Source organism: Eutrigla gurnardus (genome assembly GCF_963514095.1).
Source record: "Eutrigla gurnardus genome assembly, chromosome: 8".
NCBI classification, from domain to species: domain Eukaryota; kingdom Metazoa; phylum Chordata; class Actinopteri; order Perciformes; family Triglidae; genus Eutrigla; species Eutrigla gurnardus.
This window is the reverse complement of record NC_139922.1, coordinates 28,067,970-28,140,058: the sequence shown is the minus strand read 5'-3', so window position 1 is coordinate 28,140,058 and position 72,089 is coordinate 28,067,970.

The window sequence follows — 72,089 nt, the reverse complement described above, 5'->3', positions numbered from 1 at the left end:
ACTGTTAAATGCAGTTGAGTCGCTCCTCTGCTCTCTGTGAATGAGATATGAGGAAGTATAGGTAAAGGTATATGTCACCATGTATTTTCTAATATAATACATCCCAGTGCAGAAATATGAAGTCAGACCAACAATCTCAAGTTAACATCCAGAAGCATCTCTCTTTAATATTTTAAGGTCAGGATGGTTTGGGGCGATATCAATGGAAACCACAAATCTGTGACTGTTTAACATATTTCTTGCGACATTTCGCCCTCTTTGCACAGTTGTGTTCTAAAAATATCTGCTAACATAAACAAAGAACTAGGAAATGCATCAGAACACGAGGAGGAAAAAATAACGGATGGCTTTTACAATTAGAAATTGCAGCGGTGGAATGGTAACGCTGAACGTTTAATTAATTTCATCACATCGAGCCACAACTCTTATCTGCCTCGCAAAGGCAACTGGGACCGGGCGAGTTTCACCCCACAATTAGTCTCGCAAGGCCAGACCTCGATTCACCTCCGCTCTAACATCATCTGAGGGGAATCGGCTGGAAAATGGCAAACACGGCGCCGTGTTGCGTAAAAAAATATCTAGGCGGGTCGAGCCGACTGCTGTGGGAAAGAATTACACAGAGGAAAGTCGACGCGAGGAAAAGGGTTGAAACACGAGAACATGGAAGCTCACATCAGTACGAGATGAGAGCCATCGTACCACTGCAGAGGCTGGGGAGGATGTTGGCTTTGGATCACTAGCGACAACACAGGGACCTCCTGTACACCTAATAGAGGAGAGGCGTAATTGGACGGTGAGGAAACACTTGTGTAGATGAAGCATCATCCAAGACCCACAAAAAAATAAAAAGCAACCAGATAGCAGGCAAGCACTTGGATGTGTATAGATAGATGTATGTATATATAGACTCCGACCACTTTTAAAACTAGACTGAAAATGTTCACCTTAGCTTTCTGCTAAATCTTTTAATGTCTGCACTGGTTTTTTATTGTCTATTGCAAATGTTTTTATTCTCTTTGTCCTAACCCTTTCCTGTAATGCATTTTAATTTTGCCTTTATTTTCTTTAAATTCTTCTATTTTTTCACATTATTGTACATGTTATGATGTGAAGCACTGAGTCTGCCTTGTGTATGAAAGGTGCTATACAAATAAAGTTGCCTTGCCTAGGTGAAAAATAATCATAATGGTTGCTTTCTAAGTAACTTTTGCATGTCTGTCATCTGGAGGGTTTAAAAAAAATATCCAAATACCTTCACAGAGTAGTCAAATATTCAGGTCCAGCCCTAGAAATTATTTAGTCCTGTTTCTCAATGAAAGTATAAATGCCATTTTTAAAAGAATTACATGAGTGGGAATAGCTACCTTGAAAGACGGATAAACAGTGTTGCTTTTACTCTTTGGTAATAAACTTCAAGTGTAAACACAATCAATAAAATGTTCGGTGTGACATCACTTGAAGCCATCAATCTGAGTCAGTCAGAGACTTCACAGCCCCTCTATATAATAATGGCTCCAAAAAAATAACCTTGAAGTGTGTAGAGTGCAACATACTCTACTGCCATGTGATGGAAATGCATTGTGAGAGTCAAAATGGCATCATATCACACTGTAGAGCAGTAGATCACTCACTGGATCAATACACACAGGCAGAAGACCTCTCATTGAATCTGCAGGCTCGCTACACTTTCTTTACAAGTCAATGCATGCGACCGTATTGATTAAAGTGAGGAAGCGCAGACAAAGCACACAGTTCGCCAATGAGCAGGAAGACACATGTTCCCGTTGATGAAGACAAACAGAGGCCGGCACACTTTCACCCCGGACAGAGTCTCAGCGTTCAAGGAGTATATATGGATCCTGGAAGATGTTGGTGTAACTGGTGTTCTGAAGCGTTCGTACAGAAGTTAGCGGTGTATAAGCGGGAAAACGCGTCCATAGTGCTTTTTCAGCATCATGCTGGGAGTTGCATGTGCTCAGAGCACTATTTTGATCATTCAAATCACCATTTACATTTACATTTAGGTCATTTAGCAGACGCTTTTGTCCAAAGCGACTTACAATAAGTACATTTGTCAAAAGAAGGAAACAAAGAAACCACAACGAATCATTGCCGATAAAGTAAGAGCTAAAAGTAGAACAAGTGTTAGGTCCTCATCTGAGTAAACTAGTAGTTCAAGAGCAACAGTGCTACGATCAGAGTGCTATAGGTAAGGGTTTTTTTTTTTTTTTTTTTTTTGGGGCGGGGGGGAGGTCATGCTAGTCGAGGTGAAGTCTGAACAGGTGAGTCTTGAGCCTTTTTCGGAAAATGGCAAATGACTCAGCTGTCCTGACATTAGTCGGGAGTTCGTTCCACCACTGAGGACCAGAACAGAGAAGAGTCTGGACTTTGCTGAGCGACATTTGTTTGATTTCAGCGATGGTGGTACCAGCCGGCCAGCTGAAGTAGAGGAGCGAAGTGCTCGCTTCGGGGCATGAGGTTTGACCAGTGTTTGAAGGTAGATGGGTGCCGTTCCATTGATGGCCCTGAAGGCCAGTGTCATCGTCTTAAATTGGATGCGTGCTGCAACAGGGAGCCAGTGGAGGTCACGGAGGAGGGGGGTCACCATTGAATGCTAGACTAGCATCACCCAGTAGCTTTTTTATTATTTATTATTTATTTGTTTGACAATGACACCATGACCACCAACTGCAGGATGCTTTCCCTCCATGAGCTTGAACCGTTGCAATGAATGCACGACACTAACCAGCAACAATCCATGTCCACCTGGGCGATCTGCTCCCACGAAGAGGGCTTTTCATCTATACTGAGCTTTGTATCAGATAGACACGGTCACCAGTGCATTTCTGCAAAAGTCCAGCGATTGTCAAGTAGAAACACTCGCTGCAGCCGCAAAAAACAACAAAAAAAACAACAGGTGGAGCGATCAGAGAAAGAGAGATACCAGGTACAGGGTCTTTTCTCTAGGTGACTGTACGTGCTCTCCTCACTGGGAACTAATGAAAAATGTATGCTGGCACTCAGAAAAAAACGGAATAAAATCTGTGGACACGGGCCGTGATCGTTCCAATCAAAGAGCATGCCGTTTGATTGATTGCGTGCAGCACTCACATATCATTTTTCCTGACCTCTGGTCTGGCTAAGCAAGTCACACTTCAAATGAGCTCTCCTCTCCCTCTCCTGAAGGGATTCAGATATTGATGTTAAATAAATTAAAAAGCCAATCAAACCAGTGTCTCTCAAAGTGATTCATGCTTTAAGGTTACGTTTGGACCACTCGAATCACTCGGTTAAAAAGAAACAGTTTGACATTTTCAGAAATGCGTTTACTTGCTTTCTTGTCAGGAGTGAAATGAGAAGATCAATACCCCTCTCATACTACATATCAATACATACTTTAATATCTGTCCAGTTCGTATAAAGCAGGAGCCAGCAGCTGGTTAGCTAAGCTGGTTTTGTCCAAAAAGTTAACAAAAACCCATTTTAATTAGTGTTGTATTCATTTGGATAATATATTCTGCTTGCATTAAAATATAATAATCATGCATTAATCAAACAATATACTCATGGATTAAAGGAACAAAATGTATAAGTTTATATGTGTATTAACCAAACATCATAATCGTGCATTAAAGGAACCAAAAAATAAGTTTATACTAATTAGTGTTGTAGTGTTTTGCTTGCATCAATGTGTTATAAGCCCCCCCCCCCCCCCCCTTCCTTGTAGGGTATTATATATTCCATATCATTTTATTTTTTTAATTCACTACTGTTTATGTATTTATTTTAGTTTATTTTGTATATTCATTTTATTTCCATTTTTATATTTTTGTGGGTGTGTGTGGTGGTCTGATTGGTTGTTGTCTTTTATGTTTGAAAATGGACAATAAAACAATTGTGTATGTAATAAGCTGTTAAATGTGTGAGAATGACAACGTGTGGTTTTACAGTCAGTTAGATGACAGGACTATTTTCTCTGAGAAGACTTTATGTTTAGCTAACTGGCTGCAGGCTGTAGCCTTATATTTACTGGACAGATAGGAGAGTGATGTTATTATTATTATTATTATTATTTCTTCTCATCTAACCGTGGGCAAGGAAGTCAATAAACATAATAGCCAAAATGTCAAACTATTCCTTTAGGGCTGGTGAGAGATAGTGGTCTACTTTGAAGGCAGAATGAATACAATTTGTCAGTTTGCAAAACGCAACATATAAAAGTTACGATCCGGCACCTGGTCGCTACGTTTTTATAGGAGGTCGATGCTCTACGAGACAATATATTGTTTATTTTTTTAAACAAAATCCTATTCAATCTGCCTTTAAATAATAGAAAATATTAAACGATGATCTTTCTTCAGTAGCATCAATCAATTTAACATCAATTTAATAGTATATTCAAGTCATTTGTAGATAAAGCTGCAATACATGACATAACGTCCTAATCACAGTACTTATGAGAATGTATAGTGTACACAGTAAATCAGTCGGTTTCTGCCTGATGACACATTTTGCATGTAATCAGAATTTCGTAGGCTGTATAATTCCACGTGTCACTGTTGAACAAAGAGTGTGATCGGCGGATAAACGGCGGTTGTGAGTGTGGAGAGCCCTGTGAAAGGCGTACGCATCACACGGGCAGACGCTCTCTCCATAGAATCCCACACGCCTGAAAAATAATCTCCCTCAGCGCTGTTTACACAACGCCTAACAAGTGTTAAATTTGCACCACTAATCGGGAGAGGGGGGGGGGTGTGAAAAAACGGCATTGTGTACGGCGCGGTAATCCATTATGGAATTCCATCATTGTTATTCAGCTCCAATCTCATTACCTCCATTCAACATTTAAGTATGTCAAAGATGAAAACTGGCAGTGCTGTACAATCGGAAAAAGGCGTTTCAAATCTGCGACACATTTAAGGTGGGAAGAAAGCAGTAACACTGCGATGCTTGCATTTTTCTTTTAAAGCTTGCCTCTTCCATCACAGTGTTATTTCAATGATGGATGAATATCGTCATAGTCATAACAATGTGCAGGGCTCCTACACCTTTCATCCAAAGTCAAATTTAAGCACTTTTCAAGCATTTCAAGGTGCATTTCCATGCTTTTCCAGCACCTTCCAGCTGTGGTAAACTCCATATTTGTATCAATCCAATGGTCAGTATTCAGTCTACTTATTATGTCACTTGTTCATCACATTAAATGAGATGTTATTGTCCTCTAAACAACCAACATGATGTTTGGAGACAGCTTTTTACAGAAGGACCACAAATGAAAGGAAAACTAATTCCACTAACAGATCCACAGAAATATAATCACCAACTATTTTCATCATCTGTTCATCATCAAAAGTCATTTTTCATAAAGAAATGTCAGGAAATGCTGTTTTCAGTCCCTCAAATATGGAGATCTTCTTTTCTCTGTTCTATCATAGATGTCATCACATACAACACACATTTCAAGACCTTTATTCTACATCCAAGCACTTTTTAAGCCTTGAAAACACCACACTAAATTCAAGTGTTTTCAAGGATTTACAGCACCCGTACGAACCTTGAATGTATGTAAGCACTTTAAGATTTCATGCATTTAATTACACCTTCCACAAAAGGGTTGTTTTTTTCTTCTCTTCCCCTACATGGCCAATAAAACATGTTCACTGAATGGTTCATCATGCTTCTGTCAAAAGATGTAATTGAGAAATTACAGAGCAGCCAATGAGTCAGGAAGCACTGTGACAGTGGAAATCCAGGGGAGATGTATATTATTAGGATATTTTCTTGGGAGGAATCTGGAACTGAATTCTGATTCGGTGGAATATGATTTTAAGGCGAGGTTATGCTATCCCCTGATAGATGATACACAGGCAACAGTCACGCTACACGGAGCATCGCAATAGATACACTGAGTACAGAGTTGGCCATGCACAACACCGGCGGGCTGCATACAGATGAGCTCCAGACGAATGGGATCGCTGGGGCATAAACACAACAACAAAGGATGTAATGGAGGGGTTTACCACCCCAACTCTGTTAATCCACTTTGTTATCTGGGAAGTTTAACTTTATCAACAGTTTTCTTCAAAAGGCTCGAGATGTTAGTTGTATTAAATGTGTTATAGAAGGAAGTTCCTGAAAATGTAATACAGAAAGCTTTTAGGTTGTTTTTAAACTTTACCATTCACACATGAAATACAGACAGAATGGTCACATTTGTAAGTGAGCTTCTCAATTTTCTTCTTTGAGATCATCTTGGTCTGATTTTAGAGTATTAAAAAAAAGAAAAAGGGCAGTGTGACCCGAGTGGGATTGCACCACGACTGAGAGCTGGAAATGGAAGTGAAATGATTTCCTTTCAAAATAAAAGTGAAATGAAAAATGCCACTTAAAAAAAAAAAAAAAAAATCAGAAGAGTGCCAGGACACAAAACCATAAAATTGTACTCTAATACCTTGTGATGTCTCTGCTGTGAAAATGGAGCTCTACAATCATTACCAAAAAGTGTATTGCATTGTGGTTGACGGCTTTCTAAATGGGAGAGTGCAGTCACGGCAAGTCATTTTTAAGATAAAAAAAAAAAAAGTTTAATCCATTCTGGTTTAGTGGTTGCACCAAGGGGATCACATCAGTCCTCCAGGGGGCAGATTCAGCTCTGATAAATGACCCCAGTGTTGATATAGCACCCTTTTTCTTCATACAAACACAGGGAACCTAATGGTGTTTACTTTTCTATCCACTTACAAACACACCATCAGCTCCTGTTGTAATGAATCACATTCTCTAAAACAAGCTTCTATATTCACAACAATGAGGTCACTGCATCGGCAGAGCGTTCGGTGACAGAGGCCTGAGAATACTGGTTGATGGAGAATTTGGTCAGGGTTAATGAAAAGGTGCCATTTGCACACCTGTACAGTACATGATGATCAGCGGTTTACCCGGTGCTGAATGGGAGGAGAGCTGCAGGTGATGAATCTGTGCTCGGAATCCTGGGAGGTCATTCACATGACATGAAGAGCGATTAGGTGCCTTGTCCCCAATCTATCAGGGGACAATCCTTGTATTTCATCATCACATCCACCCTGTTTTTCCTTACTCCCTCCCCCCATGGGAGACCACTCACCAGACACATGGCCATCTAAGTGTGTGGTCATGGACAAGGTCACAGGCCCAACTGTGCGTATATACACTTTGTGTGTATTTTTATACCATTGCATAGACGAGGGGAGTCGAGGAGCAGCCCGGCTCATCTCTCGTCCCCCCCCCCTGAAGGAGTCATCCATCAGAACTGGATCTGGCCCTGGAGGACGGCTGTGGTCCTGTGGTGCATGCACTCACCCTGGATGGATCCAAGGCTCTACTGCTGGGCTCAGGGAGCCGGGAGGAGTGGTTGGACTCATTAGGCGTACTGGAAGGCTGACAGTTGTGTGACTCGGGGTAATCTGTGGGTTCCTGTGCTTTAGTCCTGAACAGGCATCAGTCCTTGTGGCCTCTCTGTCTGTTTGAGCGACTCCTCAGATGCTTTTTGTAAGACAACTTGTTTCGGTGGGTCAATGCATTTCAGTCAACAGCAGAATTTAAAAAAAGTACTGTCACACGTGAGAATCCTGATGCTAGTAGTAAGTAAACTAGGAATCACTACACTATTGGATCCTGGCTGCACAGTGGTGTAGTGGGTAGCACCGTCATCTCACAGCGAGAGGGTTTCGGGTTCAATTCCCGGGTCGGGTTCTGTGTAGAGTTTGCATGTTCTCCCGTGTAAACGTGGCTTCTCTCCAGTTGCAATGAGCTATATCACCACAGAATTTCTGAGATGGCTTTTAGTTTCTTAATGGACAACATTTTTAACAAAAACAAGCAAATAAAAGTTTCACATGTTATGTGTATAAATATACAAACAAAACAAAACGAACAAAGCCGTTTGTGTATCATCCTTTAAATCAAAAGATGGCTTTTCCGGTGTGATCCTCACAGTTCAGGTTGTAAACAACATAACTGGACCACTGTGCTTCCACATCCTTATTCTTTCCTCCCTTACAGGCCGAGGATCTACGAGCACAACTCATGGCTATTGAAATGGTTGACCGACAGAGTGAAAAGAAAATCATCAACAGCCTGTACATTTTGTGAGTGCTGGGTCTCTTTCCCCTTTGTTGCTCACTGTTCTCTTCCTCTTATTCTCCTGTAACACAACTGAATGCTGTGTTTTCTCCCACTACATGCATCCCTCCACCTCTCCCTCCCTCCCTCCCTCCCTTCCTCTCTCTCTCTCCATCCTTGGCTTCACAGTATCCATCCCTGAGGGCCGATCGATAGACTGCAACAGCCTTTCAATGAAATCTCCCCTGTGCTACTGGAGAAAAGCAACGTCGTTCAATCGAACCGATAACTCTCTCCCTCTGTTCCTTTTGATCGCTCCCCCTCTCCCGGTCTATATATACACAAGCTGCCTTCCTCTCTGTTTTGTGCTTAGCGTGAGGAGGATGATAGGGAGGCAGCATAGGCAGCGGTCAGAGGCCACGGCTGGAGGCTTGTTTGATGATCAGTGGGGACTGATACTATGGAACCATCATGCCACAGGCATTGTAAATTACCTCTGAGTAATGCAAAGGATATAAAGCAGACGGGTGGGGGGGGGAGAACAGATAGGCACATTCATCTTGGGTATCAGTGTGGGAAAAAAAAATCAGAGAGAGGCGATAGCTGTCAAATAAGAGAAAAAAAAGGTCACAGTCAATATCACAAGCCTTTCGTAGGAGCTAACCTCAAGCCTGACACTGCTGCTGAATGTGACTACACAGCTGATGAACAGGTTGGTGATATTTGTAGGAGGTGTGAGATATTACAGGAAACTAGTGCCGTGCCCGTTTGGAGCCTGTATGGAACGGCCTTACTGCTTTGCTCCCCATATTGCTGCTTAATGCATTGTCGGGGAAGCGTATGCGTCTTTGCAGAGGACCCATTGCTCGTTTCCCAGACGTACTGCATGGGAAGTGAAGAAGGGTTTGGTGCATCCAGCATCCAGCAATAACTGCAGCCAACAAGCTGCGACTTGCAAAGCTCCACTGCAGACGACACGCTCAAGTCTGCAGGGCCCTGAAGCTCCGCCCCTGCTGCTATGCAGACCATCGTTATTCAAAATGTTTTAATACTGAACATGTAAGCATGTCTAAATTGCACCAACAACAAAAAAATAACTGTTCTTGAGATATGCAAAGCACATACAGACAGACAGAGATTCCTCACTTCATACTTCAATGTCAGCATGATTGTTCACTTCCAGGAATTCATAATCAACACACTATATTCCCATCGGGACCTGTGAGCTAAACAGCAGCTCATAAAATCAGCATTTATTTTTAGGCAGCTGTGATATCCGACTGTGAACCATATGTATCATCCACAATAGGTGTAGTGCAACCCTGATTTGTCAATCACAGCTAATTGTGATGAATCAGAAAAGCAAGAGACTAAACTATTTGTGGATGAAGTCACTTATTTTCTTATATAGTATATGCTATTGTTAATATTACTTATGAATTAAAGGGGAAGGTAACATGATACTTGTGAGTACACACCACTTCTTTTCCGCTATGTGTGCTTGTGTTTGTAGGATAAACACTCATATGTGCATTAATAAAAATGTGTGTATGAGGCCGTTACTTTCATTACATAGCTCACTGCCTAATTGATTTTGTCAAGGGCCATTGTGTTGATTATTTTTAATCAATGTTGAGGTATTTCCCCCAGAACCAATGGCAGGAGCCCCGTGACGGCTGTGATGCACTCACAAAAGAAGAAAGAGAAGAATCTCCAGCCACAAAAAGCTCAGAGCAAATAATAGCATCAAGTTTAAAATGCCTCGAGCTGATCCACTGACAATAAATATGAGGGCTCGATTTTAAGCGTTTAACGGTGGTCCTGTGGACCTTCAAAGAGGTGCTATTGTTAGCTGCACTCAGGTGTTTTCCCCACTTGTATATAAGCATGGCATTTTAGTGACCTATAATGAACTGGGTGGACAGGCACTTTGTGTTTGTATCTCAGTAACAATAGCAATCCAGTAGAAGGCATAGTACAATTTTGGTGTCAAGAATCAACGGGATTCACACTAATGTGTTTGCCACTGGCAAGCTGTCAAGGGGGGCACAGTAAGGGGAGAGAAACCTGAATGTTTCAGGGAGACGCCTGACAGAGGCCCTGTAACACACCTGGGATTACAGGTATTTATAATGTCAGGGCTGTTGAGATGTTGTCAGCAAGCCGGCAACTTCCAGCACCGCCACAGTGAGGCTCATCCACCACGTACAGTATTTGACATATGCAAATGTAGCTTTCGTAAATGCAAGGCAATTAACTCAATTCAATTCATGCAGTAAATCTATATTATTTTGAGGGTTTTTTACATCAAGATTTATAAAAATGCCTTCATCTTTCCAGAATGTGCTTGACAAAGAGAGACAACAACATGACAATATAAAAAGGGTTCCACAAACACAATGTGACAGTGTTTTCAATCAACTACAGCGGCCACTGACCAACTTTATATACCGCTTCTCCTTTAGAAATCCACACGGAGGCACAACCGAGAAGACATCATCTGTCTGCAGCAACATTTTTTGAAAGCAACAAAACAAACTAAACATTTTCATTTGATTGATTTTTGAAGGTTTAAGCATTCAACATAAAATCCCATCTATGCTTCTTTCCCCATTTGGGAATCATACGTTATCACCTCCCCTAGGTGGCATTTCCATTACATATCCACCCATAAATCTTAAAGAGCTAACATCATGTTTGCGTCTGGTTACTGAAGATTTAACATCATTATTTCTAATTGCAATTTTATGTTCACTTATGCTGATCTTTAACTCCCTGTTGCTTTTACTATAATATCCACTTCATAAAAAAAAAAGAGGAACATATTTTTGCAGCACACCTAATGGTGCCATTAGGACAAAATTTCCTTTCTGTGTGTGGATGAGAGAAGCGGCCTGGTTTTTATCACCGCACTGCAATTCATAGTTGTGACATATAATTAAGGCCCAAGACCTAAACTCAGCGGGAAGGGTGTTAATGGAGGTCTTTATACCCCACAATATTTCAGTATCTTTTATTGGTGGATTTAAGTTTATCTCTAAATCTGTAACCAAGAGGGTCTGGACCTCATATTGTATGTGCCAATGACTATTTTAATGTCCTTTGGTCCTCTGGAAGTTCCACACAAAATGTTTGTTTTATGTTATTATTCAAACTGCCATTCCAGCTGTAATTCTTTTGTAATATGCCATGCAAGGATATTTAGCTCAAGGCTCCAAAAACACAGGCTGATCCTTTCCAAAACCTTATCTATAGAGATGCCGTGACTGAGCTGCTGGTCAATACCAGCTGCTTTTCAGTTAATCGTGCAAGACCTCTGTCCTACGGTGACCAGACCTCCCTGTTTGTCGAGGATTTGTAAAATACTGTGTCCCAGCTTTCAACATTCACTATCAATTTGTCAGTTTTCGCCACAATTAAAATAATAATACTTGTTTGTCAGTGTTTACATGGACATTTATCATGTTTTGTTCCACCACACATCTGAATTCAACGCTGATTTGTCTTCGCGTTGCAACCTCCTTCAGCAGAGGAGAACGCCAACGACAGCCATCTGGAACAGGCAGCTCAGGAGGGTAAGTCATTTTTATTTAAAGACCACAAAGACGTTTGTATCATTTTTTTAAGGTAGCTGGCAGAGAAAGCGTCACAGTTAGACATTTAGCCAGCAGCCTGCGTTTGTGCAACATGAACACCCTTATAATTACTTATATTTGTTTTAAAAGGTATCTGACAATCAACAATTATGTTACAAAAATGCAATCCTTAAGAGTTTTGTATTTAAAAGTGCATCATAGCATCTTCAAGTACATGTTTTGTTGGATTCTATGGGGGGAAAAACACACTTTTTCATCCACTCAGGTGCTGTCCATGGTGCTGAAAGGAGCACTCTAGGCCTGATTAAAACGACTATGTATGTATGCATGTGCACAAACGCATGTGCACGTATGCACTTGACCGGCCAGCAGTGATAGGAAACTAGTTTTACGTCAGCTCACAGCAGCAGGCAGTGACGTCTTCAGCTTGAGAGAGGAAGACTTAAAGCCATTTATCACAAGTGCAAGTCAAAAATAAGCCATGGATGAACAACCGTAAAAACATTTGGAACAACTACCTTCATCAGACATGTTTTATATTGTAAAATAATAAGATGAAAATGCCATTGCACACCAGGGTAATGGTAAAGACATGATTTCTTTTGGCAAATTACTATTAAAAAACAACTAAACAGCTCTTTCTTGCTGGTATGCTGCTTAGATTAACAGCACGGAGCTAAAAAGCTTGAGGGAATTATGACCTGAACTTCCTAACACTAGCTTTAAGCCGTTTATAGTACATAATTATAGCTACTTATGCCAAGAGCAGGTATTTAAATAAAAATACAATCATGAATTTCCAAATCATTTGGAAATCATCTATTTTTTTTACGGTTTAAAGTATTTTTTAAGAGGGTGGTAAAAGAGGTTTTAGAGCCTTGCTGTTAAGTGTCATTCTTATAAATAAAAAATATATAAAAATCAGCCAAGAAAATAGGAATCTGTGCATCTCTACTTATCGACTCTCCGTGGATGACAAGATGTCCGACCTGGTGTTGGCATTCTGCAGAATCTAATCTAACAAGCGGATGTGTTCATGCTTGTAAATTAGATTGGAGACTTTAGCAGGAAAGCTAATCTGGCCTGTTGTTCAAAGTATGTGGCTAGTGTGTTGTGTACCAGGCTGAAAAAATATGGAATTAAAACTCCTCCCTTTCGGTTTCTGAGAACACAGGCCAAGTGATTTTACAAAACAGCCGTTTATGGCTTTAAATATAAAATAGTAATTTTAGCTGGACTGAAATGTTTCCCGTTCTGAGGAAGTGTACTCGGAGGAACACTTTCTGATGCGTAATCTCCCTGCCATCAATGTAAGAAGCGTCTTCGTCTGCTTTGAGTCTGTTCTCTCCATCATGAAAAAGCTTCAGCACGGTGCACAGCTTTTAAAAGAGAAGGAAAAACAAGTGAATTGATTGGTCATGATTACAATACAGGAATGTGCCAAGAGCCGATAAAAATGGCACCAACCAGATGAAAAACAAGAATTAGTAAAACAGACTGTGCTGTTTGTATCAGATTAGGTTTGGACGAGCTTCCTATGCAGTGTAGTTGAATGAGAAGAGGACTCAGTGAGATATCACGTGTGGTTGGTTTTTACATTTTATTTACAGGAATGTTGCTTTCATCTACTGATAATTTGCCCTAATATGTGATTTTGTTTTGCACCTCCGCACCTCTATACAAACTGTAACTCAGGTCTGGTCATGCCGGGTCACGGCCCAATTACTGAGCGTGAACTCTTCTTCATCTGCTGCAGAGACCAGATATACAAGTCAGTAGGTGTCAGGAAGCTTTGCCTGCCTTAAGGGGGCTCTCATAATGCATGAGCAGAACTCTCAGCACCTGATCAGCAAGAACGATGACATTGATGCTCAGGCTCGAGCTCCCTGCTACCCCGGCTCCTCCTGCATTATTACATGTCCAGATACCATCTTCAATTCTACTTCCTTTAAACAAGGTTGATGTGAGGGTCATTAAACCTCCATTCATGACGTTAATTACCTGATAAGGCTTGCGGAGGTAAGATGGACAGAAAGGCTTTCAGCAAGAGGAGTGAATAAACCACCCAATTGGCTTTTTTGCCCTCCTTATTCTTCTTATAGTGAGCAGTCATGCACATTATCCGCCAGCCTAATCGCATGTACCATCATCCTATATCTGAAAAATGCCAAGAGATGTCCATTAAGGCAGGCTTTCTGAATCTGCAGAGCAGGAGCCATTAATTAAATTTGGGCAGCCAGTGTATGTTTGCAAACAGCACATTATTTTATCTTTTTCTTGACTGTGACCTGATTTTAGGTACCAAAATCCTCATGACAATGCACTTTAATTAGGGCTGCAACCAACAACTATTTTGATAATGGATTAATCTGTCAATTATTATTTAGATGAATTCAAATACACAAACTACAGTACAGTAGAGAGGCAAAACAGAATGTCAACACATTTTGAATGGTGATTGCAGAATAAATGTAGGCTGGGTGAACCCTGCCTGAACTTCCGGGAAATTTGGATTTCGCTCGGCAGTTTAGGCTGGACACCCTCAGGCTTACTTTCGCTGTTACATTGCCAGAATCTTTGGCTCCAATCAGAAACGGCCATTCTCTCCTGGCACGCTATTGGCCGGTGACGTGACGATGACAAAACATAAGCGACGCGAAGCAGCAGTTGTGTAAACACTCAACATGGCAGCCAAAGAGGAGAAGCAAGCTATCGATGCCGCTGTCGCGTCTGTTTTGGATGATTTTAAAGGCAAGTTTTCTTTGAAAAAAGAGCAAAAACTTGCCCTGGAACAGTTCCTTCAGAAGAAGGACGTGTTTGCAAACCGAAGCTGCAATGATGCACGGGTTTCCTGGTTTCCCGTTTTCCTGTCTAGAGATTTTGCGTCGCTCTGCAAAGTACGTCACCCGGAAAGTTGCTCTGATTGGTTATAGGACTATCCAATTGCGTACGGAGTCATTTGAACGATGCCCATTGATCCCGCCTCTTGAGCAGTAGAAACAAAGCGCAGCTTCCCCAGACTAATGTTCAATCTTAAAAGATTGACCTTAGTATGGTGAAAACCAGACTAGAATAAATGCTGACCATAAATACAATAGTAATGCAGGAAATGTGCATTTCCTGCTTTCACGGAAACACCCAGAGGTTCGACTCGCAAGGCTGCTGTAAAATCATAAAGCTAATTCACTTTAAATTCCATCAATCCTTTCCCCCCGTCGCCAGCAACGCCGCAGTACAGCGCCCGCATTAGACAGGCTTCCTTGCATGTAAATAGTCAGCCATCTGCTGTGGCCAATGTAGCAGACAAGGGCCCAGCAGAGAATTTCACCCATAGGAGTTCTTATTGGGATGAACACAGTGCAGACAAGATGGTCAGAGGCTCAGAATCATCTTTGCACCAGGTCACCCGGGAGACGGTCCATCTCTCAACTTTACATATAGAGATCGTATAGCTGTGTTTTTAGCTGTAACCTGGAGTTGACCCGGCTCTCTGGAGAGCGAAGCATCATATAAGAAGTCTGTTTCCAAGGGGGGGAGGGGGGGTTCTGCAATATACTGCAGGCATCTCTGCTGTAAATATAGAGCCAAAACAATTATGGATTTGTTCTGTTCTCTTCATGGTAATTTTCCGAGACAATCAGACACAAATCCATCACACACGCGCCACAAATTCCATCGACAATGCCAACACACAAAGCACACTCACTTTTTACCACTTTCTCTCTATGCTTTGTACACACCCACAATTGATCCACCCACACACATACATACATACACACATACAGATGAGAGCACACACACACACACACACACACACACACACACACACACACACACACACACACACACACACACACACACACACACACACACACACACACACACACACACACACACACACACACACACACACACACACACACACACACACACACACACAATGAGTAGAATAGAAATAGTTCAGGTTGAGTGCAAATCAGTGGAAACTCAGGAGGAGATTCAATTAAATTTTTCTCAGCAGAGGAAATACTATATACACACACACACACTATATATATATATATATATAAATATATTTCGTTCCTGCTCAGATTCCATTATGTTGTCACCAACCATGAATCACAGTGAAAACAGCTTCACAACAGCTACAATTTTCCTGAAATGTTGAGTATAAATTATGTTTCTAACCCCCGGCTATGTTTTAATTATGTAAGCACTTGCTTTGAATCATCTGCCCACTGAGAAGTCATTTTATTTTAAGATGAAGGAATCGAGAAAAAAAAATCAAATTTCAGGAATTTCAAATGGGTTTGGCAAACGTCACTTAAAAGTTTCCTTATTGCAATTTGCATGAGAAAATTCCCAATAAATGTATCAGCAGCCTAATTTCTGCAGGAAATTGTTTCCCACCTCCTGTGCTTCCACTTACATGCTACTATCACCAATTCTGATAGAAGGTGTTTGTGTCTGAAGACACACTGTTAAGTGAGTAGACGATGTAAGAAAAATATTTCAAACATAGAGTGAAAACTCCCTGAGGACCATCAGTCAGAAGACTGCAGCACTTAGGAACTAAAATAGAGCCAGGCAGAGAGCATAACTAGGCATTTTAAGTGCTTTACATAATACAGTCAGTCGTAATGAAGGCCCTGTGGGATCGGGAGGCTGGGCGGCTATTGTCACTCTGCCGGAGGAGGCGCATTCATGAGATGACACCAGAAAGAGATGGAGGGATAAGGGGAAAAGTAATGATGCGTTTAAAAAAATGAAGAAAAAAAACGAAATAAAAGTAAAAAAGGGGAATGGGGTTAACTTAATTAACATACAGTTCTAAACCTAGTCAAGAAAAGAGCCCAAATCAATTATTCTCCCTAGAGTGCACAGGCACGTCAAGACAAACATGATCAATAGACAATGTGGTTTTGTAAAACGCATAACAAGGACGAAGCTGTTCCATAACACCCTGCTGTCTTTCTCCCTCCTGTCTCTCTCTCTCTCTGTCATTCCTTCATGATTGAACCACTTGATGTTGACAGCGGATTGATACAGGCTCTTAATGAATTATGTTTTATTAATGGTCTCATAATCAGATTACCTGCAGGCAGGCAGGCTCCATCTATCTTTCTCCTCGGAGGTCTAACGATGAAGGAAGAATAACACATCTGGGGAGGAACAGAGACACTGGTCCACATTCAGCCTTAATCAATCTGCAGGAACTTAAGTATACTGGACACAGACGACGAGGAAGTAATGTGTGTTTGTATTAATCACCATGCAGGGATGCTGTTGTTACTGAATGATAAAGAGATCCACAAGCATAAACTTGTCTTTGGCTTTGTTTGTTTTTGACAGACATAATTAGACTTATTCATCTACACGACATGGCGTGACTCTTATGCAATTTGGAGTTATAGTCCCATCAGGATGAATTCTACGGATTGGGTGATCCGCAGTCAAATTGTAAGATGTAAAATACCTATTTCTTACAGCAATAAATTCATGAAATAGTAGGGATACTAAACCAGCAAGTCTGCGACAATAGCAAGTGAACAGGCAAAAAAAAAAAAAAACTCCTATGCATTATTCTGCATATGTATGGACTTTTTTAATATCTGCAGGGTACCATTATTCAGCAGTGTTCATAGCAAAGAGAGACACAGAAAGTCATAGAGACTATCAGGAAGTGTGGCGGCCATGAGAGTTCAAAGCACTGCTAAAGGACTGTGAATAAAATCTTCATTTATTTCACCGTGCGTATGCAAAAATCGAGTCTCTCCAAAACTCTGAATCAGAAGTTTTAAGGTGAATCGGACAAAAACAGTTCCATTGTGACGTTGCAATTAAAAGGTCATTATTCAATTACAACCATGGCTAATGAGCTGCAGTGAGTCATATTAGTGCAGGACATATGTGACTAATGAACACTCAATGGGATTGTGTCGTATCAAAGTAATAGTTTTGCTGATAGACAATGAAAGGGGTTGACGATGTCCGATAGCCTTTGCCAATGTCACGTTTTCTAATTAGTCTTTACGATTCCCCTCCCTCCGTCACTCTCAAACACACATGCACAGCAATGCCGAGCTCCGTAATTGGCTCGGCCCAAAAGCAAAAATTGATAGAAAAGACATACTGTCTGTAAAAATGTCCAAAAGCTCACAAAAAGATTTTACCCAACATAAAATTCTGCTTTAATCCACATTTGTTGACGTTTGGCCTTTCAAAAGCAGCACTTTCACCGTGGTCACCCTGTATTAATGGGCCGGTCTAGCAGTCTGTTTGTGAGCTCGCCTGTTCCACTCCAGGTTGATTTCCCCTTCCTCGCTACGGCGGGTGGGGAAATCATCAATTAATCAATATTCCGGCCTACAAACACAGTTGTTTTCTTCTCATGGAGCTGACATAGAGACTATTGTGGTTTCGGTAAACGCCTGCTGTCAGTCAGCCTGCTCATGGCAGGTTAGCCAGGCTGCTGACGGAGGTTTATGGAAGATGCAGTCAGTCTAGCACCGATGACGGAGCTCTTACACTCCACTCACGACTCACTTTCAGAGGGGGTTGACCACAAATTACATAAATGCATAAGTAGAAAATCATACTACTGCCGTTACTGCTGCAACTTCTAATGCAAACTACTCATGAACAGGAATATTATTTCCACCATTTCTGTGTTTTCTTGTGTTATCTGTATTTCTATATTTGCTGCCTGTCTTGTGTTTTTGTTTATTTGCATGCGTTTTCTTTATTTGCAGTGTGTTGAGCTTTCATGCAGCTGTGACTTTTAAAAAGGACTTGCTGCATGTGTTCTTACCCATTTAAAACCTCATAAATGCGGAGCTCTTAGAAGTAGTCGTGATTCAAAGATGTTGCAAAACACTTCAACTGAAGGCCAATCGGTGTGGCTTTTTCAGTAGCAGATATTGAACTATCCACAATATCAATTAAAGCAGAGATGATCTCGAGCAAGACGAAGCTACAGTCCGAACGCCGGCTGACGCAGCTGTGCATTCCTATGACCATTAGAGTGTGTGGCGCTGGAAATGACATTGCAAGTTATGCACTACTTCCTGTGTTCACTATGTGGCGCTAGAAAAAACACACACACACACACACACTAATTATACCTCATATTGCTGTATATCATGTGCAGACCACACATTATGCTGTGTGAGCAGGATTTGTGCCAATTTTTGTACCTTTTCCAGCTTTAAAAATGTGATTGTGCAGCAGAAAAGTAAGAACAGTCTGTAAAAGAGCAATAGGTTCATTGCTCTGGCCCTAAATAATCCCTAAACAGTCTCTAGATGTATTCTCTTTGTAAAGTGCTGCCTGGCTGCATGACACAACAGCTTTCCTCATAAGTTCCGACTGTCCCCGGCTCATTTGATCACACTTTGTCTTTAGAGGGATTGTCCTTTTAACCACTTCAAATGGAACAGACGGTCATCGCAACGGTTACTAATCCAAGGAGCCATAAAAGCTGACAGGGGGAGGAGCTGCTTACAGGTATAAAAGTTGGAGGCGGAATTTGATCATCTGGCTGAAGCCCATATCGAAATCCTCGAAAAAAAGATCACGCCGCTTACTTAATGTCATTAAACTTCGTACTCACCCGCAAGAGAAGCGGTACCGGGAAGTCCGCCTGCCGAAGTATGAAAAATGAGAGACACACTGTTCACTAAGTTCTCTCCGGCAGCAGTTTTCGGTGAGGGGAAAGTGCACATCAGATGTGAACTTTCTAAGTGTGATTTATGGAGTCGCTATGATTGAGGCGTCACGATTTATGACCAGACCCGCTGACAGCAATTACTCCCCAAACACTAATGCAACTGAAAACTCCCCTTTGATAGATCTGGTTATTAATGCAAGTACACAGGTACGCAGCCACTAAGGGCTCCCTGGAAAGGTTAGATATATCATGCTGACATTTTACTAGCGTCATGCACCCACAATCTCCCAATGTGGCCGGGGGACAGGTGAAGGAGGCAATGCCCTCCAACAGCGCAGCAGCCACACAAATAGTTTAGTATAAATCAAAAATAATTTCACTTATTTGTACAGGGAGAAACAGATAGCTCATATTGACATTACTGTCAAGTTAGTTTAATGCAGATTTGCAAAGTAATTTTCATCTGTCTCTTAAAAGAAAATAAATAAACAAAAAGGTGTACTGGAGAAAAAAAAATAAAGTTTGTGAAAAGACTGAAAAAAGAACCAAATGTTCTCATTTAGTCATTCTGAAGTGCTGCCAGGAAAAAGTCTGGATTAAATAATCATTTTTTTGTAATATATTTAAATGCTGTTTGAAATTAAATCACACCAGTTTTCCACCTCAGGACATCAGAGAGCTGTCATGTACTTACTCGTCACATTATTTATACGCACCGGAAAACACACTTGTGTGCACCCACATGTGTGTGTGTGTGTGCGCTTTCATATTCAATTTTCCGTCTGAGGGTTTGGCATCATGTTCTTTGCAACCAGATAGAGGCTGTACAACAGCATTTTTTAGGAAACATTAATGAGAAGTTCAAATAAACTATTTATGTTTCACGTAGGACAACTAAATTCTGACATAAAATAAAAAAAAGAGCATCATATGAAGTCGGAAGGCCTTCAGATTACGTGATAGTGACTACAAAGAATGTTTTAACAATCCCACTTAGATTCCAGAGAAGTTGGTGCAGAGACTCCTGGTGACCTTAATGGACACATGTTAAAACCCATGTGGTGAGCCGTGCCTAGTGGGGCGAGACCACTTGTCATTTCCCGCGTTCCTCCTGTGCATCCAACACCTTGGGGTTGATGTTTTTAATGGAGTGCGGGGAGGCAGACTCCTGGGTGTTTCTGCATGATAATCCGGTGCTCTCCAGAGCTGCTGCGCGTGGCCTTGTGTGTCGACTGCTAATGTCAGTTAAAGAGGACGCGGCTGAAATTCTCAACTCCAACTTGGCTGAACTTGAAGATGCGGTGAGTGTTTCAGAAGTGACCGTGCTACCCTGTGGCACATAACCTGGCTTGTAAAACTCTTCTGGTGATTAAGATATTTCTTAACTGTCCACAGACGATATGCCGAGTTGGCTGCAGAGCCCGCAGGGAGGGAGGGGGGTTTAAATATGAACGTGTGAAGATAAGGCTTGTGCCGATTATATCGCCGTTTGAAGTGACAATCAAGAATTGTTTTTTCCCGTATCAATATTAAGGCAATTTTAACGAAACTATCAGAACTAGGGTATTAAAAATAATCACTAGATCTGCTCACTTCTATGCATTTAGAGATGTTTCTGGTGGAGAGGCAGCTTAGTACAATTCATCATCTATTTTCAATGGATCCGACACCTCCACATCTCTCTTCTCCTTATGCCTTCAAACCAAAAATATTCCCTGCGCTCCTTAAAAAGTTGTTAAAGTAACTGATATTGATGTTTCAAATTATGTTTTATTTTACATCCGTAGCTTTGATTTGGTTGCATCTTTCTGTCCAAGAAGATTTACAACATATTTGTATACACAGTCTGTAATACAATACAAAACATGCTACAGTCAACAACCGTGTAACATTAGATACAGTTTGATAAAGCACAATAATTGTTTGAAATAATTGTTATCTAGCTAACTCGCCACTAGTGACCGCCTACTTGTATGCATGATTTGCCAGCGAGACTCAATTGTTTGTAGTTATGTAGCCATATCTAAGCCTCTTGTATTGAATTTCTGAGCCATATGGGTTCATCTATAAAATCACCTACGTTTTAGTGTTACTGTTATATAAATGTGATTTAGATTTCTGCCAGTCTGCCCCACATATACAGGTACAATTACAGGGAAAATATTTTTAGAAAAGCTCAATGCCAACAAATATGTTTTGAAGCTGAATATTTCTTTGGAAAATTTGTTGTATATGTCTTTTAAGTTTTGGACTGAGGAGTGAGACAGGGCATGACAGGTCGGTGTGAGTGTTTGAGAAAGTAGACTATTGCACACAATGATTCTGTAAGTTAAAAATAACGAGGTGTCCACGCTATGAAAAGAAGCTGTCAGTACATGCTGTGATATTAAAACTAAACAAAATGATGTTGCACATAACAGGATGCACAGGCAAACACTTTTAAAAAAGGATGTCATTGTGTGAATTGAGACGACAAATAGATTTCTCTTAACGTTTAGGTATTTTTTTAATCAAATGGTCACACTCTTTTGTAAATGTTTATTCACGCGCAAAAAGTGCTGTTATATTTCAAAGCTCCCTCAGACGCGGAGGCTGACAGAGGGATCGCATCACCTATCAGCCATCTCGAGTAATCACGACTGGATGATATGAAAATAGAAACAAGCGCCCAACCGCAGTGAAGATGTGAAGATTCCCTCGAGACTGAACATCCTTATTACCCACAGTACTAGACAGTTTATTCAGAAAGATTCAAAGACACACATAAACAAATGAAAAATGCGAGAGTTGAAATCATGTCACGTATGAGAAGGACAAAAAAAATTGGAGAATGTTATAGTTAAAGTCATTCAAGTTGTCATTCTTCTGTATAAACATTTATGCACTTGAGGTAGAAAAAATAATAAATCTCATGAAAAGATCATCCAGGCATAGAAAAGGAAGGCGGGGGAGGGGGTGGGAACGCCTGTTGCAGGTGAGAACCAAAGCATGCAATAAAGATTGAGGAAGGCAAGATAAATTATAAGGCTCCAAGGCCACGGCGAAGAGGGACCTGACAGATCTACACCGGCTTGCTACTCCGCGGCAGGGAACGACTGCATTAAAAACCCTCAGGGATGAAGAGTGAGTTTTTACCACACATGCCCCCCCACCCCTCCCTCTCCACCACCGTATTGACAGGAAACCGGTTGAACTAAGAAGGCGTTTGACCCTGAGAGCACATTTTCATTATTTAGAAGTGTTTGTGTGGCAGTGTCATCTTTTTCCAGAAAGACAGAGTGAGGCGAGCAGGCCATGTGAGCGGTTTGTTGCCTGGTGAACACTACAAACACATGTGCTGCAGACTGTCATCAGCTGAATTGGGTGAGGGAGGGGGGGAATGGTACGCTCTGCTGCTCAGTGGCTAAATCAACACTTCCCTCTCGGTAAAACAGTTTTTGATGTGATTGCATATTTTCCGTGGCATTAGACACATTGTACAGGGCGCCGTGTATATTCATGTCATTACATGTTGTGACTGAATGAGGTGGGCATTCATTGAATACCATTCCTTTTCCTCTGAACCCTTCCTCTCATTTCATCATTATGAAGCAATCAAACATCAAGGTCACCTAAACTGGGTTTAATCCATATCTTTAAATTACTCCAGAGAATCAGGAGACTCTTCAAACAGGTAGAAAGCTTGATTGTTTGAGAGAGAGGGGGTTTTTAACATCTATTTTTCACCCATTTTCTGGTTATTTTTTGCCTTTTTTCTTGATTAAGTCATTATTTCCATAATTATATCTGCCTCTTGGACAATCATATCTTCCAACCAGAGAGCATTTGTAACCAATGTCCAATTTATTTCTGTCTTCAGAAAAAAAAAAACATTATTTACAACAGTGCATGGGGTCATAATGACATTCACGCAGGTTCTGCACACTGACAATGGACTGCTGCCCCTTTTAAATTATCGTATGGGCTTAGAGAAACGAAATTGTGTCTGGCTGATGTGGGTGTGCACCATTTTCACATGAGAGAGCTATGGTATAGTATGTATTTGTGTGTGCAATAATAGAAATAAAGCTCATGCCATGACAGAAGTGAATGGAACTTGAGAATCATATTCTGGTGCTTAGCACTTAACACAAAGCACAAGTGAGGTTGGTGTGAATGTCAGTTTTGCAGGTATTTTTGGTCGTATACCATAATAATAGGTACATGACAAGGTCGGGGGGGTCATCAAAAATCCTGAGGGGGCATAAATGTCTCTCCCGAGCTCTATGGCAATCCATCCAATATTTGTTGAGATGGTAGAGTCTAGAACAAAGCGGTGGATCAACTGTCCTCCCAAGAAAAACATCAGTCAAGTGCCCCCCAAAACAACATCTTTTTACGTTTCAAAGGACAAAGCCCTCCAGCGGTCGTGGTAATAGACCCTTTTCACATCAGCCATTTTGACATGTAATTGGTGTAATTAATAACATTAATTATGGCCCGATGGCATCGGGTGCGCCAGGGCCCTGTTACTGTGCACGCTCACTGGAATGCCTGTGACACACTCAATATAACAGGACCTTAATTAATTTTATCAATTACACCTGTGTTTACCGTGCCTTGATGTGTCAAAGTGGCTGCTTTTTTTTGCCAAAAAGGTGAAGGCCGGAAGGGATCTCATCACAAGGAGAAGGTCAAGGTGGATAAATCGGTCCAAAAAAATGATAATTCAGGCTTCAACGTGGGAGACAGGTGTTCGTATTTATTATTGTAAGCAATGAGAATGGTATGATTGTAGGAAAACATTAAAAAACGGAGCCGAGAGAGGTGGGTAAAATTCAGAGAAGTCGCAAATTTTCTAAGCATCAGAAAGTGTGACAACGCCTCGTTAAGGTCCTTAGGGTGACGGCTGTTGGCGGTTATTGTTGGTTTTATTTATATGAGGCCAAATTGTCATCTTATGGGTGTTTATTGATCAGGCAGTTAGGCTGAGTTAGCCTTCGCTTGTCATAGCCGCTAAGACCGGATGTTTGCAACGACACTCCGAAATTTGCGACTTTATAAACATTGCAACTTTTTTTCATGGAATATAGCCCCCTCTCATGGTTCCGTTTTTTGACTTTTATTATTTCCCTACAGTGGCCCTAATACGCCGTCGTAGAATGGAGGTTTTTGGTGCCTACTTCTGACCAAACCTTTACAAAAAAAATGCAAGTCAGGGATGCTGACCCTGCAGATAAGGTCATCAGTACTAGAGCGGATAGACATACAAAACTTTGCGTTTCATTTAAAGGACCTGTTGAGCCCACGCTACAAAAGCCAAATGCATGGATTCATTGAATATTTATAAAAATCCAAAAGTTATAAGCCTTACGCAACTACAGCAGGTTATGAGACACGAAGTTTTTTCATTCCTACCCAGACGTCTTGCGATACAAACAGAACATACTGTCCTCATTCACCTCCTCCTCTGCTTCCATCTTTGCCAGGAGCAGAACGACAGCCAATTATCAAGGCCTAATCAGAGCACTGCTGCTGCAGTCTCACACCAATACTGTATCAGTACAGTTTTTTGGGATGTGCATGTGTGAAATTCAGCCACAGATTTTTTAGACTTCTAGCATACTTCCCCTGCTGTCCGCTCCCCTCTGGCCCTCCTTTTTTCTGCTCCGTTACCTCCGACTGTGATTATTTAGCTGTCCCTCGGTGTAGAAGGGATGAACAGAGGAATGACCACAGACAGGCAGACAGACAGCGAGAGAAAAAGAGAGGAAAACTCATGTGCAATTAGGCTTACTGTTGATCCACTCGTGGGCTCGTTTAGGGAATCATTCACATTTTTTTTTTTAGAATCTGATGCCTACAGGAAAATAGCGTTATTTGTGGTTTCTAATAGTTTTGCAGCTTTATGAAAACAAAAGATAGCATTTAATTGTTTAAAAGTTAAACAACATAAACAGAAGAGTGTGGAGGTCCTGTGGGACAAACGGATATAAGCAATTCTATATTATCTGAGGGTACCGGAGAGACATTTACATTGGTGAAAGCAGCACTACCACACTATAAAACATGTCAAAGTCCTGCAATGAAAATGCTCCGTACTTAAACGAACCCTGGGGCTCGTCATGATGTGCCCTGTCTGAACAGCTCAATTGGTTAAACATAAAGACATAATCAATGTATAGACAGACAAGTGTAACTGGCCATAAATGTCCTCGGAGGTATATCAATTAACAGTTAACATCCTTACACCGAATTATCCGCCGTCATCTGCCGTACTAGTCGCCAGTACTAATTCAAGAGGACTGAGGCCCCGTTTACAAGAAGGGAAAAAGCAGATAAAACGCAGTTATTTCCACACGGTTTGGCCTCTCATTCACACGAAAACCGTTTTTAATCACAGAAAACGATTATAAAACTCCGGCCAAAGTGGAGATTTCTGATAACGCCGGTTATGCGTTGTCGTGTCAACTGGGAGAAACGGGATTTTAGGTTCTCAAGCGCCAGAAAATGCTTAACGTCATGTGAGCGCCCTATGTTGGCTGTTTTGAAAGGAACAGGAAGTTGCTCGTGTTATTCGATGTTGTTGATTCTGAGGATTTTGATTGGCTTGCATGGCTTTATCCTTCTCCCTACACTGCCGCCCATAGGTTTGGCATCGTTATAATGGCGCTCAACGGCGGATTTATGTGGGTTGATGGAAATGACAACTTTCTTGAAAACGATGTTGGGTGTGCACAATGTTATTTTTGAAAACGGAGGGGGGGAAATACCCTCTAAATACCCTGCTATGTATAAACGTGGGATGAGTCTCATCGGGTGCTGCCGGTAGCTTAAAGACTGGTGGAACCTCACGAGTGTCCTGCTGACCATCAAGAGCTAGTCAGCAAACACTTCTCCAATGTGCTTGACATGTGGATGTGAGCGGGAGAAGGCATGACATGTGGAGTGGCCACAGTGCTAAAGTGCTGATTAGGACTTTTCCTGGATGCCGGGCAAAGCGAGCTCATCTTGGGTCGTGTCTCTTTCCACAGCAGTGACTGAGAGAGGCGGAGGATGGAGGAGCAACTTGACTGTTCACACCCTGAGAAAAGTTGCTCATCATTAGCTCAAAATGTATGGCTCAGGTGGGGGGGGGGGGGGAGAATATGAATACGCTCTTTGTTGTTTGGACGAATCATGACAATGCATGTAATTGATTACTACATTAACAGTTTTATGTAAAAGTGTGTTTATGCTCACTTTTTCAAAATATAAAAGAACACAGAAAAACGTATCTACATGCCCAGGAGGCCAGAGGGGGGAAAATTACTGGATTTGACTCTATCATCATTACAAATAATTTAATTATAATTATAAATCGTGAACACTTCTGTTTAATTTTTGTATTTGGGGTGAAGGTAGATACATCTACTATAACCACCGTTGGGTAATATAATCTACAAAATGCATCATTATTTAATTAGTTTTGTTTTATGACATTTAACCATACAAAGTAACTTGTTGACAGATAATTGTAGAGGTGCAAAAAGCACAATCCTTCCCCTGCTTTTTGATTGTAGTTTTGGAGTACAATCAAAAAGTAGCATAAAATGGAAATATTATAAGTGAAGTCCAAGTACTTCAAAACGACAACAGCTGAAAGTGAATTATTCACATAAATTATGAATGTTAATCTGACCTTGTGTTGCAAGGCCGATTTCAAATTGTGTAAAAATTGAACATGCAGGACGGATTTTGATCCTTTTATTTTCCAGCGTTTAAAAAGGTTAACCAAAGCCAAACCAACAACAAACAAACAAACGGTCTCACAGTGTTTCAACTTTTAAAGGAAAACACCACCGCATTTCCATACTGAACTATGTTCTGCTCTGATGTTAGACGAGGTGATACATACCTCCCTCTCCTCTGTGCGTGCACTAAATGGCTCTTGAGCGCACTCCGCGCAGCGCTAATTTGCTAGCATGTAGCTTGTCCTTAGGATCCAAAGGGGGGTGAAGTTAGAAGTGACCAAGCACTTCCACGTTGTCCCTATTTAAATACGGTTACGTGAGTAGTTACACGACCCAAGTTTGGTTACACAAAATGAAACATGCTAATTTTTCTAAGCGGATAACAACGATAACTATATAGTATGGCGGAATAACAACTGGAAGCACTTCGACGTCGGCGCAGTAATATCATCACTCCGCTCCCCCTCTTACTTCCGTCAATAGAACCTACGTGACCTGCACGCCGTCGCCTGCACTACCTGTAGTAGTTTGTGCACAGTTGAGGAAGCATCAGGTTGTAGTAAGATAGTTTGTGAACAATCAAACATCATGGTTATAACGTGCATCGTACAGGGTTGTGAAAACAAGCAGAAGGTATATAGTCCCGTCATGTTTTGAGTGATGATATTACTGCGCCGACGTCGAAGTGCTTCCAGTTGTTATTCCGCCATACTATATAGTTATCCTTGTTATCCGCTTATAAAAATTGGCATGTTTCATTTTGTGTAACCAAACTTGGGTCGTGTAACTACTCACGTAACCGTATTTAAATAGGGACAACGTGGAAGTGCTTGGTCGCTTCTAACTTCACCCCCCTTTGGATCCTAAGGACAAGCTACATGCTAGCAAATTAGCGCTGCGCGGAGTGCGCTCAAGAGCCATTTAGTGCACGCACAGAGGAGAGGGAGGTATGTATCACCTCGTCTAACATCAGAGCAGAACATAGTTCAGTATGGAAATGCGGTGGTGTTTTCCTTTAAAAAAAATATCTGAGAAATCAATTGTTTACTCCTCCAACCTAACATAACATGGGTTTGAGCTGAATTCACACCAACACAAATCACACATGCACAGATATTAAAGTTGCAGAGCTTTGTGAATTAATGTTTAATCCTGGAAGTGTAAGGCAGGGAGAGCAATATGTTCCTTGTCCGCCCCCAGGCTAGTTGGCAGCCATGAAGCTCAGAGTAGCTTGAGTCAGTGCTTGTTTACTAGAGGGGGAAGTGGGGGAGGAGGGGGGAGGAAGGGGTGGGGGGGGGGGGGGGGGGGGTGGGGGGGGTGAAATCACAAACACCACAAACGTCAACGGTCTTCTACAATTATTTTTGTTACCTCGAAGGCAGATTACATCCTGGGAGGGCAGCTTCTAAAAAATGTATGGAGCAAGTGATGCCTTCGGGGTCATGTTCATCGAGGTTATCTCCATTAAGCTTTTACAAGAAGGAGCAAAGTGGGAATTTCATGATACCCTCCTGATAACCGTATGCCCATTTGGCCCCAGTGGTCATGAAGCCCCGCCCACTCTGCCACTACTGATTTGTTCATTTTGGTTTAGCTGTAAATATGATTTTTAGACAAATATTTTTGTGCTGGGATTATTAATTCTTATTGGGTAACATTGGCCGACCTAGCTTTGATTTTATGAAATATAAAAGACAGAAACAGCTGTTTGATGCGGTATTAAAGTAATATTATTACACAGTTTATCTTCCAAACTATAAACAAGCACAAAAATTACAATTCCTAAACATAGGCCACCATGTTCTTAACTAACACAAACATTACAAAGGTAACATTTGCCATTTTCTGAAAGCATCAACTTTGATGTCCAACATTCTGACATCGGATAGTAATTATGTATTGGCGATGTGGTTGGTGGTAGAATCAGATAATTGGGTTTGAAACTCACCAGGCTCTGCCCCAAAAAGAAGCAGTCAATACTGACTTTGGCTCGCGTTCCGGCCTCAACTAACACAAATAAGAGTCTAATACTCTGGAAAACACTGCCATCCCAAATCTTACTCTAGTGAAGAACTCAAACTTCCTCTAAGCCTGAGAAGGAGTGAAGTTGGCTGAGTGTATCCAGCTCCAACATTGTTAGGATGCTACTACGCTCGACTAGATTCAGTGAAGCTGATTGAAGTTGACAAGCGCAGACGCAGATAAACGGTTCGAGACTGACAGATTGACGTCCACTGCAGTAAATTAGCAGAGGCAGGTATGGGTGGACGGCAAAAAATGTGGAGGTCTAAGAAGTTTAATAGCGTTGATATTTTCAAACTACAGTTTTTTATTCCCTCATCGACGTCTGATCATTTCTCCACTCTGATCTTACAAAATACTGGATGGAAAATAACAACCTGAAGTGTTGACAGAAAATGTTCTGTATACTTTTGTACTACTTTCTGTAACATAGACAAAACAAAACAAAACAAAAAATTAACCAGACAGTTCAACCTCTTCACTAACATTATGTTCAAATTCTACTAAATTGCAACAGCCAATACATTTTAAAGCAAACAGGATGCCACCTGGATGTATTATTTATTAAAAAAACATGACTAATGTCTAGACTAGAATGATGGGGTTTGTTATTCAAGGTAGATCCAACAAAAAGGCAACTACTATCTAAGTAAAGTAAAATTATCACTTCCTTATATAAAACATTTGCAAAGCCAATTAAGAATTTAGAATCCAGCATTGTGTGCATCGGCATTTTCCAGCTTGAAGTGATCTTCCCCCATGTTGCTGGCATATTGCTGCATATCTTGGAATAATGTCAGACCATTTGTAAGACCAAGTATGCAAGTCCTTGTTCGCGTAAACAAAACAAGGACACTCATTGAAAACCAGTTCTGTTGCTCTATTTTGGGTCTAAAGCTCCATAGAGAGCCTTATTCACTCATAAGCATATCCCCTTTTAAATATCTGAGCGCTGACAATGATAGGAATACAATAAAATAGTCACTAGCAGTTTAGTTTGTAATTACAAACAATATTTTGTTTAACCTAAAATAGTTTAACCTTTACCAAAAATAAAATAACCAAAGCAATTAAATCCCTTAAATAATAGGCTCCTTTAAAATAAAATGAACTTGAAATATTTGTAAACTTCACCAATTAGCAAAGTAAAACAGGTAACAAATATTCAATTATAGTTATTCAAATGTCTCAAAAACTATATTTTCCAAGATTGCATTTGAACACATCATGACAGGTTAAAATTTACCTAATTTCCTAGTCACAATAACCTCTGTAAACACGGGGGAATGGGGGAAAAAATTATAGTCTGTCTTATAAAAGTGAGAGGGGATAACTATGATTTGATTATTTTACCTTTAATATAAAAAATGTAAATGCTGCAGAGACAGTATATCCCTCTGGGATGATCACCAAACATGTGAGCAACAGCAGGAAGTGGAGTAATGGTATCAAACATATAACTTACCTGTACAAACAGGTAACTTAAGCAGCACAGATATGAGCCAGAGAATTAGACACTGTGCAGGTAAATATGACAAAGCGCATAAATGTTTCTGTTTAGTGGAAAGAAGTTGTTGCTCCAACATTTTTCCCCATTTAGCAACGACACTTAACATGTACACACACAAAAAAAAAAAAAAAACTTCACTCAAACACAACGATAGCAGATTTAAACTTACAGTTTCGGCGGGCGAAGAAAAGTGCGAGTAGTGGGCTGTTGGTCCGAGGCATCGTGAGGCATTTCCGGTCACCAACGGTCGCCTCAAACGGCCCACACAGCTTGTCCGGTCACCGTAGGGGGGGGTCAACCTGACCTTGAAATGGGCGTGAGGGTCCAAAGTCATACCTCCGTAGCCAATACTTTACTTAACTACCAGCCACATGAGCTAAAAGCTTCAAGAAACAAGCTAACAGCTTAACGCTAAAACCGTTAGCATCGCTACTCCTGTTAGCTAAACGGCTAACAACGTTAGCATTCCTCATTTTCAGGATTTCACAAGCGCTTTTTTTTTTCTTTTAACGTTGAGCTGTTAAACACTAAACTTAGTAAGTGGAAAGTGTGCGCTGGCATCTTAACGGTTGTTATTTATGTTTTCCTCTCTACGCTGCCTGTGTCTGTCCGCCTTCTTCGTCGCTCTTCCTCTTCCTCATCGACCGCCAATCACAAACAGGTGACCAATTAGAACGAATACAGTGCTGCCTTCACGTGGTATCGGGATAATGGTAAATACGAGTTCCCGAGTCGGAAATTGCACTTGAACGAGTTACAAGTGGGGGGAACTCTATTGGGAGTTTATTATTCATGATTTTATAAGATGTTGCTTGTGTATATGATTTTAATCTTTGATATAGACCAATACTATTTGCAAAGTTATTACAATAGCTGACGTTACGTTCTGTAACATTTTATTTTATTTTATCATAATGGAATTTAAAAAAAAAAATTTTCCCAATCAGCAAAACATTTCTCTTAATTTGTCTGACAACAAGGCAATGGAACATGACAATCTCGTAATTCCAACGAGCACTTAAAGGCAGCATAAACTCACATAATCACTCCTGATAGTATTTACAGCTGAATATCTCATTTTATTTCAAATTACTTTAATGCATCTCCAACCTGAGCAACCAGAGAAAGCATTCAGCCGAAACTGAACAAACGAAAGAAAACAAGCCCCAAGAAAAAGAAAACAGAGACTGTTAAAATAATTTGTCCGTAAACGAATAAATTCACCCAAGGAGGAGATCGGAGACAGAAGTAAAGTCGACGTCTGACTTTAATCTTGATCGAGAGGAGCAGTTACAATGCAACAACGTGTGAGGATGCTACAGAGAAAGTGCTCAAATCACTGTTGTGATGTTGTGTTTTAAAGGCACAGGAGATGATGCGTCATTGACAGTTAATCTTCATGCAGAACAAGACATCGTGACTACCAGGCCTCTGATAACATTTAGGTCAGCCATGGGGATACTAAAGTAATAAACAGTTCAACACATAAAGCTGTAACCTGAACTAAGAAAACTTTTAAGACATGAGGTTGTACAAAATTCTTATAACAGAGACAGCGATCTTTTGTGATAAAAGTTTTATAAGTTTTCAGAGATTTGGGAGATGGTGACACACTGCAGGGAAGAATCGATTTGCCTCCACTTGCCTTGCTTGAGATTAAAGACCCCGAACAAAAAGCCAATGTGGGCACTCTGGCCACACGACGGGCTGCAGAAACCTCTGTTTGTGTGCCCATTTCTATTGATTCATGTGTGCAAGTGAGCATGCGTGATGTGCAAAATAGGCTAGCTGTATACGGGTCCGTCCAACAGAATTGCTTTCACCCCCGGTCTTTGTACTCCAGCTACAGCACCCTCTTTGTGATGAATACTTTCAACCTCTCTCATATACCCGTGTGTTTATCTGGTGCAGTCACTGTGCACAGCTCCTCACCTGCTAACACCCTTTTTGTTGGAGCTGGAGTTGGCATCATATGTGCTCCCCTCTCTTGCCTCAAAACACCCTCTGTTCAGCTAAAGTGCTCTTTGTATAAAAGACACCCCTCCGTGTCGCTGGAATGGTTCTTATTTGCAGTCCATCTATTTTTTTCCCTCTGAATCTCATTGTCTCTGTCTGCAGCCCATTTTGAGCCCTCAAGATAAAGAATAAAAAAACATTGGAATTGAAATGACATGATTGTTTTCCAATGAAACGCTATCGAGCTTTTGATGAGTTCTTGTTCTTTATTTTATTGCCATTTCCCTCCCGTTTGCCAACGTCTGGTACAATTACTCAGGTTCAAAAAATGATTTTAAAAACGCTAGAGATATTCTTAAACTAAAACGTTTGACCCTCCGCTGCTATTTAGAACACAGAACCTGATTCCTCCTGATTTAGACGGATACTTTTTCCCTTGCTCAGATCTGTGCTTCACAATCGAGAGCCTTAAGAGGATTATATCTATGATAGTCCGCGTTTCATCTGCTTGGTAAACCATTTACCACTAAAAGGGGCTACTCCACTAAAGATAGTGCTTAACGTCTGTTTGCCAGGCTTTTTTTTTTCTGCGTGATGAAATCAAGGATAAAATCGGAGAAAGTGTGTTCTTCTTGACAAGAGATGAGATTTACAGACATGGCTGACAGATTACTGGCTCCTGCTGTGTGGAAGGAGAAGGCCATGCGTTTGCTGGTGTTTTTTTTTTTTTTTTCTCCCCCTTGTAGCTCATCGCAGCACAGCACAGTGTGACGCTGTGTTTTGTCATGCAGCGGGGTCGCGAGGGGTCAGGGCATGTCTGTTTTCCCCATTCTGCTCACAGGTGAGAAAGCAACCCCTGCAATCCAAAGCCCATCTTGTCTTCTGCCTCCCTTCTTGTTTTATCATTCCTCCTCCTCCTCCTCCTCCGTCCGCCCATCCCATCTCAATTAATCTAGGATGCCTAGGTGACCCTGAGAAAATGCCACCGTGCATGATTGAAATTACTCCATGCACACTGCACTACGAATTACCACCCGCTGCAGAACCCCAACGCACCTTTACTCTCTCTCTCTCTTTTGTCTTCTCAAGTTGGCCATCAGGCTCCTCCGCAGGTCACATAGAACATGATTTAATTAGATTCCTCGCTGCCGTGTTCTTTAACTGCACTCGTCAAAGGTTGTTGTTGTTGTCATTTTAACTAACATTGTAAATTAAATGGTGGGTGAGCTGCTACCATTCACACACACACACAGACAGACAGATCATTAAATTCACATACACCCATGCATAGTCAAGTAATGAGCAGCGTAATTGTAAACAGTAAAATGTTTACTGGTACTTGGGTTGCCGTTGGAAAAAACAATGTTATCTCAAAACCTTGTCGAGCACCACATCTGATATGGAGGGTTATTGTCAGCGATAGTTGTTTATTGCCAAACAGGGAGGGGAAGAAGGAATCACACGTATGTCTCGCCGGGGGCAAAAAATTGATGTCGGCGTCCGGTCCGGTCCAAGATCCTCAGCATCCGAGCATCTCCAGCTGGACCGCCTTAAAATCACCAAGCGATAAGGTCTCGGCAACGACCTTCCAGGGGTGGGCAGAAGACCTTGGCACGGCAACAAGACGTTTGCTTATTTAACGCAGAGGACCACTGTAGGAGAGGGAGAAAAAAAAAAGTCACGGACAAATTAAAGATGTCACCATCCAGGCGTAAACTTCAATCAACAAATGAGCAAGATTATGGATCTTTGCATCCCTCCACACTACACTTGTTTGAACATTTCCAGAGATGGCCCTGAAAAATTAATGAGGTGTTTTATTATTTGCCAGCTACAGCTTAGTCTAGAGGTACAGAGTTAATAAAACTGTCAATATTAAAATCCCCCCTCTCACGTTGGATGGAATTTATTAGTAGGTGGTTATTTTCCTTGTTTTTTGGGGGATGCAGGCCAGATATGGAGATGTCTGTGAAGCAGTGTATTAATGGTGCATTTGAGTGATGTGTCTGGGGAACACAGGATGCCCACCCACACCCCCCTTTTAACTCCCCTCCCCTCCATCTGTGCCACAACCCACTCCGGGTAATTCAGCAGTTGCCCGTCTGTCTCTCTCCAGTTTGTCCCCGTCTATCTCTCACGCCTCCACTTTGTCTCGTCCTCCTCGAGCACCAGTTGATTCATGTCGGTCTGCATTTATACGTCTTCTACGATTGTAGAAGTAGAAGTAGAAGTAGAAGTAGTATTAGGGCCGATGTAGGGGTTGGGGGGGGGGGGGGGGTGGGGGGGGGGTAAATAGAGCCGAGAGAGGTGGGCAATATTCAGAGGAAATTAAAAAAAAGTCGCAAATTTGCAAGTTTATAAACTTGCAAAAAACGCCTCGTTAAGGTCCTTAGGGTGATGATGTTGATGCTTATTGTTGGATTTATTCATATGAGGCCAAATTGTTAATTATGGGTGTTTTATTGATCGGTTGTGGGGGGCCAATGGTGCGTTCCAGTTATACTCGGAGGTCGGGATTTCCGAGCTTTGAGTCGGAACGTTCAACTGGAACGAGCCCCGAGGTCGGATTTCTGACTCGGAAAGTCAGACGATCAACACAAGCCCGAGTTAACATTTAAAGATGGCTGCCCCGGTGGTAAACAGTAAACACTTGCTTCCTCTTCCGTTTTTGGCCGTTTGCTACTTTTTTCCAACTTTGTAACTGAAACGCTGATAACTCGGGTGGGACGTCATTCCCAGCTCCGGCTTCCCACTTCCGAGGTTAAAAGGAACGCACCATAAGATGCTAGCGGTAGCTTTCACTTGTCATAGAGGTTTGCTGTTGCTATGACAACAAGTGAAAGTTAGCATCTTAGCCCAACCACTGCAATCAATAAAACACCCATAAGATGACATATTTGGCCTCATATAAATAAAACCAACAATAAGCATCAACAGCATCACCCTAAGGACCTTAACGAGGCGTTGTCACATGTTGTGTTGTGTTATTTAGAAAAATAAATAATAAACTCGCAAATTTGAGACTTTTTTTCTCGAAATATTGCTCCCTCTCAGCTCCGTTTTCTTCTTCTTTTTTCCTACAGCGTTCCTGACACACCGTCGTATGAACTGCATGTTGCTACAAAAAAAGAAGAGAATCATTTCAGATCATGTCTGGTTTATTCTTCCATAAATTAAAAAAAAAACGATCCACGCCTGTTAATAGGTTCAAGCTGCACTGTGTGTGCGGGGGAGTTTTTTTCCCTTCTTCTCCCTTCCCAGACTCTCGGCCTTCATTGTTGTTAAATGGGTTGTGGTGTTTTGCTCAGAAGATATAATGGCAAGACTCACAATTGATGGATGCCGCTGTCGAAAATGAATATGAACGCGTTAAATCAGCAGTAATTCTTTTTCCCAGTCATTATTAATTCTAGATTTGCTTTGGCGAATAGATTTGTTTTTTTGGATTGATGCCCAAGTACTGTGTCATGAAGCATTCATTATTCAAAAATGCAACTTGAAACTAGGGCGCTCCTGTTGGAGGCTGTGTGAGAGAAATAATGCTGAAAGCTTTCAGAGAAAAGCCCTTTCATGTCCCGTTTATGTTAAAGGCACCTTTTTATTGTTTTTTTAAGTACGACTGGAGCGTATAGTAGCGGCTAATTTAATTGCCATGGATGTCAAAGTATATTTCGAGTGCGACCCGTTCATACGCCACATAAAAAAAGGGAATAAGCACAAGATTCCTTTGACAATAAAGAAATAAATAAAAACTCAGCATTTCGCCAGAAACAACAACAGATGCTCTATATAAATTATGTACTGAAGTCATTAGAAAATAATTTCCCCGAATGGTGAAATCATTTGTTTGATGCGGCCCATAAGATGGGAGCACTTCTAAGTTTTTTATTATAACATGAATGTGTTTTAAGCGGCGGGAACACCTGATACGTTCCAGCAGAACGGTTCTTTATTACCTTTTCTTTCAGGCTCCTCGGCCCGCGTCCCTCTGAAAAGGCTCCGTCTTTGGTGTTTGTTGATCCTAACATGCTCTGCATTTCTGATCGCGTTTCAAAGGTGGCGATTGAAGTCGTGAGTCTCATCTTGACTGATGTCGTATAATTGGGCTGGGGTATCTGTTGTTAGCGTCTGAAGATCTCCTCTCATCCACAGCTGGTCTGCTATACCTTTGATGGCACTTTTCTTTCTTTTTTTTCTTTCAGCTTAATGATGCGTCCCCGAAACTTCATTTTAAAAGTTGAGATTTTACTGATGAGGCAACACAAAGTTAAGCTGTTTTCTATCTTTGTTTAGGATTCTGTGAGCTGCTCTGAATGTTTTTTTTATAAAAATGAAGGTACAGGAGGAGAGAGAACAGTGATCTGTGTGGGCAGGTAACTCCGGAGAGGTCAGGTGAGTTTAATATCCTCCGACAGCTGAAGATGCAGTTTCTTCATTAAGACAGCGAGTGTCAGCGTTATTATGGTGACACCACGCAGACTAATAATTAAAAGCGAGGCCTTGAGAAGAAGAACCTCGCTGGGACAGGCAGGTTACATCCTGTGGTGACCTTTTCTCGTCCAGGTATAGCGGCTCCATCAGAAGAGTAAAAAGGAACTTAATGAGGAAGTGAGAGCGCGGCTGCCCATCACCGATGGATTACAGCACACTCTGCACTTTTATTTCTCTCTTTATAATTCATCTGCATATCTACGGCCGTAGATTGCAAAGCAACGTTGCCGTGAATTGCTTCTCAATATCTCAATCTTTTTCAGCAATTAAATAGGTTTAATGCTGTGCTTTTAGAGAGACTAAGTCCCACCCCTTATTTTGGAAAACAACTAAAGACAAATCTTTTGTAAAATGAATCATACATGTGATGTTTCATTTTGCAAGTCAGGAAAGTCACACTTTGTGGTTGTAGCGTCGTTAAGTTTCGCGTGAAAACGTGTAAAACCTACCATGGCTCTGCTCGTTAGCGACGTAACTTAGCTCTGTCCCATGCCCCAATGTCACATGATCTTACTTCACGATCACGCCCACATTAGCAGGGCACATACACACTCACTACTGATTGGTTACAGCAACAAAAAAAGTGCATTTGGTAGATAATCACTTCTTACAGTCAACAACTATATGACAGAATAGACCATCAACACAAACGGACATCGTTACACCCCGGTGGTCAGATAAAGAATCGCAAGCACAAGTTTTTTTTTTTTTTTTAAACAATTTGGTTAGGAAAAGTTTGGTTAGGGAAGGTAATGAAATGACTGTCGTCATGGCAACCAGCATTGACAGGAGAGAGGAAACACACGCCTGTTTACTGTGTCAAAATCATCACATCCATCAAATCTGACTTCCTCCTTGAGGCATTTCAATATGCAAGACTTGAATATACCTTTTTTATGCAAACAACCGATGCTGTTGTGGTATAGAAAGTCTCTCAGCACAGATATTGTGTTTTATGTCATTCTTTATGGAATTCAATTATCATTCAAACTGTAAAAGCAGCATCTGGGCTAAGGCTGTTATTTTTCTATTTTTATAGAATATTTGACTAAACTTATAAGTTGACTGGTCAACAGATTAGACCACCATTTATTAGGAATAGTTCAGGAACGCTTCGATCAAACCCCTAACCCTACCCCTCTGTAAATGCCCCGAGAGCGAGCACGCTCACATTGTACCGGCATGTTCCGACAACCCATTATGATTCAATACGCTTTCTTTTGACATAATGAGACGCTTCACAACAATAACAAGTTTGACGAGGGAGGAATATCGTAACGAAGAAGAAAACCCGTACGGCTTTGAATGCACCCTTTTTGTTTGATTCGAGCGTTACGTTGGCTGCCGCCCTTTCATAGGTTTGTTTAGACGTCGTTGCATCAGACGCTGCTAGCCACAGTTGTCATCTTCTGGTTGAATGATGCGTGAAAGTGAATATCCATCTTCTGTGATCAAAAGCGCTATACGTGATGGCAGTATGATACATGCATTATAAACAACCTAGCTAGAGAGAGAGACAGAGAGAGAAAGAGAGAGAGAATGCCACACTAGGCTCTGGAGCTCAAAAAGAAAGAGGAATGCACTCTTTCAAAAATATATTCCTGTTCGACGGTGAGGGGAACATATTTTGAAAGCCCTGTTAGCTCTCCATTCTTTTGTCCAACCTATCAACCTGCACCACCAGCAATCCTCACAAAGAGGCCTGAAGTAGTGCACTCCCTTCTAAAGAGCCACACACACACACACACACACACACACACACACACACACACACACACTTAAAGTAAGTCAAAGTTAAAAAAAACGATGAAACATTCGTTCATATTAGCAGTTTGGTCCGAGAATAGATTTCCCTTCTTAGGCTTCGTACGGGTGCTGGAAATCCTTGAAAACACTTGAATTTTAATGTGGTGTTTTCGAGGTTTGAAAAGTGCTTGGATGTAGACAAGGTTATACAAGGTCTATGATTAAGCTGCTGTTTTTGTCTATAAAAACTTTGAACATGTGAATTTTGCAGGAGGAAAAAGAACAAGCTGCTGGATGACGAGATGCAAATGACGGGCTTGTACTGTGTGGCGTGTGGATCAACCCTTCGCCAACACATCATCAAGGTAAACAATGCCTTTTACCTGCTGCCTTGTGTAAACCATTCCCACTGTGCCAACACAGCTTGAGTGCTCGCCGTTTCTCACGGCTCGGCTCAGAGTGAATATCCTCGCACCTGAACCAGGGCCACGTTCTTTTAAAACGTTTTAAAATGTTCTTCTTTTTTAAACGCTACCCCATCCCTGTTAATGGTTTATTTGCCATTACAGGCAACAATTTTCAAGGCTTACCCAAGTTTTAGTTGCTGAAGTCATTGTCGTGTACAAATATTGCAGGAATCAACAGGCACCTGCACACAAAGTGAGCTTTTCTGCACAGGGGTGGTACAGGTGCTGGAAATCCATGAAAACACTTTTAGTGTGGTGTTTTCAAGGTTTGAAAAGTGCTTGGATTTAGAATAAAGGTCTTGAAATGTGTGTTGTATGTGATGACATCTATGATAGAAGAGAGAAAAGAAGATCTCCATATTTGAGGGACTGAAAACAGCATTTTCTGACATTTCTTTATGAAAAATGACTTTTGATGATGAACAGATGATGAAAATAGTTGGTGATTATATTTCTGTGGATCTGTTAGTGGAATTAGTTTTCCTTTCATTTGTGGTCCTTCTGTAAAAAGCTGTCTCCAAACATCATGTTGGTTGTTTAGAGGACAATAACATCTCATTTAATGTGATGAACAAGTGACATAATAAGTAGACTGAATACTGACCATTGGATTGGTACAAATATGGAGTTTACCACAGCTGGAAGGTGCTGGAAAAGCATGGAAATGCTCCTTGAAATGCTTGAAAAGTGCTTGAATTTGACTTGAAAATGTGTAGGAACCCAGCCTGCTGCATGAGGGTGGAAGAGTATTATGTGATGTTACAAACTTGTTTGTGCAAACAGGGAAAAAAGGCGTCCGGAGAGTCAGAGGAGAGGTTTTTAGCATTTAAGTGCACAGCGAGAAATCACTCAGCCTTCGAGAAAAAAAGTCTCCAGGCAGGCAACTAAGCTGACTGGGGAGAAATACCACCGCCATTAAAGCCCTCTCAACACCCATGTGGATTTCTTAAATTGAAACTGTCCAACTTGAGTGAATGAAAGAGGAGGGGGGAGGAGGGGGAGGGAAGAGTGGGGAGTTGTACCGACAGATGTCGGGTAAAAAAGGTGGGATGGAGAAGTGAGAAACAGGGCGGCCAACAAGAAGTGAGAAGTCCTGCTTCCTGTGATTACAATGCTATTATTTAAATGTCAGTGGCCCTCCGCCTGCACGTCACTCTCCGAGGGGAGAAATCCAGCATGGACGCCCAACAACGCGTCACTCTTGTCTTTATTTACGATTTAAAAGCAGAGAGGGGGAAAAAAACACCCTTTTCATTAATCTCTCCATTCAAGAACAACCTTAGTGTATATCTGTGTGTGTGTGTGTGTGTGTGTGTGTGTGTGTGTGTGTGTGTGTGTGTGAGAGAGAGAGCAGTCCCTCTGTTGATGCACACAGAACAAGGTTAATTACTTTTCTGACCTTCTCCAGAAGCTTAAAGAAATATTCCAATCATAGGCTGAATAGATAGCGCTGCCAGAGATGCTGAGTCAATGGCCGAACGGTGAAAAATGAAACACGGCTGAATCTTTTAAGTGCAACGTTATTTACCTTCGCCATCACTTATCAAATGTTTCAATATAACCCCGACTGCATCACTGATTTAATGTCACGGGGGGGTGGGGGTGGCTTTGCTTCTCCACCTACAGCTGCTTTGCTTACTTTGATAAAAGATTTATGCAAAACATTACATTTATATATGAATAGTTATGAAAGAAAAATGCTTGAATTGATTCTTTTGAATCTCAGGAATCAGGGTTCAATCACTGCAATGTGAATGTACAATGAATGTACTCATTCTATGTTTCTGGTAAACCATAATAAGATTTTCTATAATAGCACATAACATGAACGACATATTCCTCGTTCTATGTTTCATTCGACTAAACCTGCTGACCAAGAGAGAAAAGAATGTCTAAATGTGAAAGCAATCTTTTCTTTTTCTTCAAGTTCCTCAAAAAGAGTGTAAAGCCTGAATAAATAAAGGCTTTATTTATGTATATGTACCCGTCACACAAGCCCAGTGTTTAATATTTCCCTTACAAAATAATTAAAAGAAAGATCTTCGGTTCGAAGGTTTCGTCTTGCAAACATTCAAATCAGTTGCACGACTTTCGAGAGTAAAATGACTCGGAATGATTTGACTTCACCTTCCGGGGGAATTTTGTCAGCGCGGTAATGAATACGTGCATAATAGAAAGATTCAAAGTAAAAGTGAATAAATTTCATTTTTAAATAATGTGTGAGCAGCTAGGATTTTAGAATTAGAGATCACAAAAGGGGAGAACCAAACCTCCGATATAATAATCAGACTAGAAACCAAAAAACTAAATACATAAATAAATAAATCCTCCAGGCTGTAAGACAGCTAGGACGGCGTGTTAGGGTCATTGCACGAAAAAAAACAACAGAGCCGAGAGAGGGGGGCAATATTCAGAGAAAAAAGTCTAAAATCAGCTGCTTTATTACAATGTTAACAAACGACATCTATGCTAGCTAACGTCCAATGAATGTACGCATTTATTCTTCTAATGAATCCATCACAACTAGGGGTGAGTATTGGCAAGAACCTCACGATACGATACTTCTCACGATACTTTGGTCACTATACAACAATACGTATCAGGATATTGCGATATAAATAAAGATGAAAACACAAGTACCTGTATATGTACATCAGATGATATTGATCAGAGGACAAATTGAGTCAAAACTATTTTATTCAAAACAGCCTCTCCATTTTATTAATGCATTCACAACGCATCTAAACCTGAATAATTTTTTTTAAATCCATCTTTGGAGTTGAAAAATGTATATTATATTGGGTGGCAAAGTATCGCGATATATTGCCGTATTGACAGGCAGCTCACTTTTTGTCATGGCAACGACAAACGTCCTGTCAAGCAACGTGTTTACTTCCTCTAATGACCTCTGTAATAAAGTAGCAAATCTGCTACTTTTTTTCCATCGGAATATTGCCCCCCTCTCTTGGCTCCGTTTTTTATTTCCTCTCTACAGTGGCCCTAACACGCCGTCGTAGTATTTTTGGGACATATTTAAATTTTTGGAAGAAAGTTCAGGATCAAGTCATTTCGTGGGACCCCCTGCAGTAACTCTGCGGAACCCCTAGGGGTCCCGGACCCCTTGAAGATCTATAGGCTGTCAGACAGCAGAGAATCAGTCTGCTGTTAATTCCTCTCACCATCACAGAAAATAACAGGGTTTTTTTTAGGCTTTTAAATGCAACGTAAGGCCGCTGCGTTATCAGGTGTGAATCTGGCATTTAAAAGACAGGGGGGTGGGGGGTATTTTTATATATTAGGGTGCGTGAATGTGATGGCGCCCGCCACCCATACATCGATTGAAGTCAGCCATGCTGTCGGCGCGTCCTCGCGGCGGTCACACTGTTTGATGTGCATTCATCAGTCTTCCCCGGCTGATCGGCGCTGGCAGCCGCCCACAATCTCTCTCCGAGCTCAATTTGATCTCCAGGATAAACAAACCCGCAACAATTAAAAGAGATATGAGGGTTGACAAAATAATTAACATGGGGGACCAGTGTGACTGTGTGTGTGTGTGTGTGTGTGTGTGTGTGTGTGTGCTGTCAAGAAAAAAGACGAATAAACAAATAATCACTTGGGTGGTTGAGCAACGAACATATTAATGTGTGTACAGTGGAGAAAAAATAATAATCTTCACAGAAATAGACGGCTGCGTTCTTCATGGCCCTTCCTCCCCAAACGCATCTCGTTAAAAATAAACATTCTCCAATTAACTTATCTCTGATTAGAAGAAACACAGGGAGCGATTGGAAACCGAAGCCGTTCTCAGTGGTGTGGTCTTCGGTGGTGGTGGGGGGGGGCATCCTTCTCAGGCGAACATCACAATGATTTCCCCCAAATTGCTTCAGGCTTTGGAATAATTATGATAATCCTCAGCAGTGGAAGTTTGTGTGTTTTTTTGTGAATAATTAGAGTCACAAGTGTTTGAAAAAGGGTTGACGTGACCCTTTAAATGCTAATGATTCTGTCACCGTCTAAATGCTAACATCATAGAGATAATATTATCGTAGCCTCGGAAAACAGGAGCTGGTGTACTATTACGTGTAACACACAGACGAGGGGGGTTGTTTTAAAGCTGGATGTTTATCTGTGTTACCTGGAGGTGAGAGTCAATGGGTGGGGGTGGAGGGGGGTCAGCTTTTAGCAGCTGCATGTGTAAGTGCCTCCGCTAACATCTGGACATAAAAGCACTGAAGAGAAATCGAGGGTGCAACCACTCCGGCTATTATGGAGGAGACGTGTTACTGGTTACCGTGATGGGGTCGGGAAAATAACCCCACACTCTCAGACACATATCACCAGCACCAAAATGGATCTCTGCACAAAAAAAACAAAAAAACAACAACACACAAGTAAACATGCACATATATGGAGGCACATTTCTGCAGCTGCACTAATCCTTTTAAATCCTTTTAAATGGACAAGTGATCAAAAATGTTTTGTGTAATTTGGATAGGGGTGAGTATTGGCAAGAACCTCACGATATGATATATGTATATTTTATACACGAGTCTAAACATGAATCTTTTTTTTTTTTAGTTGAAAAATCAATATTGTATCGGGCGGCAAATTATCACCATATATTGCCGTATCTATATTTCTACCCACCCCTAAATTTGGAACAACTTCAATGGAAGATACAAGTTAGAATGCTATGTTTTTAGCTTTTAAACGAGAGAATTCCTGCAGTTTTAACCAAAATATGGAGCTAAAGGTTTTTGTCAGTGATGCCACAATACAGATCAATACTACCTCGGCTTTTGGGTTACAAATTTTGTGCATAAGGAGAAAAAAATTGCTATTTATATAGATATTCCAAAATGATTTATTTATTTTGCTTATAAGCTGAGATTATTTTTTACATTCGGACACATTCAAGTGTATTGTATAATAAAATAAATAGGTAGTATTATAAAAAGTATCTATTTTGAACACTTTCAAATGCAAAAGTGCTTCTTAGCCTCGACGACTGGTATCGTTTAAAAAGGAAAAACAATCAAAAGTAAATGTACACAAATAGATGCACTGTTTTAAATACAGATGTCTGGATCCAAGTCAGTTTCAGTTCAAAGAGATGGAGTGAAAATAACACATGAGGTGAATCTCATGGCGACATTTCAAAGAGGCACATTGGGAAAAAGGTAAACCCTGAATAATGACCGTCAATACCTCCAACCCCGGCTTCACAAATGGCCATTAAATGTCATCAGCTACTCTGACTATCTCCCATCATGAGCTCCACTAAATTGATGCTCGCTGCAGGGCTATGTTATTATTATTTTGTTGTAGTTGCTATTTTTAAGCAACCCAGCGGGTGAGGACGCTGCTTATGAGAACACGCAGCTTTGTTGGGTAACTAGCACTACTTGGCCTCCCACCGGAGCCGTCTGGTTCCTGATAGTGTGGCAGTGATTAGTCGCTTAGTTCCCCCCGTGTTACCTCCAGGAGTGGAAGTAAGTACCCCCCCCCCCCCCCCTCTCGTCCAGGGGTGCCTTAATAGCACTTGAGTGCCCTGGGCTATAGAGATTTTTGAGGCCCCCCGTCTACCCCTTTTTTTTCTTTTCTGAGCTCCGCTTGGATGTGAACACTTCCGATCGTCTCCTCGACGACTCGCTCCTCGTCTACGATCACTGTAGACCAGGGGTCTCAGACTCGCGGCGCGATATTGTGCGGCCCCCAACCTGAAATCAAAGCTTGGCGTTTTTCTTCACTTTATCTGCGTGAGTCGTTTGCGTGAGTCGTTTGCCTGTGCGTTTTGTATTTTTTAACCCTTGTGGGCTACCATAGCTCAACGTTGGTCACTTGTAGCGTAATTTCCGGACTATGAGCGCACCTGAATATGGTATATAGTATATAGCAGGAGGAAGTAAGAGAAGCCGATGTTCTGAAGAACTGCGTATGCTCTGCATGTTCTGAATTGTTATAAGTAAAGATTGAGAATGGGTTGTACTTTGTTTGGAATACTTGAACCCCTTTTTTTGTGGAATACTTGATGCGGCCCAGCCTCACCCAGACTCTACCTCCGGCGTCCCAGAGGTAAGTTGAGTCTGAGGGTGATCAATGATGTTGATCGTACCTCCAGCGTCTGCGAATACGGACGTTTATCATCATCATTATGCTGAATTATTAAGAGGCCTCTGATTGGTCGAGGCCCCTGACTGAAGCCGCATTAAGGCGCCTCTGCCCTCGTCATCAGCCCTGATTTCCCCTCGACATGATGGCAACACAGCCTTCAGTGCGAGGACTGAATAGCCTTCCTTGTGTTGATAAAGAGAACAAACGGCCTGATTATGATTATCGGAGATTATCACATTAATAGAAAAAAAAGAAAAAAAACACAGCTCCCTCAGGTGGAGAGAACAAAGCTTCACATCCTGATCAATAACACAGATTAAACTCTAAAGTAAACCAGATGCTGTGTTAAAGGTTTACAGTGTAGCCAGCAGAGGCAACGTTTGCCTCTACATCTTTAGCTCGGAGGATCTTTTGGAAGAACATAGACGTTTGATTTCGTGCTTTATATCTCCATGTTAACAATGCAGAGCTGCCTAGCACTTGTCTCTTTCATATACCTTAAAGAACAGCCAGATACTGAGCAGTCATTAGCTTCCTGCAGGAGGCTGAAAACAAGCATGGAAATGTGTCAATTACTCCACACACACACACACACACACACACACACACACACACACACACACACACACACACACACACACACACACACACACACACACACACACACACACACACACACACACACACACACACACACACACACACACACACACACACACACACACACACACACTTAAAATGGCCTCACTAACCCCAGCACTTTGTTTATTTATAATTCTTTGTTTCCATTTAATTACTGGGAGAGCTTTTGATAACGAGGTGCTGTTTAAATGAGACAGCGTGACCTTGATTTGTGTGCCAAACAAGTGTATCGGTATCGGTTTAAAGTGCCCCGTTCATATTTGCATATTCACTTTTTAAAAGGTGTAATGTGTTGTCATGCTGCTGCCGTTCGTAAACACGGCAATTCAAACTTTTGTCCAACCAACGAGAGACAGAGAGATGTATATGTATGTGTGTTTGTGTATATATATTTGTGTACATGTAAGTATGTATATGTTATAAGAGGTATAATACATACTATATACTTTTTATATAATTAATATAAATCAATGTTAATATGTATTACTCTTTATTGTTTACTGTCCTAATATTTGGACAAATTATATATATTTTGATGCTTTGGCAACATTGTTTCCTTTCATCCCAATAAAGCCAAATTAACTTGAGAATGGAATTGAGAGAGAGAGAGAGAGAGAGAGAGAGAGAGAGAGAGAGAGAGAGAGAGAGAGAGAGAGAGAGAGTGAACAAACACATCCGCAGCTCCTTATAAACCTGCAGGAAGGTGCCGGATTTCATCCTGCTGTGGCCTGTCTGCTCTCTCTCCGTGTCTCTGCTCGGTCACAACCAGGCAAAGGGCCGGATCTCTGCAGATACAGACACCACCACACACTCCTAGTGGCTCACAAGGGATTCATTTCCTATAAATCTATACATTGCTTTTAAGTTAATATACCTTTAAGTGAGCGAACGTGTCGGTAGCCGTGCTTGTGTCACGCGTTAGATTGTGTGTGTGCACACATCACACACCCTCGGGGGTCCTCTTCTCGGTAAAGTCTGGAGCTTTTCACACTCTGTTGTTGTCTCGGAGGCTGAGTCGGCACCCCTTCTCCATCCCCCCCCCCCGGCCCCAGCTGGAGAACCGGAGAACAGGCTGAGCGCTGAGAAACACCCCCCGAGGAGCTGTGAGGTGGACCAGGGTTCAGCTGGGGCAAACATTGCTAAATGCCCTGTGACGGCTGAGATCGGACAGGTTGGGTCAGAAGGAGGTTGGTGTGAGTGTGTGTGTGTGTGTGTGTGTGTGTGTCATGCCAATGTAGGTCACTTATGACGTACCAGATGGAAGAAGATTGACATGTAAATACGAGGGGAAAAGCCTGAATTAGCACCGTTGTGTTATTAATATATATTCCACGGGGTTATACACTTTCCGTGGCATACTTTAATATCATATTAAATTCCTGCAGATTTGAGAACAAATGTGTGTGTGCTTTATTTCCGCGGCTGATGACCTCGTCGGGTGTATTTCAATAGGTAACAGGACAGATAAGCATTAGGAGCACGACGTAAGTCAATCAATCAAGCTCGGGCTAACATGTATATTTGCATATGAGAGCTGTCCGGTGAAGATAACACACTGTATGAGGAGGAAATGAAAATGAGGTGAGGAGACGCAGATGAGACGAGGAGAATGTTTGCAACAAAGCAGTGAACGAATTTAGCAAAAAAAAAGGAATTAAAATCTGATACTGAAAATAATGGAAAAGTAGGAATATTTCCTTATCATCCCATTACCTTAAGGTAATGTATGTACAGAGGGAGGGGGAAGGGGGGGGGGGCATCAGTACAGATTTCATTTTGCCCAAATTTACACTTTGATCTCTGAACACTCGGCTCTCACGAATGAGATGGAACTATTCAATTTCACACATTTTAACCGCTCAGCATCGACTTGCTCATGAAGAAACCTTATTTGTGGGAACGAGCCATGTAAGGAAACTTGAGCACGCTGGGTAATTGAAAACATGACAGGATTCATTTAAATCACTACATCGAGTCGATATTTTGTAAACAAGATTTGGTCGTGTAGGCCACAATTATCGGTGAAAAAAACGGGCCTCTTGTTTCCGGGAGATGTTACGTGAATCCGAGAGCTCGTACAGCTCTTCATCGGCACTTTATGGCGTGTGATTACTCACTTATGCAAATGATGTGCAGTAAAGATGACATCATCAACTTTTGGTGCACAAACATTAAAGCTGCTCCGTGTAGAATTCTATGTAATTACAGCAAACTCCATGTTAATCTGATCCTATGAGGTTTAGTTGGTGGAACAATTAGACGTTCCCTGCTTCCCTTATTTACTGTTGCTATGCCTGAAAACAATCTATACATACATAAAGCAGTCCTCATGTAACCAAATATGATTTGTGAGAATCCAAAAGTCCAAACTTATTTAAAAGCAATGAATATGTCTCGCAAAATTTTCTTGCACTTAAATTGAAGTGTTATTGATGTCAGAGAGCTGCTGCTAAATAGACACGATTCATATCAATAATTAGACAGTATTTTAACATTGATATTTTTAGTTAGTGTTACTTTGCTGCAACAGATGCTTTGAGGATAGAAAAATATCTGAGATCCAATTTCATGGATTTGGCATTTAGAGGAGAACTGAATCCTTTTCTATGTATTCATTAAAAAAAAAGTTCATATTTGTTATTACTGTGACACAGAGCAGTTTGTGAACACACATTTCTTACAATTAAATGAATGTTTGAATTCTTAAAGTTAATATCCAGTTCAAATCCAGATCAAATCTATATTTTAAAGCTAAAAACAATGTTAGCGGAGAAAGAAAACACGTAATTCACAAGCATACGTATCGTATCGTGACCAAAGTATCGTGATACGTATCGTATCGTGAGGTTCTTGCCAATACTCACCCCTGGTAATGACAGTCTCTGACCACACTGCTGCATTTTGTCGAGTGGAGAGTGAGAATGTGTTTTTTCATTACCAGCCCGAGACCATCAGATTTTTTTAAACAGCTTTAGCTAATTCAGCTATCTCCAGCCAGCTCCATGAGTTTGATGAAAATGTGGCCTCCAGCTGACTTTTTAATGCTTCCAGCTGACACGATGCTAAAAAGATGCAAAAAGTCAGCATTCTCACCCACTGTCGAGTAGAAGTAGAAGACATAAAAAAATAAATAAAGATTTGTTATTAAAGTACTGGGACCACATCTCCTGACATCTGCAAACACAGGACACACAGAAAACCACGAGCCGGCGGCAGTACCGTCACACTTTATACTCCCAAACAATCAGTGACATAATGGTATTTAGTGCTTCAATATTCAGCGTTGTTGCAGCTATTACACCGGAGCATCGTATGAAAACATCATTTTGTAATGTCGTATAGCTGCCATCGTCTTTGTGGATTTGATTCCTAACCGCGGTGACATCAGATTTATGCAGTCCAGAGTCTTGTGCGATGAGCTGGATAAAAGCATTTCACCTAATGGATAGTTATTTTCTTTTATATTGGATATGAGATCATCTGCCCCCTTCTTTCATTCGGGCTGCAGCAGGTTTTTTTGTTTTTTTTTACAGCTGCTGAGCTGAGTTACTAGTTCAGGTGGTAAATTGCGTCGCTGTAAAAAAAACAACTTGAATTTGAGTGAAGCTGCAGATACAACGGCAGCCACCTGCGTGTCTCACACTGCCGGAGGTTTTACTCGCGGCGGCGGCGGCGTCATGTCGTGACAAATAAAGCTGTCCTCTGATGATTTTAACCGTTAGACACATTTATACCTTTTTATTCCTTTGATAAACAAATGAAGACGTTTATCAGGGAAGCTCAGGGAACAACTGTGTCGGTGTGTCGCCTCTATAAATCACTCGCTTGCTTTTCATTTGCCGCAGAGTAGCAAGACAAAGACAGACCTGATTAAAACCAGCCGATGTGACTTTGTGTCGGCGGAGCAGGTGAGGCGGGAAAAAAAATGCGGAGCTCTTGACAATGTTTTCTTTTCTTCTGCTGAAATTGTGAATGCAATTATTTCCCAAACAAAGTTGAATCACTTAGCACGAATTACCTTCCCTCCAACAACAATACGCCTTTTGTCGGTTAAAAATTACAGTGACGCTGTTTATCGCGGACACTTTTGAACTAACGAACAATAAAAACACAACGGAGACTAGATGAAAGGGACTTCCTCCTCACCTCGAGGCAGCGTAAACACTCTCAAATGTATAAATGCTAAATCAGAATTACACACAAGGGCTTTATTTATTTTGGTCAATATGTCAGTGCAACAGTAGTTCTAAACAACACACACCTCCCACAATTGACACAATAAAAAAAACAGTGAAGACAAGCAATTGACCCTTCGCTAAGCCCCGCCCCCTGCTACTATTCCGTTATCAGAGCCCACAGTCACTAAATCCACTCCCTGAAAATACATATTATCCTTTTTTCTGGAAAATGAAAAGGAGATTTCAGAGAGACGAAGCAGATAGAAAGGTCTTCACTATGTGTTTAAAGGATATAACCAGGATGTCAGACGGATTCAGCGGAGAAAAGAGGTTAAAGACATAGAGATAGAATCTAAAGCCTCCAGATCACAGCGGAAACGTGAACCACCTTTATCCACGATTTCGGAATTACGGAGCAACACTGTTCCTGGAAAGCCGGGTGGTTTCACTGTTTCACTGTCTTAAAAAGCAGAAGTAGCATGAGGAAACCTTCAGCAGATAACGCTAGTTAGACGTGCTAACGTACTCCGCTAATGTAAGTGTTGCAGGTTTTTTTTTTTTTTTTTACGTAGAAATGTAACATCCTCTACCGATCAATCTGGCTAACGAGCAATACATAAAAAAAACATCCTGAAAAGGAAATCTGAAAAAAGAAGGTTAGTTACCTTGTCAGAGCCGCTACGCTGTGAATGGCCAGTCTATGCTCAAGGGGGCGGGGCTTAGCAGAAGATCAACTGAAGTCAAAGACAAGAATGGAATGAATTGAAATCATCAATCCGTTCATTGTCTGTAACCACTTATCCTGTCCTGAACAGGATTCTAACACCATCGCCTGAGCCTTCAAGTTCTCTCTTTTACAGTAACCGTGACAACAAGAGTCAAGCAACAGCAACGATCAATTGCCTTTAATGCGTTTTCCATCGAACGGCCCGGTGCTCGGTAGCATAGGGAGGACACGACAAAATGTATTATGTGGAGCCGTTTAATAAAAAGAAAAAATGCAAAGACCATAAAATTCAGTTCATTATTGATGGCTGGAAATGAAAAAATAAAATAAAATCTGTCATTTTAATGGCTGCAGGCGCCGTACAACATCCCTTCCCTCTGCATTGTTTTGGTAATTAGTCTCGTTCTGTCTTTTATTCTTCCCGGTCAGCACTAACGAGCGCTTCTTTCACTGTGATCTCTATGTAGCCTCTTAGTGACATCAGACCATCACCTGGTTCCCACGGTAACACAGATCAGAGCACTTAGCCTGGAGGACAGCGGGTTGTGACCTGGTGGCGGCCCCTGCTAGTAGACAGGTAGACCTTCTGGACCTTCTCGGAGGCCTCAGACCCACAGGGTTGCTGGTCCCCACCCCCCCTCCAAGAACCTGTGACACTGCTAAAAGACGAGGCCTGACTGGAGGTCAATGTGAATGGGAGTCTGGAAAGAAAAGGGCCCCAATACAGCACCGTTGGTCCAGTGTCAAACAAAACAAATTAAACAGTATAACAACTTATCAAAAATAAGATAACATTTCAATTAACTAGTTCAAACTAGATTGAAAGATTTTAATAACCTTTTTTTTTTTACCTCAAGTAAAGTTAGAGCTGTTAAAATATGAGAAAAAGCTGGTTTTGTTTTGCAAAAAGTGGGAGTAAGGCAGCTCTTGATCTATATAATTACATATCTGTGTGCTAATAAACAATACAGGTTATAAAAATGTATCATTTACTCAAAGTTATTGTTTTCCAAACCCATGAAACAAATTGCGTTACCATGACGATGTTTACACTAGTGAACCAACACGGATGATTTGACCCGATTTGAGTGACTGTATTTACCCAAATAAATAATCGACTGTTGTGATAGATTTATCTACTTAATTCAACGATGAGAAAACATCTGGTGAAAATGAGAGATTAGAGGCTAAATGTGAAGGTCTGATCTCAGTGAAACGACTTTGGCCGGCGAACAGCGCCGACGCTGTAGGAAGTCATCCGTTATCTTGTCATCCTTACTGCCGTGATTCCATAAAAGGGAAACGGTTAAAGATGATAATGAAAACAGACCGGATATGCCCGGCTGCTATGAATATCAAAACGTTGGGAGAATTTGCATGGCAGTCCTGTGAAAGTGTGCTTGCTAAGGAGGCGTTTATGTATATTAACCCTGTAAAGTAGCCTCTTTAAATTCATGAGAATCAGCAAGTTTACCCTCCCCTCCCCCGCCTCATCCAATCCAAACTCTCTCCACAACAAACCATTTCATACTCCCTTCACCGGGTCCACTTTCACTTCGGCACTTCAAATGGAAAAGTTTTCTGCCAACTTTTTCCACGTTTGCGTGTCCGTATTAGAGATAATGTGGTCGAAAAAAAACCTCCAAAAGTAGACGTTTCACAATCGATAAAAAAAAAATCACAGAATTTCATTTCCATGTAATTGATTCTGCTTTTTCTACATCTGCAGTGGTCTGCGCCGCCCTGCAGCCATCCATCCATCCGTCCTCCCGGGGCTCGTTACCGTTAACACTTCTGATTGCGACAAATTGTCACGAAGGAACGTGTTTTGTTTGTGGACGAGAAATAATGAGATACAAAAATCAAACGGTCGTATTGTTTCTGGCTTCCTCGGTGACTTTTACCAGAGAGCGGTGTCGCCGGCTGCTGCTCCCTCTCACGGCTAATTACAGCCGTGTGACATCCGTGTGGGCAGCGGGGGTCGGCGGCGCTGAGATCACCCGTGGGTGCTGTTTGCATTTATTTTATTTTTTTTATACCCGATGTGTTAATGATAACAAATAAACACTCAAACTTCTCAAGCGTATGAATAATGCATGGCAGCCAGCAATCAAAGTTTTTAAACGTTAATACTGGATCCAAAGTAAATAAATGAAAGTAAAAACCCCGACAGTGAAGGGCGGAGGCTTTGTTTGTGTTTGTGGGAGATCTGTGTGACCTTCAGGGAACAGGTGTCGAGTCCGTCACGCCACGTTGAGCAGCGTTGTACAAACACACAGGAGAGCAGCATTTCAGATGCTATTTCCCACATTCTGGTGCATGCTAACATGTTTTTAGAAGATGTTTCTTCCCTATCTAATGTCGCTTGTTGCTAGAAATGAAAATGATATCATTGTTATACTGATATTTTGTTATAATGCCTTTGCAATGGTAGTTTGGTTGGTAGTACAGACTCAAAACAAGCTTTTGTACAGTGTATATCACATAGTGATACTTAAATTATCCACGCCACCCATTTCTTTGTCATCTGCACCACCTTTTTTTTCGTTTTCTCTGTGTAACTTCAGAGGGAAGTCTGTGACCCGGCCGAGGGTCGGGCTGAGCCAATCAGATTGAACAAAAAGTGGAGCAGTCCAAGTTGGGAGGGGTAGTAACATCTGAAATTTAAATATGACCGATGGCCAGTCCGCCCCTGTTGCTGCAGTAGCTGCAAGAAGCAAACTTCCTTTGGTGCTGTGTGTGTGTGTGTGTGTGTGTGTGTGTGTGTGTGTGTGTGTGTGCGTGTGTGTGTGCGTGTGTGTGTGTATGTGTGTGTGGGAAACCAGGAAAACATGGACTGGATTCCTGTTGCTGTGGGTATTCTCTTAAGGCTGAATTATGCTTCCGCGTCGACACAACGCAAGGGGGCTTGCGGACCCCTTACGTCCTTGCGGACCCCCCTTGCGTCCGACGCAAGGGCCTGACGTGCACCTCCCAAAACTTCTAGACGCGCGTCGAGGCGACGCAACACCAACGCAACGCCAACGCAGCGGCATTGGCTGTGATTGGTCCGCTAACTACATCCGCTGGAGACCGCTATCCGGTTTCCACTCATAAACACCGCCATTTAAACTTTTAAAAGGCTACTTTTATTGTTTGCACCTTCTCGCTTTTGCACAAAGACATAAAACACCAAGTTCTGAAAAATTGTGGACGTTTAAAGCCGGAAAGTAAACAAATAGCTATAACGAGGCTAACGACGATATACGTCAAGAGTCTCGGTCGGTCGGTCAGTCTTTATAAAAAACATAGCGCCCTTTCCCGGTGTGGCATTGAATTGCATTTCGACACGTAAACCCAACGCAGAACCATCACGGTCTCCAAGCAACTGCGTGGCCGTTGCGTTGCCGTTGCGTGATCACTACGCGGAAGCATAATCAGGCCTTTACTGATAAAGTGGAACGGATTTGTGAAGCAATGAAAAGAGCGCTGGACAAATTAGACCGTCATGTACTAATATTTTAATGGCAAATGTGGGCGGGTCCAAGCGACTATTTTTAAAAGGTGGGGGCGTCCCAACCCCCCCTCAATGATGGTGGATTTTATTGGAGGGAAATTCATATATACATATATTTGACAAACTAAGTTACTATTTTCACTTTTAAGAGCAGAAGCGTAACTTATGATCGCTGTTCAACCTCTTCTCAACCTCTGGAATATTCTTTTATTTAAATAACTTGAAGGCCTTTAAGAATATTGAATTGAATATGAGATTTTCGCCCTCACAGCCTCTCAGATTAATCTCGCCTGACCTCTCGGTCGGGAACCGGTGAATTAAACTAGATATAACGTAATCAACACCGCCTCTTACACATCGATGCATTGGTATTAATCATTTAGTTTATTATAATACACAGTCTGAATGGGCACTTTGGGTTTTTCATATTTAATACATTTAGTTCGTAACTCTTACTTTTACTTAAGTAAGTTTTTAAATGTTTTTCTCTGAGGTTTTTATTGAATCTAAAAGACAAATGGAGGTTTAAGAGAGAGAGATACGACGGCGTTTTAGGGCCACTGTAGGAAAAAAAACGGAGCCGAGAGAGCGGGGCAATATTCAGAGAAAGAAGTTTATGAAGTAGCAAAATTTGCGAGTTTATTACGTTAAATAAACAAGTTTATTATGTTTATAATGCTAGCCAACTTACCATGAATGTACATTTATTTATTTTCCAATTAATACATCACGTGTGACGACACCTCGTTAAGGTCGTTAGGGTGATGATGTTGATGCTTATTGTTGGTTTTATTTATATGAGGACAATTTGTCATCTTATGGGTGTTCATTGATTGCCTTGACTAAGATGCTAGCGGTAGTTTTCACTTGTCACTTCCTCTATGGACCAAACATGCCATTGTAGATTGAAGACATGCATTCACGTTAACACGAGAACCCTTAAGAACCCGACGCCGTCCTTATCGGCTGCTTCACAACGCAACGAGCACTCAGCAACAACAGGACACAAAAGTCCTTGAATGGAGATCAGCAGGTAATAGAATTCCCATTCATGTCCTCATTATTTAGTGCATTGGTTAGGAGGGATGTTTTGTTTTTTGTTTTTTTCACAGTCGCCGCACAGGTGGCTTATGGGTAGAATGGAGCTGAGCATCTGTTTAAAAAAACATATCATTCACGTCGGCCGCTGATAATCACTCACACAGGCCAGAACATGCTGCAACTGTTCAATATGTTTCTATCAGTTCTGTGGGAAATAAAAGAGATTTACTTTACTTAAATTAAGCCGTGTGTGTGTGTGTGTGTGTGTGTGTGTGTGTGTATGTGTGTGTGTGTGTGTGTGTGTGTGTGTGTGTGTGTGTGTGTGTGTGTGTGTGTGTGTGTGTGTGTGTGTGTTTTCTGCATCCAGTGTGTAAATCTGAACAATACACTTCATGTGCCTGTTGCACCGTTTCACACGTCCCGTCGTCTGCAGAGGAAGCGTAATGAGATTTCTCGGTCCTCGCTAATCGCTTCTTTTTTTTCTCATCCCTCCATCTCATTGTCGACAAGAGGGAAACACACACTCACCAAAATCTGTGTTTAAGAACAGATCAAAAGCGTCTGTAATCTCAAGCTTATAGGATGCAGGATCTCTGGGGGAAGAAAAAAAAACCGGTGTGCTTCTTTTTCTCCCTCCGATGTGAGATGCACTCATTTCCCAAGTTAATTATTATTGCAGCTGCCGAGACAATGAAATGGCCTAAAGCAAGAGAGAGAGCCGCGGTGAAAGAAGAATGAGGTGTTTCAGGTCATTTGAGTCGGGCAACTTTAGGCGAAACAAATATATATCCACCCCAATTAAATAAGTTTGAATTTGGGACGATTCCATTGTTTTCACTTGTGTAAACCAGCTAAATCCTGCAAAGAACTGTGGACTTTTTTTTTGTTCATGCACACTGGATTTGGGATCACATCAATGAGACTTCCAGCTTTCAGGGTTTGAAGGTGCTCCCCTACAAGACTTCTAAATCCAACAATAAAACATGAGCGTGGTCGAGGTCGAGGTGGCGTGAAACCGGCAGCCGTCTCCTGTGTTTAAGTTGCAGCTTGGCCTCGACCACCTCAGACTCTCTGATAACGGCACCTAACATGACGCTCACATACCTGAATGTGGCCTTTGAAGGATCCTGAACATATAAATAAGAAAGTATTTCATGGTCAAATGGTGAAATGATTCAGAATGTGTTTCACTCGCCGAAGGCCGGATTAAACTCAAGAATCCCTCAGGATCGGTGAGAAGTGCAGGTGGCTGCAAACACGGAGCTCCACCGGGATAAAAACGGCTCATAAGCATTCAAAGTCATCGTCGATACTGCCTTTCGAGGTTTCACTACCACTCGCAGGAGTACAGAGACATGTTTATGTATGAGCTTATCGACAGTCATCGACGGTGATGCATCAGAATCTTATCAAAGTGACAGAAAAGGGCGGAAAAAAAACAGGTTTGAACACAACATGCTTGATATACAAAGGGTTCTCCCATCGGGTCTCGTTCATGAAACGTGGGCAGGACAATGTGTTTGCAGAGGATGAAGGTTTAGAAGTGTTTCATCAAAACGTTAGCAGACCTTTCAGATCTCGTGTAAACGAATAAATATTGCTCGTCATGATCAGAAACTACGTTGATGCGTTACGTTACGTTCACAACATGCAGATGCTTTCAAAACAGGTTTAAACATGACAAACAGATAAGAAATATATAACATATTTGGCTCAATTAGTTGGCAATTCGCATATTTATATACATATAAAGTTTCAAATTCACAAGGATGTTATCGACTTATTTCACTTCATAGAAAAAAACTCAAAAGCCTGTTTTACCACAGACTTGATTTTAGGCATCTAACTAAAAAAAAAGAGAGAAAACTTCAAAAACCTCATTGATTTGGAAACACTTAACCATGAACCAGCTAGAGAGCCAGAAAAACAACTTGAAAATGAAAAGAAATTTGAAAAGATTGCGTAAGTCTATGGAGCCAAGTAGGATAGTTGCCGGACGCTCTGATTGGCCGGTCCGTGTTTGATGGGGGCGGTGCTTAGCGAAGGGTCAATGCCTGCACTCTTTACCTGTATTTGCAGAAGTTTCTCTGCTATGACTCCAGTTTGTCGATCCATGTTACCTCACGGATCAACACTAGCTCAGGGACGCATTCCAAACATGTTTAGAAATGAATGTTTAGATCAGTTATTAGTGCTGGTTGCACATATATTAACAAGAGGATGGTAAAATATTCTAATTTTGAATTACTTCAATAAGATTTGAAGTTTTGCAGATTCAAAGCTTCACCTGTGTGAAGACGTTGGAGAATCAAACCTTTTCCAGCGCGACGGTGTCACTAACACATTTAGAGGAGGTTTCGGTGAATACGTTCAACATAACAACCCAAATCCCCAAACAAAAATAAGGCTGCATTTATTCATCGTTGCAATCAAACTGCATCTTCGTGGGCGCACGCTGAATAGCAACGAGACGAGAGAGAGATGGAGAACGAGGCGGAGGGAACGACATGAAAGTTGACTTTCTTAAAAGGTTTCAGCTTTTCCTCGTCCCACTCTTCTTCTTCTTCGCAGTAGTTTTCCAGAGGAACACCAGATTCAGCAAACAAAGCAAACAAATGACACAGCGAGTCCTCGTCGCCGTGGTGATGGATGACGAGAATATCCTCTGTTGTTGTTAAGTGCTGCTTTTGCAAAAAAAAAGAAATAAGAGGAACGTTTGGAAACTATCTCCCGGATCCCGACTGACGATGGAGCGTCGTTATCTGGAACGAACACAGCAGAGAAATTAATAATGCAAGTGGTCGTTTCTCCTCGCTCCACAGGGGAGCGAAGGATCTGCTGAAAGTGGAGATAGTGTTCTGATAATTAGCTCCCACTTTGGTCAAAAAAATCCAATTAAGGAGATCTATAATCCCTGGACAATGCTTTATCATAAAAAAAAGGTGTGATCAAAAAGGTGTGATCGAAAAGGTGTGATCGAAAAGGTGTGATCAGAATTTCCAGCATATAGACATCGGATTCCACAATCTACACTAGTTGGAAACAAATCAATAAACGCCCCGACAGCAACCTGGTTGGCTCCTGCACTCTCCGTTGTGTTAACACATCGCTTTGAAACGCCTCGGAAAGTGTCTCAATTACGTCTGATGCTATCAGCATCGGAGGCTAAGTGGGCCACGTGGCCGAAGGTGGCGGTTTGTTAAGTGAGTCTTTTTGGTCGTAGAGTTTCAGGGTTAAGATAATCCACAGGTCCACTCGATACATGGCTTTAACAGCGCGTGAAATCTCTCTTGCTTAGTAAACCCTGCGCTTTAGGCCATATCTGGAATTGATCACCCCCGCTCGTCGCTCTCTCTCCCCTCCCCTTTCGTTTCTCGTCATGGCGCTTTGGAGGAAGGAGTATCGACAGAGGTGAAGGGAAGGCCTGATGGAGGGATTAATGGAGGCGGGACAGAGGGAGGGATGTCCGTCTTTTCTCCGTTATGATGAAAAACGTACAACTTTTCAGTCAAACGAATCAGGTGATGACATCACCTTGTAACTCGTTTACATCTCATGAATTTTAGACTCATCCCATTTAAAAACTCTAAACACCTGACTCCCGCTGCCTCGCCACACCTGAACTGTCAAACCCCGACATGTTGGAATTGTATTTCTGTGTCTTTTCCACAAGTATTTTTAGTACTTTCGTATGCTGTATGTCTTTGTCCAGCATCTAATCCAAAGTACCTAAATAAATCGCTATATAAATCATATGAATAATTATTATTATTAATAAATGACTTATTTATTAAAAGGGTACTCCAGCAATTTGAATGTTTTGCTTCCATAAGGGAAGTCAACATATTTAAAAAAGGAAATTCTTGCAGCAGAAGCCGTTAATATCACAGTTAAGCTTCAAAACTGCTGCGTCCTACAATTCCCAGCATGCAACCCAACAGTGGCTTTCTTTCATCAGACATTTGTTAAGGCTTTCTATTAGTTAGTCTGGTAGTGTTCATATTTTATATATATATATTTTTTTTTAATCTTTTCTATCGTATTTTCTGTTTGTGTGAAGGGAAACTGCAAAAAATATGAATATCTTTGTTTCTTCTGTGTGTGTGTGACAATAAAAATCTTAAAATCTTGGCCCTTGAAAGCCGACAGAGACGTGTGACATCATCAGGGTCATTTCCTCATATTTCTTTAGAAAAGCTCCTCCAGACAGAAGATATTAAAACAAGTAACACCTTCACACTCTTGTTTCTCATGTTAACGGCTTAAATGTGTAGAATTTGAGGCATGCCCCATTTAATTGGAAAAATAACAGACACATTAATTGTATCATAATTATCACTACTTTGTCAAGTATCATATACGCATGAATAATAAAGCCACCAGCGCTCCAACTTCCTGCTTTTTTTGGCTTCATTCCAGCGGCTTGGATTTAGAAAAATTAAACAACACATCTTAACGACTCTGGATAATTATGAAAATATGCTCCTGGAATCACTTCATGTATTAATCACGTTAAAAGTAATGCATCACAGAGAGAACACTTTTTTCTATTGAATGAAAATCAAATAAAACGGTCTCCCTGCATAAGTAAACAATAAATCTTTTTTTAAGCAATGTTTTTTTTAACGACATGATGTTTTTTTTTTTAAATCAGCCTGTATTTCCCCAAAAATGACAATTGCAAGTGTTTTTAAAAATAAAAATAAAGAATAAATAAAGAATAAAATTGTATATCCACCTGATGTTTGATTCATTCCTTCCCCTCTAGCGTGGATGAAAATAAGATGTTTTATTTATAGAGGAGTGAACAGCTTGTTTTCCAGAGTCGTGGACTCAAAATATCAACATCCCAAATGACAAATGATATAAGTCATATATTCTCAAAGCAGCCGTACACTAATAACGCTTTGCTGAAAGCTGAAATATTGATTTTCTTTATCGAGGGCACGGTGCCGACCATTTCATCTGAAATAAATCCCTGAATAGTCGCAGTGAAAATCTGCCCAGTGTACATCAAAGCTATAAAATGTTTGTTTTTTTTAGAATAGAATGTAATTCCTTTCCCTCCCATTAACCAACCATTATACCATTAGAGTGCATGTTCTCATTAAGTGCTGAGTCATCATGCCTCCACACTGAGCTCTGTTTACGTGTTGGTCTGTACATTATTCTGCATCCCTTTGACGCCTTATTCTGTTCTCAGATCAGATCTTTTACCCCCCTTCCACCTCCACATTCTCATTTGCTCCATATTTGACATTTTGCCAGCGTCAAACAGAGGAAAAACCCAACATCTGTTTCCAAGGCCACTGGAGTGCGACTAGCAAACACTCATTTGATTGTTTTGTGATTTTTTTTTTGGCAGCAATCGGGACTTTTTCTTCGTTTCCCACGAAGAAAACTTTTCCTCTCTCTGCTTAAGTGATGGAGAGGAATATATGGAGTTGTGCTGCCGTGGTGCGTTCCCTCTTGAATGTGAAAGAGAAAACTCGGTGACAGCTGACGGCTCCATGTCACATTTTTTAAAAGATCCTTCAGTCTCCAAAAGCATTTCCTCGTGTGTGATCTCCAATCGGCCGCATTCCTGACGCCGATCAGTCGGGAGTCTTTAGCTGGAGCCATGCTATCAAATCTCTACGCTCCCCTCCTCCACAGCATCTTCTGATCATGGTGGTGGGGGTGTAGGGGAGGGGGGAGGGCGGAACAGCTGCATGGCTTCGTGACACATGACAAGTTCAGCTCTGATCCGGGTGGGGTTTTTTTCTGTAAAGAATCATTAGCTGCAGAAAACGCTGCAGCTGTGTGACGCGAGCAGGTTCACAGCTCGCTGCGATCCAGATCCAGGGGGGAGGAGGGGGGAGAGAAGACACAAGACGTCTCCCTCACCCGGATACAGGGGGGAGGAGGGGGGAGAGAGAGAAGACACAAGACGTCTCCCTCGCCCGGATACAGGGGGGAGGAGGGGGGAGAGAAGACACAAGACGTCTCCCTCACCCGGATACAGGGGGGGAGGAGGGGGGAGAGACAGAAGACACAAGACGTCTCCCTCACCCGGATACAGGGGGGAGGAGGGGGGAGAGAAGACACAAGACGTCTCCCTCACCCGGATCCAGGGGGGAGGAGGGGGGAGAGAGAGAAGACACAAGACGTCTCCCTCACCCGGATACAGGGGGGGAGGAGGGGGAGAGAAGACACAAGACGTCTCCCTCACCCGGATACAGGGGGGGAGGAGGGGGGAGAGAAGACACAAGACGTCTCCCTCACCCGGATCCAGGGGGGAGGAGGGGGGAGAGAGAGAAGACACAAAACGTCTCCCTCGCCCGGATACAGGGGGGAGGAGGGGGGAGAGAAGACACAAAACGTCTCCCTCACCCGGATCCAGGGGGGAGGAGGGGGAGAGAAGACACAAGACGTCTCCCTCACCCGGATCCAGGGGGGAGGAGGGGGGAGAGAGAGAAGACACAAGACATCTCCCTCGCCCGGGTACAGGGGGGAGGAGGGGGGAGAGAGAGAAGACACAAGACGTCTCCCTCACCCGGATACGAGGGGAGGAGGGGGGGAGAGAAGACACAAGATGTCTCCCTCACCCGGATCCAGGGGGGGAGGAGGGGGGAGAGAGAGAAGACACAAGACGTCTCCCTCACCAGGGGGGGAGGAGGGGGGAGAGAAGACACAAGACGTCTCCCTCACCCGGATACAGGGGGGGAGGAGGGGGGAGAGAGAGAAGACACAAGACGTATCCCTCACCCGGATACAGGGGGGAGGAGGGGGGAGAGACAGCAGACACAAGACGTCTCCCTCAGCCGGATACAGGGGGGAGGAGGGGGGAGAGAAGACACAAGACGTCTCCCTCACCCGGATCCAGGGGGGAGGAGGGGGGAGAGAGAGAAGACACAAAACGTCTCCCTCGCCCGGATACAGGGGGGAGGAGGGGGGAGAGAAGACACAAAACGTCTCCCTCACCCGGATCCAGGGGGGAGGAGGGGGAGAGAAGACACAAGACGTCTCCCTCACCCGGATCCAGGGGGGAGGAGGGGGGAGAGAAGACACAAGACGTCTCCCTCACCCGGATCCAGGGGGGAGGAGGGGGGAGAGAAGACACAAGACGTCTCCCTCACCCGGATACAGGGGGGGAGGAGGGGGGAGAGAGAGAAGACACAAGACGTCTCCCTCACCAGGGGGGGAGGAGGGGGAGAGAAGACACAAGAGGTCTCCCTCACCCGGATACAGGGGGGAGGAGGGGGGAGAGAGAGAAGACACAAGACGTCTCCCTCACCCGGATACAGGGGGGAGGAGGGGGGAGAGAGAGAAGACACAAGACGTCTCCCTCACCCGGATACAGGGGGGAGGAGGGGGGAGAGAAGACACAAGACGTCTCCCTCACCCGGATACGAGGGGAGGAGGGGGGGAGAGAAGACACAAGATGTCTCCCTCACCCAGATACAGGGGGGAGGAGGGGGGAGAGAGAGAAGACACAAGATGTCTCCCTCACCCAGATACAGGGGGGAGGAGGGGGGAGAGAAGACACAAGAGGTCTCCCTCGCCCGGATACAGGGGGGAGGAGGGGGGAGAGAGAGAAGACACACAACGTCTCCCTCGCCCGGATACAGGGGGGAGGAGGGGGGAGGAGGAGGGAGAGAGAGAAGACACAAGACGTCTCCCTCGCCCGGATACAGGGGGGAGGAGGTGGGAGGAGGAGGGAGAGAGAGAAGACACAAGACGTCTCCCTCACCCGGATACGAAGGGAGGAGGGGGGGAGAGAAGACACAAGATGTCTCCCTCACCCAGATACAGGGGGGAGGAGGGGGGAGAGAGAGAAGACACAAGAGGTCTCCCTCACCCGGATCCAGGGGGGAGGAGGGGGGAGAGAGAGAAGACACAAGACGTCTCCCTCACCCGGATACAGGGGGGAGGAGGGGGGAGAGAGAGAAGACACAAGACGTCTCCCTCACCCGGATACAGGGGGGGAGGAGGGGGAGAGAAGACACAAGACGTCTCCCTCACCCGGATACAGGGGGGGAGGAGGGGGGAGAGAAGACACAAGACGTCTCCCTCGCCCGGATCCAGGGGGGGAGGTGGGGGGAGGAGGAGGGAAGAGGGGGGAGGAGGGGGGAGAGAAAGAAGACACAAGACGTCTCCCTCACCCGGATATGAGGGGAGGAGGGGGGGAGAGAAGACACACGACGTCTCCCTCACCCGGATACGAGGGGAGGAGGGGGGAGAGAAGACACACGACGTCTCCCTCACCCGGATACAGGGGGGAGGTGGGGGGAGGAGGAGGGAAGAGGGGGGAGAAGACACCAGACGTCTCCCGGCGGCGTCACCTTCGCTCTTCCATTACCCGTTTTTATTTATTTCATTCCCTTTTAATGAGCTGACCTTAACGAACGCTGACAGCGTGTCTGCCGTCTGCACCCCCCCCTCGTCACTGTCGCCGCGGCGACCTCCTCCCGAGTGACACACTGGCGTTCTAAATGGGGATGTGAGAGGCTGCTGGGCTATGTTTAACTAGCGGGGCACCTTTACGGAGACAGACTGAGAGGTTGGCTTCACGTTCTCAACACTGCCTCTCTGTTCTTTTCCTTCCTCCCTCTCCCTCTCCCTCTCTCTCCTCTTCTTCTTGATCGTGGAGAGATTTGGGGTGTGAGATGAAAGCCGTGTTGTCAAGCTGTCGGTTTCTCTGCTTGACACACACTTGGAAGTTGAGTAGGTGCCATAGGAGGGAGGGGGGGAGGGGCTCTTGTGATGTTACAGACAATTGCTCTGCTCCAGTTCCCCGTGTCATTCATCCCGCTGTTTATAAAAGATGGCGCGACCCGCCCTTCAGAGAGAGACTTGATGGGTTTTGGCTCCGCCTCTCTTAAAAAAGGAAAAACGTCTCTCTTTTTTTTTTTTATATATAACACTTCGGCCTCTGGTTTTCTATAAATCTCTGCGGTGTGTTGGGACGGAGGAGGGAGGAGCTGATGGAGCGGATCTGTCGGGGGTTTACCTCCGCCCGAGGACTGATGTCGCCTCCCGCTACAAACGAGACCGTTAAACCATTAATTCTGCAAACACAAATTGCACTGAACTTTTCAAATCCCCAACAAACTACGACGGCTAAACGCTAATGAACAATTTATCTCAATGAATTCATTTGTTTCTCATTAGTCAGCACTGCAGTCGCTGTTTGGAGGCTTTATGCATGTGGTCCCCCACCCCCCCCCCAACAGTACTACACTGGCCTCCCTCTCCCTCGCTCTCTCTCTCTCTCTCCCCCACTCTCTCCTCCCTCTCTCTTTTTTTCTTTCCCTCCCTCTCTCTCTCTCTCTGCCCCCCTCTTCCTCCCTCGCCCCCTCTCTCTCCCCCCTCTCTTCCTCCCTCGCCCCCTCTCTCTCCCCCCTCTCTTTCTTCTTCCCTCCCTCCACTGTCTCCCTCCCTCTTTATCTCTCTTTTTCGCTCTCTCTCTTCCCACTGTCTCCCCACTCTCTCTTCATCCCTCCCTCTCCCTCTTTTCCTCCCTCTCTCCCCCCTCTCTTCCTCCCCTCCCCTCCCTCTCTCTTTTCATCTTTCCCTCCCCCAACTGTCTCTCTCCCTCCCTCTCTTTCTCTCCCTCCCTCCTACCACTGTCTCCCTCCCCCCTCTCTCTCTCTCTATATATATATCCTTCCCCAATGTCTCCCTCCCCCCTCTCTCTCTCTCTCTCTCTCTCTATATATATATATCCTTCCCCACTGTCTCCCTCCCCCCCCCTCTCTCTCTCTATATATATATATATCCTTCCCCTCTCTCTCTCTCTCTCTCTCTCTCTCTCTCTCTCTCTCTCTCTCTATATATATATATATATATATCCTTCCCCACTGTCTCCCTCCATCTCTCTCCCTCTCTCCCTTTATCAGCACATTTCTGTTTGCTAGGAATGTGAGTGTCGCTCCACTCAGGCTGCAAATCACTAACAAGGGCCGCGTTCCTGAAATACAAATGTTTTGTTAAGACTTTTTTTGAATTTGCGACCGAAGCACTTTTAATGTCGACTTGCACAGATGTCATCAGAAAAAAAAAAAAAAGATGCACACTGTGAAGCTCTATCTGGAAAGTTCTTACAGAAGATTCATTGAAAAAGTGCCCGAAAGACAAACTTTTAACGAGAACACCGAAATAGCATAGACGGACGGTCAGATTGCGGTGCCGTTGCCATGGCGACCATTGAGTGCGTCCATATGAACTAAAGTGAGTTATGGTAAGGTGTGTGTGTGTGTGTGTGTGTGTGTGTGTGTGTGTGTGTGTGTGTGTGTGTGTGAGAGAGTGTGAGAGAGTGTGTGTGTGTGTGTGTGTGTGTGTGTGTGTGTTTATGCGCGTTGACGTTAACACACCAATCTGATGCAACAGATGTTGACAACTGGGACTAAACTCCTTCCGGCTAAACTATCGCATTCTCCCTCCGCCTGCTCTCCCTCTGGTCTCACTTGCCCTTTGCAATATGTTACAATGACAAAGAGGTCTGAGTATCTGCCTAATTAGCTACAGAAGGGTTTACTTTAATAGGAATTAGCATAAAAAAGAAAATCTTACAAAAAAACCACACAAATGCGTGGAAATGTCAACAATAAGCTTTCCAATTAGAGTACAAGAACGGTTGCCATGGAAGTGGTCATGAAAAATGTAGCAATTTCAGTACTTCTCATTTATGACGTTGGAAAAAAATACAAAAAATCATGAATGAAATTACAATAAAAATACTTCTACACAATACACTTGTGTCGAAGTCGCTGCTCTCTGTGTGTGTTGTTATCCGAGCATGTTTGCCGTCGTTAGCACCTTCGATTGCTCTTAACAAATTTTACATCATCATTTCCATGACAACGATCCATCTGCTGAGGGAACCAGGATTATACAGGTCAAAACCCCAAATAATAATAATAAATTGTGTTTTTACCACACAGATGAATCGTAACCTGCTGTTGTTTTTCAGTAAGACGTGACAGGACTAAAGTGCTGCAGGCGAACGGTTCAGTAGGAGGTTCTCTTTGTTTTTTCAGTATAAACGATACAATTCAGTCTACGGACACACAAGTTGACGAAATCTCAGGATCCTTTGTATCAGATATTGGCAAGAAATCAAATAAAAATAGTAAAGTACTGGCCTCTTTTCAGGGGGGTCAGTTGTTGTGAGCACAATCACACTTCATATCTTCCTTGATATCAAAACAGAGTCGGTGGAACTGAATCGTGGCTCAGAGCAACAAAATGTGGAGGAAAAACCTGTATCTGATGTGGAAATGGAGCTCATAGTGGTTAAACAGAGGCCTGTACCGACAAACACACACTCATACACACACACATATGGATTCGTTGAAGATATTAAACTACACATTGTGCTTAAAGAGCAACTAAACCACCAAGTTTTGGCCGAAGGGTCTCTTAATGCACAGGCTTACCTGGGCTTCAGCCAGGGTCCTCGACCAATCAGGGGCCTCTTAGTAACTCATAATAATGATGATAAACATCAGTATTCGTGGACTCTGGAGGTACTACCACATCATTGAGCACATCGCTGAGTGGTATACCACATGACCTACTGGGCTATACGCTACGTCAATACGGAGCCAGACACTGTTTTTACCTAACTGTCATTAGCTTGCTAGCATGCTAGCATGTCGATTATGATTGTGATTCGGAATTCAAGGTGAATCTGTTATTGTAACAAAAATAGTGTAGAAACATTTGTGAATCCTTATCCTAGCGATTCACAGGCTAATTGAAAGGGAAGCAACTTCTATTCCTTAAAAAGAATTTGAGTGAATTTGGCAAGAAAACACATTGATAATCTACTATAATCTATTATGATTCATATGAATGATCTTATTCTGAGAGTTGATGATAAACATGCATCCCATGCTTTTCATTTTTCTGCTGGAGTTTCAGTTTCCTCCGATTCTCCTCCAAAGTGATCAAAAACTTCAAAATCTATCAACTATATTTACTAGAAATAAACCTGTGTAAAACGTTTCGTTGCCGTTTGTGAAAGTGGTTTTGAAATATCGGATTTATTCCACTTATTTGTCAGCTGTGTTTAAACAAAAAGCAAGCAGTTTAGCAGAAGGAGGGTAGTGTTTGTATGTGATGAAAACTGGCTCCGGATCAGCTCATTCAATCGCCAATACAACCAGTTAGCATGCATACCTAGAACACAATATGTTTAGTTCAAGAACTTTGCAGTAAAATGTCCAGATGAGGACATAAACACTCATATTCATCGGCATTCAGCTGAGGAAGAAGTGGGTTTGGGGGGTTTAGTTACCGTCTGAGAATGGCTTACTTTATTGTGTGTGATTAAACTACTGTTCCAAAAATGTACTGAGAGGATGAACCCCGTCGCTGTGAACAGGCACTGCTTTTATGTCTGCACTTATCAGCAAAGTTCCTGTGTGGATTAGTTCTAATCCCCTGCCATTACGGCCACAATGGTTTCATTCAATAACCCGACACATTGCAACAAAACTGTGTTTGTTATATAACGAAACCGCCGAGGATATGCAATGAACAATCCCCAAAATGAGAGAGGAACATTCAGCATGGCTTAGCCTAATAACACACTGACTAGGCTTGTCATGGCACCAGATTATTATGAAGCAGAAAGGGGGCTTTTATTCTGTACCGTATTATTGAAGATTAATTAAAAGTCAAACAAAAGGAAATAGTCAAATGAAGACAAAAAAAAAAAAAATAATTGTAAAAATAAAAAATAGCTGGCGTAAGAGCTTTAAAGCTTTGGTGTATGCAGCAACTTTCAAGATAATAAAGTTGCATTCTGTGTTCAACATTTCAGAGCTGTTCATCTAGAAACACGCTAAGATATCGGTATCACAGGAAGTTTAAACACACAATAATATGGTATCATAGTGTCATTTGCAGCTGGAGATAAAATGTAGTTTCACTTTAACAACCATTTAGGAGAAAATGCTGCTGCTGCTGCTGCTGCTGCTGCAAAAAACCCTTAGCACAAGCTACATTTTCAGCACCAGGTGGGAAAGACTGCTAAAGGACGAACCGAGCGACGACGTTCTGGTCTGCAGGAGGATTTTCCTGTTTGCGTCACCTTTGCTATTCCCGTCGCCTAGCAACCGGCTGCGGTTGACAAAGAAAGAGCATTGAAGCGGTAACTAAAGTTTGATTAAAATGGAGACCAGCAACCAGAGATTGTTCGGGCTGTGAAGGATCCATCAGTTCGATCCTCCGACTTCAAGAAAAGAAGGTCGTGTTTCTCGGCTGCGTTTGAAGGAGTCTTCAAACTCAGCGGAGGCCGATTGGGGGACGCAGCTTGTGGCTTTGTTTTTGATGTGGAAAGAAAAGTAAAGGTTTTTGGGTTGTTTCCACTTTTGGCTCTAGTCTTTTACAATTTATGTATTAAGTCTTTTATGATATTGAAAAAGACTAAAGCCAAATGTGAAAAAATAACCAGTGAGAACTTCTATTGTGTTGACTGAATATGGAGCGTTTTCTGTGTTTTTATCTGTGTGTCTTTGACTTTGCCTCATTTTGGTCCGGTTTTATTTCCCTGCAGGGCATTTCATCCTTTTGCAGCAAGTTTCTGATTGTTGTTGCGTTTTGTTTTTGTAATTTGGGGGAAAAATGTGCTGTTGAATTGGCAGCGTTTCTGAAGCTGCAGCACGTTTCTCCTCATGGAAATGTTGAACATTCCTTCGTCCTCGTCGGCCAACGTTCATTTCTCTCAGCAAACTTCCACATGAACGGGGGGGAGGACTGTTCACTTACTGATCAACTCATCAAACAAGTCCAAAGCTGAACATTTTGGCATTTTCATTCCAACAAACCAATATGTACACCTTGACGTGGTATATATCAACACGAGCTACATGATTCATGCGGGAACATCGCGGCATGTAAACAAAGTGACATATGGCAGCAACCTGTCTGTCTGATTCAAAGTCTGTCTCTCCTCTCCGATTCTGCATCCTCCGAGCTGTTGATGACACTGAGATCGGTGACTCAGGGTAGCTCCAGCACTTTAAGTCATCACTTGACTGGTATGTATTTTTTCTTGTGGCACATTTTAAATGTGCCACTTTCAAATATGTGCTGGGCTTTGATCACTGCCATGTGCAGAAAAATCTCTCCAAAAATCGAGATCCAACACCACTTAGAGAATAAAAACCCCCACAATACCAGACGTGTAAAACGGTGCTATTAGCAGGTTGCAACATTGAAGCATATTAGCGGAGGAGCTCATCCTTTAGCAGCCTTTGATCATGACCGGAATAACAGAAGCAGACGCCGAGTGGCATCTCATGAGTCGGCACATTATAGCAGTCAGAGCGGTTTATCTCCAGACGGTTGAACGGTGTGGTAACGCTGAGTTTTACTCCGTCACACAGTTCAGAATATGTTACTGATAATATATACTTCTATCGAACCCTTATGTACTGTTCATATGTGGTATGGTTGTCTGTGGGAAACATGGGCAAGATATGAAATTCATAGCATTTGAGCATGTTCTAGTCCTGTCTTTTCACTAATGTGCACTCTTTACTTTATGTTTTACCGTTATATTACCTACCTATCTACCTACTTACCTACCTACTTATCTACCATCCTTCCTACCTACCATCCTACCTGCCTTCCTTCCTTCCTTCCTTCCTTCCTACCTACCTACCTACCTACCTACCTACCTACCTACCTACCTACCTACGGCTTTGACTTTTGCCCGAAAATCATATTCGAAGTTCGTTTGTTTATTAATATTAATATTCGAATATATTCGAATATTGATGAATAATATTTTGACCATTAAATGCCTTCAGTAAGACCTATATGGTATGGTACTTAAGTGGTATATGTTTTGTCCACCAGAGGGCAGTGTATCAGTCAACGTCAATAGGCAGACAACGATGTTTTCAGAACCTTTATTTATTTAAAAATCAAGACAAAAATATCAAAAATAAAGACAAAATAAAGGTAGGCCTAAAAACAAAACCCCATCCTACCAGCCATTAACGGCCCATTAACAGATTGTTTCGCTCACATAAAGATCTCGCTGGCTGCAGTTTATTTGGCTACAGACTTTTTTAAGTTTATCGCCAAAAATACCAGGTGATTCACATGTTCAGACATTATCGGGGCCGTCAGTGCCGACTGTTAGTCGGGGTTTGTTTGCCTATTAACGGGCAGTATTCCGGGCGGCGCATCTTAGAGTTTACGGTTCTCGGGACGGAGCGTGAGTGCGGGCTCGCGAAGCGTAATTGTGGGCTCGCGGAGCCGTGTGCTGCCCGGTTTCGGTGAGAGCTCCAGGCTGCTTTCGGAAATGATTTGGGCCATCAGTAGCGACTGTTCGGCGGTGTTTGTTTGCCTATTTACGGGCAGTATTCCCGGCGGCGCGTCTTGGAGTTTACGGTTCTCGGGAAGGAGCGCTAGTGCGGGCTGTTGTCGATGTTGACGCGGCCATTGTTCTGCAAAATTGCCGCAAACCAGGACGCTAACGTCACCTATAGGAGCCCAGATGACCAATGATAGCCTTGCTAATGAGCTCGCGATTCACACAACTTCACCAGGCGTGAAAAAGCCTCGGAATCTGAATTGAAAACAATGTTCAAGCAAAGACATTTACAAAAAATAATGCCCATAACAGGTTCGAATATTAAGGGCTGCCTAATATTCGTTCGAATATACATATATATTTTGATATTCGAATTATATTCGAATAACGAAGTTCGGAGTCAAAGCCCTACTACCTACCTGCCTGCCTGCCTTCCTACCTACCTACCTACCTACTAGGGCTGGGTGATTTTATCGATTCTGCGATATAAATCGATATTTTGTTTCCACAGAAAGTATCGATTTTTTAGCCACGAGTATCGATACATTAAGTCCCATTCAAATCACCCTGGCACTCTGCTCGCTGCGCCGAGAGACGGCCGCGCAGGATCGCGGCGCTTCGCGTCTGGTCTGAACTACACTATCGGTTAACAAAGGCGAAAGGAAGCGTGCTTCGTTCGCGGTGCTTCAGCGGCTGCCCGGTTCACGCCGGCATGACGCCAGGTTCACACCAGCTGCTGCAAAGCGTCACGGCCACGAAAATCACACATGATCCGCTGCCCCCCAGTTCAGACCAGACGCGTCTGAACTGGGGGGCGCGTCTGAACTTTCTCCGCAACGGTCGACAAGTGCTTCTGCTCAGCTGTTATTCATTCAGAGCTATTTTTTTCATCGTGGGTAAGTAAATAACCTCATGAAATTAATAAGCCATATTACTGTAGACACCCAAAACTCCACCCCCCGCCCCGTAGCCAGCCCACTCCGTTGCTCTGTGTGTGTGCGCGCAGTGGCGCCGCCAGGATTCAATTTCAATGTACGCACAGAAACGGCAAAATACAACGTATATCATGGTGATAGGCCCCGGTGCAAATATTTTTTTGTGCCCTCCATCCCCGACCTAAACACAAGCGCACGCTTGTGAGCACTCCACGCACGCACACACACGCTTGGACACACACGCACAGTACGGTATGATAACTCTCCCGGCCCGGGGAGAGGGACATGCAGCGGCTCGGTCCACAGTGCTCAGCAGCAGAGAGGTGACGAGACTAGAGCCGAGCTGTATTGTGTAGTGGAGAGGGGCCAAC